At 39.3% G+C, this 72,089-nt stretch overlaps 4 protein-coding genes and 1 pseudogene across 5 annotated transcripts; 1 reads left to right on the top strand and 4 right to left on the bottom strand.

The window, feature by feature from the left end:
* Positions 1–7,525: 7,525 nt before the first annotated feature.
* Positions 7,526–8,905, bottom strand: LOC147548003 (metalloendoproteinase 3-MMP-like). Its single transcript, XM_086672605.1, has one exon. The coding sequence runs from the start codon at positions 8,849–8,851 to the stop codon at positions 7,916–7,918; it is 936 nt and encodes a 311-aa protein (XP_086528731.1). The 5' UTR covers positions 8,852–8,905; the 3' UTR covers positions 7,526–7,915.
* Positions 8,906–22,211: 13,306 nt separating this feature from the next.
* LOC147548002 (metalloendoproteinase 3-MMP-like) lies at positions 22,212–23,592 on the bottom strand. Its single transcript, XM_086672584.1, has one exon. The coding sequence runs from the start codon at positions 23,536–23,538 to the stop codon at positions 22,603–22,605; it is 936 nt and encodes a 311-aa protein (XP_086528710.1). The 5' UTR covers positions 23,539–23,592; the 3' UTR covers positions 22,212–22,602.
* Positions 23,593–36,948: 13,356 nt separating this feature from the next.
* Positions 36,949–38,278, bottom strand: LOC147548001 (metalloendoproteinase 3-MMP-like). Its single transcript, XM_086672581.1, has one exon. It carries the CDS (start codon positions 38,222–38,224, stop codon positions 37,289–37,291), a length of 936 nt encoding a protein of 311 aa, XP_086528707.1. The 5' UTR covers positions 38,225–38,278; the 3' UTR covers positions 36,949–37,288.
* Positions 38,279–61,402: 23,124 nt separating this feature from the next.
* On the bottom strand, positions 61,403–63,352 carry LOC147548000 (flavonol 3-O-glucosyltransferase UGT89B1 pseudogene; annotated as a pseudogene). The gene has a single exon (XR_015238765.1). The product of XR_015238765.1 is annotated as a flavonol 3-O-glucosyltransferase UGT89B1 pseudogene (transcript).
* Positions 63,353–66,294: 2,942 nt separating this feature from the next.
* Positions 66,295–70,383, top strand: LOC147547999 (uncharacterized). Its single transcript, XM_086672409.1, has 2 exons — positions 66,295–66,708; positions 67,588–70,383. The coding sequence occupies exon 2, from the start codon at positions 67,798–67,800 to the stop codon at positions 69,211–69,213; it is 1,416 nt and encodes a 471-aa protein (XP_086528535.1). The 5' UTR covers positions 66,295–66,708; positions 67,588–67,797; the 3' UTR covers positions 69,214–70,383.
* Positions 70,384–72,089: the final 1,706 nt, after the last annotated feature.

The raw sequence follows: 72,089 nt of genomic DNA, 5'->3' as shown, positions 1-72,089 counted from the left end.
CTTTCCAGCATTCCCGGAATCCTCAAAACCCTCAGGCTGTGTCATGTACACATCCTCTTCCAGCTTACCGTTCAGGAAGGCGGTTTTGACATCCATTTGCCAAATCTCATAATCATAATGAGCTGCAATTGCTAGAATAATCCTAATGGACTTAAGCATCGCGACAGGGGAAAAGGTTTCTTCGTAGTCTATACCCTGGACTTGTCTGTAACCTTTTGCCACCAGTCTAGCTTTGAAAACGCTCACGTTTCCATCCTTGTCTGTTTTCATCTTGAAAATCCATTTGCATCCTATGGGTTTTACCCCATCGGGCAAATCAACCAAGTTCCAAACTTGATTCTCAGACATGGATTCCATTTCGGATTTCATGGCTCCCAGCCATTTTTCGGAGTCTGGGCTCGTCATAGCTTCTTCGTAGGTGCTGGGTTCGTTATCCTCTACCAACAACAACTCTTGTCGTTGAGACAACTCAATCAGCCTTGCGGACCTATGCGGGGCTTGAACAACAGGTGAGACACTCTCAACTCCTTGAGGGTTCTCCTGCGAATCACATTCGCTTTGCGCGGGAGGATCTCCGAGATCTACCATCTCATCCCCTCTTTCCTCTTCTATCGGCTCATAATAGTTAGGAATCGCGACTTCTGACATCGGTGCAACGGTGCCAGTTTGTTGCTCAGATCGAACCTCTTCGATCTCTATATTTCTCCCACTTGTCTTCTTGGAAAGGAACTCCTTTTCAAGGAAGACACCATCACGAGCAACAAACACTTTGTTCTCTGACGGGTTGTAGAAGTAATACCCCTTTGTCTCTTTCGGATAACCGACGAAGAGACACTTGTCTGATCTTGGTGCTAGTTTATCTCCTTGTAAACGCTTTACATAAACATCGCAACCCCAGACTTTGAGAAAAGACAACTTTGGAACCTTTCCAGTCCACATCTCATGTGGCGTCTTTTCTACAGCTTTTGACGGAGCTCGGTTAAGTGTGAAAGCAGCCGTTTCTAGAGCATACCCCCAGAAAGTGTTAGGAAGATCGGCTAAGTTCATCATCGATCGAACCATGTCCATCAATGTTCGATTCCTCCTCTCGGACACACCGTTCATCTGAGGTGTTCCTGGAGGAGTGAGTTGTGAAACTATTCCACAACTCCGAAGATGATCCTCAAACTCTTGACTCAAATACTCACCACCTCGATCCGATCGAATCGCTTTTATTTTCTTGCCAAGCTGATTCTCTACTTCATTCTGGAATTGTTTGAACACTTCAAACGATTCCGACTTATGTCTCATTAGATACACGTAACCATATCTAGTGAAGTCATCAGTGAACGTTATGAAGTAGCCATAGTTACCTGTCGCAAGTGTACTCATAGGTCCGCATACATCCGTATGTATCAGTCCTAAGGGTTCACACACCCGATCTCCTTTCCCCTTGAAGGACGATCTTGTCATCTTGCCCACTAAGCATGGCTCACATGTATCGTACGATTCCAAATCACACGATCCCAGAAGTCCATCTGCATGAAGCTTCTGCATGCGTTTCATGTTAATGTGACCCAAACGACAATGCCAGAGATAACTTTGGTTAGAATCATGAGTACGAAGCCGTTTCGTGTCTATGTTCAGGATTTCGTCTTCTATGTTCACAACATAAAGACCATTACGCAGCTTAGCACTGGTATAGAACATCTCACCCTTGTATAAAGAACAACTCTTGTCTTTTATTATAGCGTGATATCCCTCTTTGTCTAACACCGACGCAGAGATGATGTTCCTCGATATAGTCGGTACGTAATAGCAATTACGTAGCACTAATATCAACCCAGTCTCTAAACTGAGCTCGAAATTTCCTACAGCCACAGCAGCAACTCTTGCCTTGTTTGCGACTCGTAGAACCATCTCGCTCTTTGTCAGATACCTGACCTCCTTGAGCTCATCTAATTCTGAAATTATATGTGCTCCACATCCGGTATCATATACCCATGAGGGAGAGTCAGCCATATCTGCCAAATTGACCTCTATAACATAGGCACCGACTTCCACTTCCCTTTCTGGTAGCTCTATTACGCTTTCTTTCTTTGAAGCATCGAGAACTCTTCTCTGATCTTCCTCCCAATCTAGAAAGTCGTATAGATCTCTATCTAAACGTGAACTAATCCTATTTGCCATCTCTACTCTACAGAAACAAAATAAGGATTTTGCTAAGTACTACATTCAATGTTTACGCAAAAACACTTTTTGCCATATTATTCAATGAAAACCGTCCCCCTATGAATAATACGATTCCAAGACCCCATTCCTGTGAAGCTAAGCGTACTTTGGCACTGCCCTTAACTTCACCCTCCTGGGTGAGTAACTCCTTACTGATCATATCTCATATGACTCTTGGTTGATGAATAACACTTATGTGTTGAATTCATCCTTTTGCCTCGAAATCCAAAACTCTTTTGCTGACTCGATGAGAATAACCATTTAGACATGTAGACCTCTTCATAGGTCTACCCGTATTGTCCCGAGGTAAAAGATGGAACCCTGCTTTGGCATGACCCACCATCGATGAACAAGGGCGCAACAGGTGTCTTAATCTGGGTAGGCATTACTCAAAATTCTTTTTGGGGACTCTTACGTTTTTGTTTGCATGCATTACTGTGAACTCTAACATAATCATACACCACACAAAACGTAAATAAGTAAATGCGCGCGAGAAAATAAATCAAGCAGATATGATCCTAGTATGGCCCCTAACCTAAAAGATCTAATCTTCTTAGGTTCTTTGCTTGTTTAGCCTCCGTTCGCCTGGATCTCCATCCTCGAACATCCATTGAATTCTCCCACTCGAACCACGATCTCATCCTTTGGCTCTTCAATGGACTCAATTGTACCCTTAAACTCTAATTACAAGACTCAACGATTCGCAGATCGTATAAAACTTGAAATTAAATTAATTACATCGGGCACCCATCCGTGCTTAAAAACAAGATAGAACAATTCTATGGCCATACTAGAACCCGCATTCACATCCATACATACATAATAATATGACATTCATAAAACACCCAAGTATGTATGAGATTCGCTTACTTAGGTCGAATCTAGGTTTGCTATGTTCTAGATAGCTATTCGGGAGATACTACCGACATCTCTATGTCTAACGTGCCTTAAGTCCCACTAATGGCTCGTTTGGTTTTATCTCAAAAGATTTTGAAATCGTTTTGGAAAAACTCCGATTCAGGCTTTGGTGGGCCCGGGTCACTTTCGGAAAAAATATGGTCAAAGTCGGAAGAAGAAAACCGAACCTCCCACTTAAGTCAAGGCCCAAAAGACCCGAGTCTAACTCCAAAGACTTAAGTCAAACTTGGTCAAGGGACCCTTTGACTAGACCTAGTCAAGTCTCGGTCAAGGTCCGAACCAAGGTCGGACCCGGATTGGCACGTTCCAGACCGTGCCAAGTCCCTCGGGTGGTCGCGTCCTGGCCCTAGGCCAGACGCTTCCTGACCTTGCAGACGCGTCCCAGACGCTCTGCCCAAGTCCGAGCTTCTCGGACTCCCAGTCCGAGACAGCTTCTGGTCTCACCAGACGCGTCCCAGACGCGTTCTGGAAGGTTCTGTCCTGGTCGCGTCCGGATTCTCAATCCGAGACGCGTCCGGACATGTCTCTGTGGTCGCGTCTGGAAGTTGCGACCTCAGGTGCTGGACGCGGATCCTTCGGGATCCCTGTCCGAGACGCTCTCGGACTCCCAGTCCGAGACGCTCTCGGACGCGTCTTTCCCGTCCGAGAATAGCTCGGACGCGTCTAATCCGAGACGCTCTCGGATTCCCAGTCCGGGAAGGACTGGGACGCGTCCAGAGCGTCCGCGACTGGCCAGACGCGTCCTGGTCAGTCCGGTCTCTGGACAGCACCATGTTTTCTTCCAAATTTTTGAAAAAATTCCAACTTTTGCTGTTTTTGATGAATCTTTCATCCAAAAACCAGCAATTTGAAAACTCTTTTCAAAAAACCATCCAATTTAAAATTTTATTTTGAAAACTCTTTTCAAAAACACCAAATTTTAAAGTCTTCCCATTGAAACTCTTTCAATTTTCTATCCGATTAAGTCTAAATCTAATTTAAACTAATCAATTTCATGTCTAAATCCCTATTTAAACATAAAATCATCTAATCAATCAAGCTCGAATCTTATTCGACTAGTCAGAGATAGTTTCATGCAACCGGCTCGTGATGCCACTGTAGGGTTTTGTGTATCCTATACACTACCTAGTGTTGTAAGCGGAATCTCAAACATCTCATGTTTAACACTAGATTGCCCAGGATCGACATGCATAAACTAATCAATGAACTAGAGAGAGATAAATACCTTAACGCGTTTTTCCCTCGAACCATTCCAATCGCATGCAAAGATCGAGAGCTCCAACTGTAGCTCCTCTACTTGAGACACCGAGTGAATAGACTTGATCTCCCTTCCTTTCAGACTGCTAAGACTTACTAGAAGGTTGAGAAGAACTCTTCTTCTTGACTAGATTGATAGAATGGGAACTTTTTCTCTATATTCCTCTCTCTCTAATAGCTGTATATTTAGAGAGAGAGAGAGCTGTATAATTTTTCCTTAGAGAAAAATCCACACCTTTTCTGTTCTCAACTGACCCAATATATAGACAAACCCTAATTAGAATCTCATTCAGATTAGGTTTTCTATTTTCTGGGTCACAGAAAAGATAATTACCAAAATACCATTTTTGGGGTATTTTGATAATCCCCTTAAGTGTGGCCGGCCAGGGCAGCCCACCATGGGCCTTATGTGGCCGGCCCACTTACTCTGGTCGGCCATCTCATGGCCTGCCCACTTACTCTGGTCGGCCATCTCATGGCCGGCCCAAAGAGCCTTCCTTCTATCTTGTCCCGAATCTCCATTCGGACCCTTTCGGCCTTTCTAGTTGAATCCCATCCAACTTTAGCCAGTTCCCGTCTAGTCAAATCTCTCCGATCAAGTTACCACTCTTATGTGTAACCCGTTGTAGGATCCGGTCTATGTTAGCCTCGAATCAACTCCTTGATCCGATGATCGTAGTTGGCTTCTAGCAAAGCATTACGACCCCTAATTGGACCGGACTGGATGATCTTTACGAGTGGTCATCGTTATCCTAACTGACAAATTGATCGCATTGCCACCTTGGTCGAAGGACACTCCTTCGGAAGGACATCTCCTTCAGACCGAACGGATGAATCCTTCAATTACGATTATGAGATTTGACAAATGGATGTCAAAACCGCCTTCCTAAACGGTTTGCAAGCTTAAGAGTTCTATTTATGGACTAAAGCAAGTAAGCAGGAGTTGGCATCTTCGATTCGACGAGGCAATCAAAGAATTTGGTTTCCTCAAGAATACAGAAGAATCTTTTGTTTACAAGAAGGTTAGTGGGAGCAACCTAGTTTTCTTGGTTCTTTATGTCGATGACATATTAATCATTGGAAACAACATTCAGTTTTTAGAATCAGTTAAGGACTGGCTTCGGAAATGTTTCTCAATGAAGGATCGAGGGGCTGTTGAATAGATATTGGGCATCAAGATCTATAGAGATAGATCAAGGAGGATGATTAGACTCAGTCAAGAAACTTATATCGATAAGATTCTACACCGGTTCAGTATGGAAAACTCTAAAAGAGGATTCCTTCCCATGTCACATGGCATCACGTTTAGCAAGAGTCGGTGTTTTGTGAAACCTGATGAGCTAAAATACATGGTAGATGTTCCTTATGCTTCGGCAATTGAATCAATCATGTATGCCATGATTTGCACTCACCCAAACGTCTCATATGCCTTAAGCATGTGTAGTCGTCACCAATCGAATCTAGGAGAAACACACTGGACCGCTACTAAGAATATTCTAAAATACCTAAAAAGGACTAAGGATCACTTCCTAGTATACGGCGGGGAAGAGACACTCAACCTTGTAGGCCATGTGGATACTAGCTTTCAGACGGATAGAGACGATTTCAGATCACAGTCTGGTTACGTCTACTGTCTAAACTAAGGAACAGTAAGCTGGAAGAGTTCCAAAAAAAGTACTATTGCAGACTCTACCACTGAAGCAGAATACCCTGTGCAGGGATGAAAAAACAGATGAATTTCAGCCGAGCTGGCCGAAAGTTGTTTTCTTTTTCATTTGACCCAACCGAAAATCCTTTACTAGAACAAAAATGACCTAAAAGATTTTTCAACTATATAGGAAGAAAAAATATTTCTTTACTTGAGACATATTATCTTCATCATATATGTCTTTGTTTAAGTCGATATCTTCGTCTAAATTGATGTCCTCGTTTAAGTCGATGTTTTCGATTAAGTCGATGTTTTTGATTTAGTCGATGTCTTCGTTTAAGTCAAAGGATTCTTCTTTCTTTATGTAGGTTTTCTCTTTCTTCATTAAAGGTGGTTCCTCATCCGTGAGATCTTGAGGCATCTTTGTTTAAGTCGATATCTTCGTTTAAGTCGATGTCCTCGTTTAAGTCTATGTTTTCGTTTAAGTCGATGTCTTCACTTAAGTCAAAGGACTCTTCTTTCTTGATGTATGGTGTCCCCTTCTTTATTAATGGTGGTTCCTCATCTGTGGGATCTTCAGACGTCTTTAAAAGCTTGTAAACGAAGACAATAAACTTATGTATTTTGCAAGCTTTTTAATACTATTAGTGATGTTGATAGTAGTGAATGATATTAGGGTTGGGTTGTTTATGTGATCGATATTAGGGTTAGGTTGTTTTTGTGGACATTGATGGACATTTGGTAGACATTTTATTTTTTTAATATTATTTTTATTGTTTAATCACATGAAACAATATATTTATACTAACATTTCAAAAATATATTTTTCGACTTTCGTAGACATCTGTGAATATTTGTGGACATTGATGGACATTTGGTGGATATTTATTATTTTATCATTATCATTATTGTTTAATCACATGGAATAATATATTTGTATGAACATTTTAAAATATATTTTTCGACTTTCATAGACATCTTGTAAATATTTGTGGACATTGATGGACATTTGGTGGTCATTTATTATTTTAATATTATTATTGTTGTTTAATCACACGATGGACTTCAAATGTCTCTTGTTTTTGTAAAGACATTTTGGGCTCCAAATTTGTCCCAAATTCTTCACAAATCCATCAAACTAAGAAGTCTACCAAAGTCTAGGACATTTTGTCTATAATCGAATGCCTCAGACTTTCATAGACTCTCAAATGTCGGGATTTAAATGCCTCAGACTTTCGAGGACTTTTAAATGTTTTGATTTGAATGCCTCGGACTTTCGTAGACTTTCAAATGTCCGGATTTGAATGCCTCAGACTTTCGCGGACACTCAAATGTCCGCGAAAGTCCCAATCCACTACCCCCTTAGATTTATTGTTAATTTTTATTGAAGTCATTATACTTAAGCATTATTTATTAAATGATCCTTATAACGCTCTCCTTAGACTAATTTGGTAAAGGAATAGCAAATACATAAATTGACATTTTTAACGCGCTGCCTATCCCAGATATCGTTCTTCTTATACCAAATACCTAGTATAGTATAGAAAATAAGTAGTTCAGTACTTCATTAATACTTTGAGACTTTATTAATACATTAAAAGAAGTTGTTTTCTTCTTCTTATTCTTCTTCTTCTTTCACAATATATACTATACTTAATTTCTTACTTTATCTGCGACGGTCGTCTGAACGCGCTAAGGCGAGACGACGGGTATGTTGCCTCGCTTCATGCCCCGAACAACATAACGTGTACCAAATACCAAAAAAAAAAAAAACGAAAAAAATATTTATATGTAAATACTAGCATAAGACTCCACTTTCTCATCAAAAAAGAAAGTATAATACTCCACTATTAAGGTACCATGGACCCACGAAAGTACATCCTAAGGGTGGACCCCATATAAGTTTTGTATTCCTTCAACATCATCACTTGTCAGATCAACTTTTTTCGTCTTTGTTACAAGGGTAGGGTACATAATTGATTCTTCTACAGACGAGTGGCCTAATCCAAGTAAATGCCCAATTTCATGAACAGCTACTGATTCTAAATCAACGGCTACTGGTGAAGGAGATTTAGTAACATCACCTTCAGCAACCCAAGTTTCAGCTCCATCTAAATGGAAACGTCCATCTGTTGGAGAAAAAGCGTGGGCCAGCACTTTTAAAACCCCATCGAACGAATTCCCGTCACCGTGATCTCCTGTGTAAAAACCTATTTTGAGGTCAGCTGCATCATTGTATTGGGTCTCTAAGAAAGTTAACGGCGTTACTTCTGACCAACGTTGAAAAGCACGAGAGATAACGAATTTAAAAGAATCCGTTAATTGATTATCTGGGTCAAAGGCGTACGAAAGTTGACGGTTAGATGGAGTCCATTTAGGTTTCCCGGGAAAGAAACCAAAGTGAGCAACTGTGTGTAGTTTACTATTATGCCCCTCTTTACCAGAATTCATAGTACTAGAACCGTTGATTATATCTGCTACACCACATCTTGGCAGTTGAATTTGTCGCATAGTTGATTCATCAAGAATTCCAGTTGGATTAAGATTGAAATTGATTTGGTAGGTTTTTAGAGCTGATTCAAAAGAATCATCAAATTCATCAGTGAAATTCGATGGCGTATGTGGGATGTAACCGAATTTGTGAAAGTATTGCTTTAATTTGGCTAGTCCTTCAGCTTGATCACCTACACGAGATCCAGTGAATTTTTTGTAAGAATCCCAAACTGGGGAAGTTGAATTGGAGAAATGGGCATAAGAAATGGGTAATGTAGAGAGAGAAATTACAAGAATTGTAGAAATCAATTGATAAGTTCTCATGACTCTGTTTTAGAGAGAGATTTAGAGAGAGTGGGAGAAACTTTGGGTTGATTGAGAAACTTTGGGTTGATTTTATAAAGAAATAAGAAGAGGACTTGATTGGTTCAAATTCTATGGGATTGCTCTATTTCTTCTTAGAAGCAGGGTTCGATAGGTATATGGAACGACGTGAAAAAAGGGCTTAGGAAAAGTCGAAGTTGTGATTGATTGTTACTTCAAATAAGTACAAGAAGTTCTAGACTTTGAAAAGTTTGAGTCTTTTAGATGTAATGGGGTATAGCCGTATCCGTAGGGCACGAAAATTTCTAGATTCATGTTACGCGGTTATCGTTAAATACTTTAGTTATTTACAGATATTCAAGTAGTAAAAATATATATTAAAATAATAAATTGTAATTTCTAAAATAATAATAATGGAGATTATATTGGGTTGTTTGGAGAGAGAAAAGAGGAAAGAGAAAAATATATAATCGTGTTTTTTAGGAGAGAGAGAGAGAAATATCGTGAGAAGTTATAGGAAATGGATAGTTATTTTGACTTTGAAATATCTATCTTTTAAAGACTAACGGTTAAGATACATAAATAAGAAATGAACGTCCGAGATTTGTAGATGCAAGTTATGACATGACAAAATAAACCTATGCCATTTGTTTTATAGATAAAGAATTTTTTGATGAAAAACCCACAAAATGGGCCGAAATAGGAATTGAAGCTCACCACCTAACAATTTAAAAAACCCACTTTTAAAAAAAATATCGTAACATCAAACCTAATTTCGGATCTTGGAGCTCATATTTCCATCTCAAACAACCCACATTTTTTAATAATATCCCTTCTACCCTTTTATATGTATATTCTCATTTTCCTCGTATTTTTTAGCTCTCATTTCTTCTAGCTCTAATATTTCTTCTCTAGTTTCTCTCTCTACCTTAACCGGAATTGGGTGACCGGACATAAAATTGGTTTCGCCGGAAACAAAGTCTGACCGTTGAACTATAAGTACGATTTCATCTTCATCTTCTTCAATGCTTGATATTCTTTAGTGCTTCATCTTCTCAAAGATATTCATCTCTGATCCCCATCTTCTTTATTCTTCATTTTCTTTAATCTTCATCTTCATATACTCATAAGTTTTTCCCTAGTGTTTTAGAGATAAACTTTTAAATTTCAGATCTAGTTATTTGAAGCTCCATTAATGAGGTTTTTCTTGATATTTCTTTATCTTATGATGTTCAATCTTCTTATAAGATTTCTGAATTTTACTTCCACATTATATAATTATGTAACAATGTGAAAAACCTTTACACAGTTTTTTGTTCTAAGAAAACAAAAAGTACAACCTTAGATCTATTTTTTGGAATCTCTCTAGAAATTAGGTTTTAGCAGATGTTGATGTTTACCTCTTAGCTTATCCCGCCCGACCTCCCAGTTAGGGGTGTTGGTGGCGGAGCATTGAGGGCTTTAGCAGTTCAGCTTCCTTAAGCCGGGTTGATCCGTTGGACTTTAGGTAAAATGACAAGAGTGAATTTTACTTCCACATTATATAATTATGTAACTTAGAGTCATACGACACGTGCGAATCATGTTTAACGGGTAAAATGACAAGAGCCTCCTTTAAAGGAAAAGGAGAACGGGGCAAAGAACCATTGAAAATCATACATACTGATGTATTTGGACCAATGAGTACGCCCGCGAGAGGTAACTTTAGCTACTTCTTCACGTTCACGGATGACTTCACTAGATATGGTTACATATACCTAATGAGGCATAAATTCAAATCGTTGGACATGTTCAAACAATTTCAGAACGAAGTAGAGAATCAACTTGACAAGAAGATTCGATCCGATCGAGGTGGTGAATATTTGAGTCAAGAATTTGATGATCATCTTAGGAGATGCGAAATAGTATCGCAACTCACTCCACCCGGAACACCACGGTTAAATGGAGTTTCTGAAAGGAAATCGTACCCTGTTAGACATGGTTCGATCTATGATGAGTTTAACCTTCCAAATACGTTCTGGGGATATGCTCTGGAAACGGATGCCTTCACACTTAACCGAGCTCCGTCAAAAGCAGTAGAAAAGACGCCTTATGAGTTATGATATGGAAAGGTTCCAAAGCTGTCTTTTCTCAAAGTCTAGGGATGTAACGTTTATGTAAAGGGTTTACAAGGAGATAAACTCGCACCCAAGTCAGACAAATGTCTCTTTGTGGGTTATCCAAAAGAGACAATGGGCTACTACTTCTACAACAAATCAGAGAACAAAGTGCTTGTTACTTGTGATGGTGTCTTCCTTGAAAAGAAATTTATTTACAAAAAGACAAGTGGGAGAAATGTAGAGATCGAAGAAATTCGATTTGAGCAACAAATAAACAAAGATATGGCGATATTAAGAAATTTAGCGGCTCTTGTCTTTCCACAACAAGTGGAAGAGGAAAACGAGGTAGAGTTAGAAGAACTCGAGATACGTCCCGCACAAGTCAAAGTAGATCGCAGGAGATATCTCGAGTAGTTGAAAACACTCCAATTGTTTCTCAAGCCCCTCGTAGGTCTCAAAGGCTCAAGGAATTATCTTAGAGAACAGATATGCTACAATTAGAAGATAATGAGCCGAGTACTTACAAAAAGCTATGACGAGCCCTGACTCTGAAAAATAGCTTAGAGTCATGAGATCGGAAATGGAATCCATGTCAGAATATCAAGAATGGGACTTGGTCGATTTGCCCGATGGAGCGAAACCGATCGGTTGCAAATGAGTTTTCACGATGAAAACTGACAAGGATGGAAACATTAACATTTTCAAAGCTAGACATGTGGCAAAAGGATACAAACAAGTTCATGGTATAGCCTATGATGAAACCTTTTCCTTATCGCAATGCTTAAATCCATTCGGATCATTCTAGCAATTGCACCTCATTACTATAGGGTTTTGTGTATCCTATACACTACCTAGTGTTGTAAGCGGAATCTCAAACATCTCATGTTTAACACTAGATTGCCCAGGATCGACATGCATAAACTAATCAATGAACTAGAGAGAGATAAATACCTTAACGCGTTTTTCCCTCGAACCATTCCAATCGCATGCAAAGATCGAGAGCTCCAACTGTAGCTCCTCTACTTGAGACACCGAGTGAATAGACTTGATCTCCCTTCCTTTCAGACTGCTAGGACTTACTAGAAGGTTGAGAAGAACTCTTCTTCTTGACTAGATTGATAGAATGGGAACTTTTTCTCTATATTCCTCTCTCTCTAATAGCTGTATATTTAGAGAGAGAGAGAGAGCTGTATAATTTTTCCTTAGAGAAAAATCCACACCTTTTCTGTTCTCAACTGACCCAATATATAGACAAACCCTAATTAGAATCTCATTCAGATTAGGTTTTCTATTTTCTGGTTCACAGAAAGATAATTACCAAAATACCCTTTTTGGGGTATTTTGATAATCCTCTTAAGTGTGGCCGGCCAGGGCAGCCCACCATGGGCCTTATGTGGCCGGCCCACTTACTCTGGTCGGCCATCTCATGGCCGGCCCAAAGAGCCTTCCTTCTATCTTGTCCCGTATCTCCATTCGGACCCTTTCGGCCTTTCTAGTTGAATCCCATCCAACTTTAGCCAGTTCCCGTCTAGTCAAATCTCTCCGATCAAGTTACCACTCTTATGTGTAACCCGTTGTAGGATCCGGTCTATGTTAGCCTCGAATCAACTCCTTGATCCGATGATCGTAGTTGTCTTCTAGCAAAGCATTACGACCCCTAATTGGACCGGACTGGATGATCTTTACGAGTGGTCATCGTTATCCTAACTGACAAATTGATCGCATTGCCACCTTGGTCGAAGGACACTCCTTCGGAAGGACATCTCCTTCAGATCGAACGGATAAATCCTTCAGTCTCCCACTTGTACTTAGAACAAGTGCAATGCTCGATTCCCATGTCGCTTAGTATCCCATCTGATACGTCACACCGTTCAGACTTTCTTGATCCAGAGAACAACCGTCAATTCAAATGATTAACTCTTAACCCATTTGAGTGCGGCCACACATTTCACAGTTGCTTCTCCTCAAGTGGCCCGGAGATACTTATTCCTAACTTAATAGGAGGACATCATCCAGTCTTGTACTCCCATTTAACTTCATGTCTATCCTGTCTCCCCCAGTATGCTGCCTTTATAACCTCCTTTTACGGCGCGGCGTTTGACAGTACCAAAGTTCGACATTCCTTACATAAGATGAGTGGAGCACTCATGTTTACGGAATCTCTCCAATCTTGCCTATGAGAGTTTGTGACGCCTTTTTCAACTTCTTGAAAAAACTCTCATCTTTGGGTTAATCCAATGTAGATTCCCCAATCTACATCCATGTAATTGACTTAAATACCATATTCCTATAGCCCATGGAACTGCGCTATCAGTCAATTCCCATGCTAGTCTTCTTGAGTCATTGTTGTCCATGCAATGACCTGGACTAGGGACTCTATAATGAATCTATTCCACGTTCACTTAGTAGGGTTCCATTTACCAGATCACGTATCTGATAAACCTACCTGGAATTCCTCATTATTTTGGACCGTCATTAAACACTAAACCATTATTTAACGACAGAAATAAACTCCTTTATTTCTTTTTATTGAATGTAGCTAATTGATTACATGAAAACCCCTTTTCATTAATCCAATTACAACCTAAAGCCATTCATCGATGCGCTTTATACCTATGCCCCTTCTACGACTCTCATACTTGGGCTGAGGCAGTGGTTTAGTTAACGGATCGGCAACGTTGTCGTCCGTATCGACTTTGCAAATGACCACATCCTTTCGCTCAGTGATTTCCCTAATCACGTGGTACTTCCTTAGGATATGTTTGGATTTCTGGTGTGCCCTTGGTTCCTTAGCCTGGGCGATAGCTCCATTGTTGTCACAATATAGAGTAACCCCATTTTCTATGCTAGGAACTACACCAAGTTCGGAGATAAACTTCTTTATCCAAACTCCTTCCTTCGCTGCTTCCGAAGCGGCAAGGTATTCTGCTTCTGTGGTAGAGTCTGCTACAGTAGTCTGCTTTGAGCTCTTCCAGCTTACTGCTCCTCCGTTTAGACAAAAGACATAACCCGACTGCGATCGGAAATCATCTCTGTCCGTTTAGAAGCTCGCATCCACATGGCCTTCCACGATTAGTTTGTCTTTCCCGCCATACACCAAGAAGTGATCCTTAGTCCTTCTCAAGTACTTCAGGATATTTTTGGCTGCGGTCCAGTGTTTCTCCCCTGGATTAGATTGGTAACGACTACACATACTCAAAGCATATGAGACGTCTGGGCGAGTGCAGACCATGGCGTACATGATAGATCCTATTGCCGAAGCATAAGGCACCTTCTTCATGTGTGCTAGCTCATCAGGATCTCGGGGACACTGAGTCTTGCTAAGCGTCGTACCATGTGTCATGGGTAGGAATCCTCTCTTAGAGTCTTCCATCTTGAACCTCCCAAGAACCTTATCTATATAAGTCTCTTGACTAAGTCCAATCATCCTCCTCGATCTATCTCTATAGATCTTGATGCCCAATATATATTCTGCATCTCGTAGGTCTTTCATTGAAAAACACTTCCTAAGCCACTCTTTCACGGAGTCAAGCATAGGAATGTCATTTCCAACGATCAGTATGTCATCCACATACAGGACCAAGAAAACTAAGTTGCTCCCACTAACCTTCTTGTATACACAAGATTCCTCTTCATTCTTCAGAAAACCAAACTCTTTGATTTTCTCGTCGAATCGAAGATTCCAGCTCCGACTTGCTTGCTTCAACCCGTAGATGGACCTTTGAAGCTTGCAAACCTTTCCAGCATTCCCGGAATCCTCAAAACCCTCAGGCTGTGTCATGTACACATCCTCTTCCAGCTTACCGTTCAGGAAGGCCGTTTTGACATCCATTTGCCAAATCTCATAATCATAATGAGCTGCAATTGCTAGAATAATCCTAATGGACTTAAGCATCGCGACAGGGGAAAAGGTTTCTTCGTAGTCTATACCCTGGACTTGTCTGTAACCTTTTGCCACCAGTCTAGCTTTGAAAACGCTCACGTTTCCATCCTTGTCTGTTTTCATCTTGAAAATCCATTTGCATCCTATGGGTTTTACCCCATCGGGCAAATCAACCAAGTTCCAAACTTGATTCTCAGACATGGATTCCATTTCGGATTTCATGGCTCCCAGCCATTTTTCGGAGTCTGGGCTCGTCATAGCTTCTTCGTAGGTGCTGGGTTCGTTATCCTCTACCAACAACAACTCTTGTCGTTGAGACAACTCAATCAGCCTTGCGGACCTATGCGGGGCTTGAACAACAGGTGAGACACTCTCAACTCCTTGAGGGTTCTCCTGCGAATCACATTCGCTTTGCGCGGGAGGATCTCCGAGATCTACCATCTCATCCCCTCTTTCCTCTTCTATCGGCTCATAATAGTTAGGAATCGCGACTTCTGACATCGGTGCAACGGTGCCAGTTTGTTGCTCAGATCGAACCTCTTCGATCTCTATATTTCTCCCACTTGTCTTCTTGGAAAGGAACTCCTTTTCAAGGAAGACACCATCACGAGCAACAAACACTTTGTTCTCTGACGGGTTGTAGAAGTAATACCCCTTTGTCTCTTTCGGATAACCGACGAAGAGACACTTGTCTGATCTTGGTGCTAGTTTATCTCCTTGTAAACGCTTTACATAAACATCGCAACCCCAGACTTTGAGAAAAGACAACTTTGGAACCTTTCCAGTCCACATCTCATGTGGCGTCTTTTCTACAGCTTTTGACGGAGCTCGGTTAAGTGTGAAAGCAGCCGTTTCTAGAGCATACCCCCAGAAAGTGTTAGGAAGATCGGCTAAGTTCATCATCGATCGAACCATGTCCATCAATGTTCGATTCCTCCTCTCGGACACACCGTTCATCTGAGGTGTTCCTGGAGGAGTGAGTTGTGAAACTATTCCACAACTCCGAAGATGATCCTCAAACTCTTGACTCAAATACTCACCACCTCGATCCGATCGAATCGCTTTTATTTTCTTGCCAAGCTGATTCTCTACTTCATTCTGGAATTGTTTGAACACTTCAAACGATTCCGACTTATGTCTCATTAGATACACGTAACCATATCTAGTGAAGTCATCAGTGAACGTTATGAAGTAGCCATAGTTACCTGTCGCAAGTGTACTCATAGGTCCGCATACATCCGTATGTATCAGTCCTAAGGGTTCACACACCCGATCTCCTTTCCCCTTGAAGGACGATCTTGTCATCTTGCCCACTAAGCATGGCTCACATGTATCGTACGATTCCAAATCACACGATCCCAGAAGTCCATCTGCATGAAGCTTCTGCATGCGTTTCATGTTAATGTGACCCAAACGACAATGCCAGAGATAACTTTGGTTAGAATCATGAGTACGAAGCCGTTTCGTGTCTATGTTCAGGATTTCGTCTTCTATGTTCACAACATAAAGACCATTACGCAGCTTAGCACTGGTATAGAACATCTCACCCTTGTATAAAGAACAACTCTTGTCTTTTATTATAGCGTGATATCCCTCTTTGTCTAACACCGACGCAGAGATGATGTTCCTCGATATAGTCGGTACGTAATAGCAATTACGTAGCACTAATATCAACCCAGTCTCTAAACTGAGCTCGAAATTTCCTACAGCCACAGCAGCAACTCTTGCCTTGTTTGCGACTCGTAGAACCATCTCGCTCTTTGTCAGATACCTGACCTCCTTGAGCTCATCTAATTCTGAAATTATATGTGCTCCACATCCGGTATCATATACCCATGAGGGAGAGTCAGCCATATCTGCCAAATTGACCTCTATAACATAGGCACCGACTTCCACTTCCCTTTCTGGTAGCTCTATTACGCTTTCTTTCTTTGAAGCATCGAGAACTCTTCTCTGATCTTCCTCCCAATCTAGAAAGTCGTATAGATCTCTATCTAAACGTGAACTAATCCTATTTGCCATCTCTACTCTACAGAAACAAAATAAGGATTTTGCTAAGTACTACATTCAATGTTTACGCAAAAACACTTTTTGCCATATTATTCAATGAAAACCGTCCCCCTATGAATAATACGATTCCAAGACCCCATTCCTGTGAAGCTAAGCGTACTTTGGCACTGCCCTTAACTTCACCCTCCTGGGTGAGTAACTCCTTACTGATCATATCTCATATGACTCTTGGTTGATGAATAACACTTATGTGTTGAATTCATCCTTTTGCCTCGAAATCCAAAACTCTTTTGCTGACTCGATGAGAATAACCATTTAGACATGTAGACCTCTTCATAGGTCTACCCGTATTGTCCCGAGGTAAAAGATGGAACCCTGCTTTGGCATGACCCACCATCGATGAACAAGGGCGCAACAGGTGTCTTAATCTGGGTAGGCATTACTCAAAATTCTTTTTGGGGACTCTTACGTTTTTGTTTGCATGCATTACTGTGAACTCTAACATAATCATACACCACACAAAACGTAAATAAGTAAATGCGCGCGAGAAAATAAATCAAGCAGATATGATCCTAGTATGGCCCCTAACCTAAAAGATCTAATCTTCTTAGGTTCTTTGCTTGTTTAGCCTCCGTTCGCCTGGATCTCCATCCTCGAACATCCATTGAATTCTCCCACTCGAACCACGATCTCATCCTTTGGCTCTTCAATGGACTCAATTGTACCCTTAAACTCTAATTACAAGACTCAACGATTCGCAGATCGTATAAAACTTGAAATTAAATTAATTACATCGGGCACCCATCCGTGCTTAAAAACAAGATAGAACAATTCTATGGCCATACTAGAACCCGCATTCACATCCATACATACATAATAATATGACATTCATAAAACACCCAAGTATGTATGAGATTCGCTTACTTAGGTCGAATCTAGGTTTGCTATGTTCTAGATAGCTATTCGGGAGATACTACCGACATCTCTATGTCTAACGTGCCTTAAGTCCCACTAATGGCTCGTTTGGTTTTATCTCAAAAGATTTTGAAATCGTTTTGGAAAAACTCCGATTCAGGCTTTGGTGGGCCCGGGTCACTTTCGGAAAAAATATGGTCAAAGTCGGAAGAAGAAAACCGAACCTCCCACTTAAGTCAAGGCCCAAAAGACCCGAGTCTAACTCCAAAGACTTAAGTCAAACTTGGTCAAGGGACCCTTTGACTAGACCTAGTCAAGTCTCGGTCAAGGTCCGAACCAAGGTCGGACCCGGATTGGCACGTTCCAGACCGTGCCAAGTCCCTCGGGTGGTCGCGTCCTGGCCCTAGGCCAGACGCTTCCTGACCTTGCAGACGCGTCCCAGACGCTCTGCCCAAGTCCGAGCTTCTCGGACTCCCAGTCCGAGACAGCTTCTGGTCTCACCAGACGCGTCCCAGACGCGTTCTGGAAGGTTCTGTCCTGGTCGCGTCCGGATTCTCAATCCGAGACGCGTCCGGACATGTCTCTGTGGTCGCGTCTGGAAGTTGCGACCTCAGGTGCTGGACGCGGATCCTTCGGGATCCCTGTCCGAGACGCTCTCGGACTCCCAGTCCGAGACGCTCTCGGACGCGTCTTTCCCGTCCGAGAATAGCTCGGACGCGTCTAATCCGAGACGCTCTCGGATTCCCAGTCCGGGAAGGACTGGGACGCGTCCAGAGCGTCCGCGACTGGCCAGACGCGTCCTGGTCAGTCCGGTCTCTGGACAGCACCATGTTTTCTTCCAAATTTTTGAAAAAATTCCAACTTTTGCTGTTTTTGATGAATCTTTCATCCAAAAACCAGCAATTTGAAAACTCTTTTCAAAAAACCATCCAATTTAAAATTTTATTTTGAAAACTCTTTTCAAAAACACCAAATTTTAAAGTCTTCCCATTGAAACTCTTTCAATTTTCTATCCGATTAAGTCTAAATCTAATTTAAACTAATCAATTTCATGTCTAAATCCCTATTTAAACATAAAATCATCTAATCAATCAAGCTCGAATCTTATTCGACTAGTCAGAGATAGTTTCATGCAACCGGCTCGTGATGCCACTGTAGGGTTTTGTGTATCCTATACACTACCTAGTGTTGTAAGCGGAATCTCAAACATCTCATGTTTAACACTAGATTGCCCAGGATCGACATGCATAAACTAATCAATGAACTAGAGAGAGATAAATACCTTAACGCGTTTTTCCCTCGAACCATTCCAATCGCATGCAAAGATCGAGAGCTCCAACTGTAGCTCCTCTACTTGAGACACCGAGTGAATAGACTTGATCTCCCTTCCTTTCAGACTGCTAAGACTTACTAGAAGGTTGAGAAGAACTCTTCTTCTTGACTAGATTGATAGAATGGGAACTTTTTCTCTATATTCCTCTCTCTCTAATAGCTGTATATTTAGAGAGAGAGAGAGCTGTATAATTTTTCCTTAGAGAAAAATCCACACCTTTTCTGTTCTCAACTGACCCAATATATAGACAAACCCTAATTAGAATCTCATTCAGATTAGGTTTTCTATTTTCTGGGTCACAGAAAAGATAATTACCAAAATACCATTTTTGGGGTATTTTGATAATCCCCTTAAGTGTGGCCGGCCAGGGCAGCCCACCATGGGCCTTATGTGGCCGGCCCACTTACTCTGGTCGGCCATCTCATGGCCTGCCCACTTACTCTGGTCGGCCATCTCATGGCCGGCCCAAAGAGCCTTCCTTCTATCTTGTCCCGAATCTCCATTCGGACCCTTTCGGCCTTTCTAGTTGAATCCCATCCAACTTTAGCCAGTTCCCGTCTAGTCAAATCTCTCCGATCAAGTTACCACTCTTATGTGTAACCCGTTGTAGGATCCGGTCTATGTTAGCCTCGAATCAACTCCTTGATCCGATGATCGTAGTTGGCTTCTAGCAAAGCATTACGACCCCTAATTGGACCGGACTGGATGATCTTTACGAGTGGTCATCGTTATCCTAACTGACAAATTGATCGCATTGCCACCTTGGTCGAAGGACACTCCTTCGGAAGGACATCTCCTTCAGACCGAACGGATGAATCCTTCAATTACGATTATGAGATTTGACAAATGGATGTCAAAACCGCCTTCCTAAACGGTTTGCAAGCTTAAGAGTTCTATTTATGGACTAAAGCAAGTAAGCAGGAGTTGGCATCTTCGATTTGACGAGGCAATCAAAGAATTTGGTTTCCTCAAGAATACAGAAGAATCTTTTGTTTACAAGAAGGTTAGTGGGAGCAACCTAGTTTTCTTGGTTCTTTATGTCGATGACATATTAATCATTGGAAACAACATTCAGTTTTTAGAATCAGTTAAGGACTGGCTTCGGAAATGTTTCTCAATGAAGGATCGAGGGGCTGTTGAATAGATATTGGGCATCAAGATCTATAGAGATAGATCAAGGAGGATGATTAGACTCAGTCAAGAAACTTATATCGATAAGATTCTACACCGGTTCAGTATGGAAAACTCTAAAAGAGGATTCCTTCCCATGTCACATGGCATCACGTTTAGCAAGAGTCGGTGTTTTGTGAAACCTGATGAGCTAAAATACATGGTAGATGTTCCTTATGCTTCGGCAATTGAATCAATCATGTATGCCATGATTTGCACTCACCCAAACGTCTCATATGCCTTAAGCATGTGTAGTCGTCACCAATCGAATCTAGGAGAAACACACTGGACCGCTACTAAGAATATTCTAAAATACCTAAAAAGGACTAAGGATCACTTCCTAGTATACGGCGGGGAAGAGACACTCAACCTTGTAGGCCATGTGGATACTAGCTTTCAGACGGATAGAGACGATTTCAGATCACAGTCTGGTTACGTCTACTGTCTAAACTAAGGAACAGTAAGCTGGAAGAGTTCCAAAAAAAGTACTATTGCAGACTCTACCACTGAAGCAGAATACCCTGTGCAGGGATGAAAAAACAGATGAATTTCAGCCGAGCTGGCCGAAAGTTGTTTTCTTTTTCATTTGACCCAACCGAAAATCCTTTACTAGAACAAAAATGACCTAAAAGATTTTTCAACTATATAGGAAGAAAAAATATTTCTTTACTTGAGACATATTATCTTCATCATATATGTCTTTGTTTAAGTCGATATCTTCGTCTAAATTGATGTCCTCGTTTAAGTCGATGTTTTCGATTAAGTCGATGTTTTTGATTTAGTCGATGTCTTCGTTTAAGTCAAAGGATTCTTCTTTCTTTATGTAGGTTTTCTCTTTCTTCATTAAAGGTGGTTCCTCATCCGTGAGATCTTGAGGCATCTTTGTTTAAGTCGATATCTTCGTTTAAGTCGATGTCCTCGTTTAAGTCTATGTTTTCGTTTAAGTCGATGTCTTCACTTAAGTCAAAGGACTCTTCTTTCTTGATGTATGGTGTCCCCTTCTTTATTAATGGTGGTTCCTCATCTGTGGGATCTTCAGACGTCTTTAAAAGCTTGTAAACGAAGACAATAAACTTATGTATTTTGCAAGCTTTTTAATACTATTAGTGATGTTGATAGTAGTGAATGATATTAGGGTTGGGTTGTTTATGTGATCGATATTAGGGTTAGGTTGTTTTTGTGGACATTGATGGACATTTGGTAGACATTTTATTTTTTTAATATTATTTTTATTGTTTAATCACATGAAACAATATATTTATACTAACATTTCAAAAATATATTTTTCGACTTTCGTAGACATCTGTGAATATTTGTGGACATTGATGGACATTTGGTGGATATTTATTATTTTATCATTATCATTATTGTTTAATCACATGGAATAATATATTTGTATGAACATTTTAAAATATATTTTTCGACTTTCATAGACATCTTGTAAATATTTGTGGACATTGATGGACATTTGGTGGTCATTTATTATTTTAATATTATTATTGTTGTTTAATCACACGATGGACTTCAAATGTCTCTTGTTTTTGTAAAGACATTTTGGGCTCCAAATTTGTCCCAAATTCTTCACAAATCCATCAAACTAAGAAGTCTACCAAAGTCTAGGACATTTTGTCTATAATCGAATGCCTCAGACTTTCATAGACTCTCAAATGTCGGGATTTAAATGCCTCAGACTTTCGAGGACTTTTAAATGTTTTGATTTGAATGCCTCGGACTTTCGTAGACTTTCAAATGTCCGGATTTGAATGCCTCAGACTTTCGCGGACACTCAAATGTCCGCGAAAGTCCCAATCCACTACCCCCTTAGATTTATTGTTAATTTTTATTGAAGTCATTATACTTAAGCATTATTTATTAAATGATCCTTATAACGCTCTCCTTAGACTAATTTGGTAAAGGAATAGCAAATACATAAATTGACATTTTTAACGCGCTGCCTATCCCAGATATCGTTCTTCTTATACCAAATACCTAGTATAGTATAGAAAATAAGTAGTTCAGTACTTCATTAATACTTTGAGACTTTATTAATACATTAAAAGAAGTTGTTTTCTTCTTCTTATTCTTCTTCTTCTTTCACAATATATACTATACTTAATTTCTTACTTTATCTGCGACGGTCGTCTGAACGCGCTAAGGCGAGACGACGGGTATGTTGCCTCGCTTCATGCCCCGAACAACATAACGTGTACCAAATACCAAAAAAAAAAAAAAACGAAAAAAATATTTATATGTAAATACTAGCATAAGACTCCACTTTCTCATCAAAAAAGAAAGTATAATACTCCACTATTAAGGTACCATGGACCCACGAAAGTACATCCTAAGGGTGGACCCCATATAAGTTTTGTATTCCTTCAACATCATCACTTGTCAGATCAACTTTTTTCGTCTTTGTTACAAGGGTAGGGTACATAATTGATTCTTCTACAGACGAGTGGCCTAATCCAAGTAAATGCCCAATTTCATGAACAGCTACTGATTCTAAATCAACGGCTACTGGTGAAGGAGATTTAGTAACATCACCTTCAGCAACCCAAGTTTCAGCTCCATCTAAATGGAAACGTCCATCTGTTGGAGAAAAAGCGTGGGCCAGCACTTTTAAAACCCCATCGAACGAATTCCCGTCACCGTGATCTCCTGTGTAAAAACCTATTTTGAGGTCAGCTGCATCATTGTATTGGGTCTCTAAGAAAGTTAACGGCGTTACTTCTGACCAACGTTGAAAAGCACGAGAGATAACGAATTTAAAAGAATCCGTTAATTGATTATCTGGGTCAAAGGCGTACGAAAGTTGACGGTTAGATGGAGTCCATTTAGGTTTCCCGGGAAAGAAACCAAAGTGAGCAACTGTGTGTAGTTTACTATTATGCCCCTCTTTACCAGAATTCATAGTACTAGAACCGTTGATTATATCTGCTACACCACATCTTGGCAGTTGAATTTGTCGCATAGTTGATTCATCAAGAATTCCAGTTGGATTAAGATTGAAATTGATTTGGTAGGTTTTTAGAGCTGATTCAAAAGAATCATCAAATTCATCAGTGAAATTCGATGGCGTATGTGGGATGTAACCGAATTTGTGAAAGTATTGCTTTAATTTGGCTAGTCCTTCAGCTTGATCACCTACACGAGATCCAGTGAATTTTTTGTAAGAATCCCAAACTGGGGAAGTTGAATTGGAGAAATGGGCATAAGAAATGGGTAATGTAGAGAGAGAAATTACAAGAATTGTAGAAATCAATTGATAAGTTCTCATGACTCTGTTTTAGAGAGAGATTTAGAGAGAGTGGGAGAAACTTTGGGTTGATTGAGAAACTTTGGGTTGATTTTATAAAGAAATAAGAAGAGGACTTGATTGGTTCAAATTCTATGGGATTGCTCTATTTCTTCTTAGAAGCAGGGTTCGATAGGTATATGGAACGACGTGAAAAAAGGGCTTAGGAAAAGTCGAAGTTGTGATTGATTGTTACTTCAAATAAGTACAAGAAGTTCTAGACTTTGAAAAGTTTGAGTCTTTTAGATGTAATGGGGTATAGCCGTATCCGTAGGGCACGAAAATTTCTAGATTCATGTTACGCGGTTATCGTTAAATACTTTAGTTATTTACAGATATTCAAGTAGTAAAAATATATATTAAAATAATAAATTGTAATTTCTAAAATAATAATAATGGAGATTATATTGGGTTGTTTGGAGAGAGAAAAGAGGAAAGAGAAAAATATATAATCGTGTTTTTTAGGAGAGAGAGAGAGAAATATCGTGAGAAGTTATAGGAAATGGATAGTTATTTTGACTTTGAAATATCTATCTTTTAAAGACTAACGGTTAAGATACATAAATAAGAAATGAACGTCCGAGATTTGTAGATGCAAGTTATGACATGACAAAATAAACCTATGCCATTTGTTTTATAGATAAAGAATTTTTTGATGAAAAACCCACAAAATGGGCCGAAATAGGAATTGAAGCTCACCACCTAACAATTTAAAAAACCCACTTTTAAAAAAAATATCGTAACATCAAACCTAATTTCGGATCTTGGAGCTCATATTTCCATCTCAAACAACCCACATTTTTTAATAATATCCCTTCTACCCTTTTATATGTATATTCTCATTTTCCTCGTATTTTTTAGCTCTCATTTCTTCTAGCTCTAATATTTCTTCTCTAGTTTCTCTCTCTACCTTAACCGGAATTGGGTGACCGGACATAAAATTGGTTTCGCCGGAAACAAAGTCTGACCGTTGAACTATAAGTACGATTTCATCTTCATCTTCTTCAATGCTTGATATTCTTTAGTGCTTCATCTTCTCAAAGATATTCATCTCTGATCCCCATCTTCTTTATTCTTCATTTTCTTTAATCTTCATCTTCATATACTCATAAGTTTTTCCCTAGTGTTTTAGAGATAAACTTTTAAATTTCAGATCTAGTTATTTGAAGCTCCATTAATGAGGTTTTTCTTGATATTTCTTTATCTTATGATGTTCAATCTTCTTATAAGATTTCTGAATTTTACTTCCACATTATATAATTATGTAACAATGTGAAAAACCTTTACACAGTTTTTTGTTCTAAGAAAACAAAAAGTACAACCTTAGATCTATTTTTTGGAATCTCTCTAGAAATTAGGTTTTAGCAGATGTTGATGTTTACCTCTTAGCTTATCCCGCCCGACCTCCCAGTTAGGGGTGTTGGTGGCGGAGCATTGAGGGCTTTAGCAGTTCAGCTTCCTTAAGCCGGGTTGATCCGTTGGACTTTAGGTAAAATGACAAGAGTGAATTTTACTTCCACATTATATAATTATGTAACTTAGAGTCATACGACACGTGCGAATCATGTTTAACGGGTAAAATGACAAGAGCCTCCTTTAAAGGAAAAGGAGAACGGGGCAAAGAACCATTGAAAATCATACATACTGATGTATTTGGACCAATGAGTACGCCCGCGAGAGGTAACTTTAGCTACTTCTTCACGTTCACGGATGACTTCACTAGATATGGTTACATATACCTAATGAGGCATAAATTCAAATCGTTGGACATGTTCAAACAATTTCAGAACGAAGTAGAGAATCAACTTGACAAGAAGATTCGATCCGATCGAGGTGGTGAATATTTGAGTCAAGAATTTGATGATCATCTTAGGAGATGCGAAATAGTATCGCAACTCACTCCACCCGGAACACCACGGTTAAATGGAGTTTCTGAAAGGAAATCGTACCCTGTTAGACATGGTTCGATCTATGATGAGTTTAACCTTCCAAATACGTTCTGGGGATATGCTCTGGAAACGGATGCCTTCACACTTAACCGAGCTCCGTCAAAAGCAGTAGAAAAGACGCCTTATGAGTTATGATATGGAAAGGTTCCAAAGCTGTCTTTTCTCAAAGTCTAGGGATGTAACGTTTATGTAAAGGGTTTACAAGGAGATAAACTCGCACCCAAGTCAGACAAATGTCTCTTTGTGGGTTATCCAAAAGAGACAATGGGCTACTACTTCTACAACAAATCAGAGAACAAAGTGCTTGTTACTTGTGATGGTGTCTTCCTTGAAAAGAAATTTATTTACAAAAAGACAAGTGGGAGAAATGTAGAGATCGAAGAAATTCGATTTGAGCAACAAATAAACAAAGATATGGCGATATTAAGAAATTTAGCGGCTCTTGTCTTTCCACAACAAGTGGAAGAGGAAAACGAGGTAGAGTTAGAAGAACTCGAGATACGTCCCGCACAAGTCAAAGTAGATCGCAGGAGATATCTCGAGTAGTTGAAAACACTCCAATTGTTTCTCAAGCCCCTCGTAGGTCTCAAAGGCTCAAGGAATTATCTTAGAGAACAGATATGCTACAATTAGAAGATAATGAGCCGAGTACTTACAAAAAGCTATGACGAGCCCTGACTCTGAAAAATAGCTTAGAGTCATGAGATCGGAAATGGAATCCATGTCAGAATATCAAGAATGGGACTTGGTCGATTTGCCCGATGGAGCGAAACCGATCGGTTGCAAATGAGTTTTCACGATGAAAACTGACAAGGATGGAAACATTAACATTTTCAAAGCTAGACATGTGGCAAAAGGATACAAACAAGTTCATGGTATAGCCTATGATGAAACCTTTTCCTTATCGCAATGCTTAAATCCATTCGGATCATTCTAGCAATTGCACCTCATTACTATAGGGTTTTGTGTATCCTATACACTACCTAGTGTTGTAAGCGGAATCTCAAACATCTCATGTTTAACACTAGATTGCCCAGGATCGACATGCATAAACTAATCAATGAACTAGAGAGAGATAAATACCTTAACGCGTTTTTCCCTCGAACCATTCCAATCGCATGCAAAGATCGAGAGCTCCAACTGTAGCTCCTCTACTTGAGACACCGAGTGAATAGACTTGATCTCCCTTCCTTTCAGACTGCTAGGACTTACTAGAAGGTTGAGAAGAACTCTTCTTCTTGACTAGATTGATAGAATGGGAACTTTTTCTCTATATTCCTCTCTCTCTAATAGCTGTATATTTAGAGAGAGAGAGAGAGCTGTATAATTTTTCCTTAGAGAAAAATCCACACCTTTTCTGTTCTCAACTGACCCAATATATAGACAAACCCTAATTAGAATCTCATTCAGATTAGGTTTTCTATTTTCTGGTTCACAGAAAGATAATTACCAAAATACCCTTTTTGGGGTATTTTGATAATCCTCTTAAGTGTGGCCGGCCAGGGCAGCCCACCATGGGCCTTATGTGGCCGGCCCACTTACTCTGGTCGGCCATCTCATGGCCGGCCCAAAGAGCCTTCCTTCTATCTTGTCCCGTATCTCCATTCGGACCCTTTCGGCCTTTCTAGTTGAATCCCATCCAACTTTAGCCAGTTCCCGTCTAGTCAAATCTCTCCGATCAAGTTACCACTCTTATGTGTAACCCGTTGTAGGATCCGGTCTATGTTAGCCTCGAATCAACTCCTTGATCCGATGATCGTAGTTGTCTTCTAGCAAAGCATTACGACCCCTAATTGGACCGGACTGGATGATCTTTACGAGTGGTCATCGTTATCCTAACTGACAAATTGATCGCATTGCCACCTTGGTCGAAGGACACTCCTTCGGAAGGACATCTCCTTCAGATCGAACGGATAAATCCTTCAGTCTCCCACTTGTACTTAGAACAAGTGCAATGCTCGATTCCCATGTCGCTTAGTATCCCATCTGATACGTCACACCGTTCAGACTTTCTTGATCCAGAGAACAACCGTCAATTCAAATGATTAACTCTTAACCCATTTGAGTGCGGCCACACATTTCACAGTTGCTTCTCCTCAAGTGGCCCGGAGATACTTATTCCTAACTTAATAGGAGGACATCATCCAGTCTTGTACTCCCATTTAACTTCATGTCTATCCTGTCTCCCCCAGTATGCTGCCTTTATAACCTCCTTTTACGGCGCGGCGTTTGACAGTACCAAAGTTCGACATTCCTTACATAAGATGAGTGGAGCACTCATGTTTACGGAATCTCTCCAATCTTGCCTATGAGAGTTTGTGACGCCTTTTTCAACTTCTTGAAAAAACTCTCATCTTTGGGTTAATCCAATGTAGATTCCCCAATCTACATCCATGTAATTGACTTAAATACCATATTCCTATAGCCCATGGAACTGCGCTATCAGTCAATTCCCATGCTAGTCTTCTTGAGTCATTGTTGTCCATGCAATGACCTGGACTAGGGACTCTATAATGAATCTATTCCACGTTCACTTAGTAGGGTTCCATTTACCAGATCACGTATCTGATAAACCTACCTGGAATTCCTCATTATTTTGGACCGTCATTAAACACTAAACCATTATTTAACGACAGAAATAAACTCCTTTATTTCTTTTTATTGAATGTAGCTAATTGATTACATGAAAACCCCTTTTCATTAATCCAATTACAACCTAAAGCCATTCATCGATGCGCTTTATACCTATGCCCCTTCTACGACTCTCATACTTGGGCTGAGGCAGTGGTTTAGTTAACGGATCGGCAACGTTGTCGTCCGTATCGACTTTGCAAATGACCACATCCTTTCGCTCAGTGATTTCCCTAATCACGTGGTACTTCCTTAGGATATGTTTGGATTTCTGGTGTGCCCTTGGTTCCTTAGCCTGGGCGATAGCTCCATTGTTGTCACAATATAGAGTAACCCCATTTTCTATGCTAGGAACTACACCAAGTTCGGAGATAAACTTCTTTATCCAAACTCCTTCCTTCGCTGCTTCCGAAGCGGCAAGGTATTCTGCTTCTGTGGTAGAGTCTGCTACAGTAGTCTGCTTTGAGCTCTTCCAGCTTACTGCTCCTCCGTTTAGACAAAAGACATAACCCGACTGCGATCGGAAATCATCTCTGTCCGTTTAGAAGCTCGCATCCACATGGCCTTCCACGATTAGTTTGTCTTTCCCGCCATACACCAAGAAGTGATCCTTAGTCCTTCTCAAGTACTTCAGGATATTTTTGGCTGCGGTCCAGTGTTTCTCCCCTGGATTAGATTGGTAACGACTACACATACTCAAAGCATATGAGACGTCTGGGCGAGTGCAGACCATGGCGTACATGATAGATCCTATTGCCGAAGCATAAGGCACCTTCTTCATGTGTGCTAGCTCATCAGGATCTCGGGGACACTGAGTCTTGCTAAGCGTCGTACCATGTGTCATGGGTAGGAATCCTCTCTTAGAGTCTTCCATCTTGAACCTCCCAAGAACCTTATCTATATAAGTCTCTTGACTAAGTCCAATCATCCTCCTCGATCTATCTCTATAGATCTTGATGCCCAATATATATTCTGCATCTCGTAGGTCTTTCATTGAAAAACACTTCCTAAGCCACTCTTTCACGGAGTCAAGCATAGGAATGTCATTTCCAACGATCAGTATGTCATCCACATACAGGACCAAGAAAACTAAGTTGCTCCCACTAACCTTCTTGTATACACAAGATTCCTCTTCATTCTTCAGAAAACCAAACTCTTTGATTTTCTCGTCGAATCGAAGATTCCAGCTCCGACTTGCTTGCTTCAACCCGTAGATGGACCTTTGAAGCTTGCAAACCTTTCCAGCATTCCCGGAATCCTCAAAACCCTCAGGCTGTGTCATGTACACATCCTCTTCCAGCTTACCGTTCAGGAAGGCGGTTTTGACATCCATTTGCCAAATCTCATAATCATAATGAGCTGCAATTGCTAGAATAATCCTAATGGACTTAAGCATCGCGACAGGGGAAAAGGTTTCTTCGTAGTCTATACCCTGGACTTGTCTGTAACCTTTTGCCACCAGTCTAGCTTTGAAAACGCTCACGTTTCCATCCTTGTCTGTTTTCATCTTGAAAATCCATTTGCATCCTATGGGTTTTACCCCATCGGGCAAATCAACCAAGTTCCAAACTTGATTCTCAGACATGGATTCCATTTCGGATTTCATGGCTCCCAGCCATTTTTCGGAGTTTGGGCTCGTCATAGCTTCTTCGTAGGTGCTGGGTTCGTTATCCTCTACCAACAACAACTCTTGTCGTTGAGACAACTCAATCAGCCTTGCGGACCTATGCGGGGCTTGAACAACAGGTGAGACACTCTCAACTCCTTGAGGGTTCTCCTGCGAATCACATTCGCTTTGCGCGGGAGGATCTCCGAGATCTACCATCTCATCCCCTCTTTCCTCTTCTATCGGCTCATAATAGTTAGGAATCGCGACTTCTGACATCGGTGCAACGGTGCCAGTTTGTTGCTCAGATCGAACCTCTTCGATCTCTATATTTCTCCCACTTGTCTTCTTGGAAAGGAACTCCTTTTCAAGGAAGACACCATCACGAGCAACAAACACTTTGTTCTCTGACGGGTTGTAGAAGTAATACCCCTTTGTCTCTTTCGGATAACCGACGAAGAGACACTTGTCTGATCTTGGTGCTAGTTTATCTCCTTGTAAACGCTTTACATAAACATCGCAACCCCAGACTTTGAGAAAAGACAACTTTGGAACCTTTCCAGTCCACATCTCATGTGGCGTCTTTTCTACAGCTTTTGACGGAGCTCGGTTAAGTGTGAAAGCAGCCGTTTCTAGAGCATACCCCCAGAAAGTGTTAGGAAGATCGGCTAAGTTCATCATCGATCGAACCATGTCCATCAATGTTCGATTCCTCCTCTCGGACACACCGTTCATCTGAGGTGTTCCTGGAGGAGTGAGTTGTGAAACTATTCCACAACTCCGAAGATGATCCTCAAACTCTTGACTCAAATACTCACCACCTCGATCCGATCGAATCGCTTTTATTTTCTTGCCAAGCTGATTCTCTACTTCATTCTGGAATTGTTTGAACACTTCAAACGATTCCGACTTATGTCTCATTAGATACACGTAACCATATCTAGTGAAGTCATCAGTGAACGTTATGAAGTAGCCATAGTTACCTGTCGCAAGTGTACTCATAGGTCCGCATACATCCGTATGTATCAGTCCTAAGGGTTCACACACCCGATCTCCTTTCCCCTTGAAGGACGATCTTGTCATCTTGCCCACTAAGCATGGCTCACATGTATCGTACGATTCCAAATCACACGATCCCAGAAGTCCATCTGCATGAAGCTTCTGCATGCGTTTCATGTTAATGTGACCCAAACGACAATGCCAGAGATAACTTTGGTTAGAATCATGAGTACGAAGCCGTTTCGTGTCTATGTTCAGGATTTCGTCTTCTATGTTCACAACATAAAGACCATTACGCAGCTTAGCACTGGTATAGAACATCTCACCCTTGTATAAAGAACAACTCTTGTCTTTTATTATAGCGTGATATCCCTCTTTGTCTAACACCGACGCAGAGATGATGTTCCTCGATATAGTCGGTACGTAATAGCAATTACGTAGCACTAATATCAACCCAGTCTCTAAACTGAGCTCGAAATTTCCTACAGCCACAGCAGCAACTCTTGCCTTGTTTGCGACTCGTAGAACCATCTCGCTCTTTGTCAGATACCTGACCTCCTTGAGCTCATCTAATTCTGAAATTATATGTGCTCCACATCCGGTATCATATACCCATGAGGGAGAGTCAGCCATATCTGCCAAATTGACCTCTATAACATAGGCACCGACTTCCACTTCCCTTTCTGGTAGCTCTATTACGCTTTCTTTCTTTGAAGCATCGAGAACTCTTCTCTGATCTTCCTCCCAATCTAGAAAGTCGTATAGATCTCTATCTAAACGTGAACTAATCCTATTTGCCATCTCTACTCTACAGAAACAAAATAAGGATTTTGCTAAGTACTACATTCAATGTTTACGCAAAAACACTTTTTGCCATATTATTCAATGAAAACCGTCCCCCTATGAATAATACGATTCCAAGACCCCATTCCTGTGAAGCTAAGCGTACTTTGGCACTGCCCTTAACTTCACCCTCCTGGGTGAGTAACTCCTTACTGATCATATCTCATATGACTCTTGGTTGATGAATAACACTTATGTGTTGAATTCATCCTTTTGCCTCGAAATCCAAAACTCTTTTGCTGACTCGATGAGAATAACCATTTAGACATGTAGACCTCTTCATAGGTCTACCCGTATTGTCCCGAGGTAAAAGATGGAACCCTGCTTTGGCATGACCCACCATCGATGAACAAGGGCGCAACAGGTGTCTTAATCTGGGTAGGCATTACTCAAAATTCTTTTTGGGGACTCTTACGTTTTTGTTTGCATGCATTACTGTGAACTCTAACATAATCATACACCACACAAAACGTAAATAAGTAAATGCGCGCGAGAAAATAAATCAAGCAGATATGATCCTAGTATGGCCCCTAACCTAAAAGATCTAATCTTCTTAGGTTCTTTGCTTGTTTAGCCTCCGTTCGCCTGGATCTCCATCCTCGAACATCCATTGAATTCTCCCACTCGAACCACGATCTCATCCTTTGGCTCTTCAATGGACTCAATTGTACCCTTAAACTCTAATTACAAGACTCAACGATTCGCAGATCGTATAAAACTTGAAATTAAATTAATTACATCGGGCACCCATCCGTGCTTAAAAACAAGATAGAACAATTCTATGGCCATACTAGAACCCGCATTCACATCCATACATACATAATAATATGACATTCATAAAACACCCAAGTATGTATGAGATTCGCTTACTTAGGTCGAATCTAGGTTTGCTATGTTCTAGATAGCTATTCGGGAGATACTACCGACATCTCTATGTCTAACGTGCCTTAAGTCCCACTAATGGCTCGTTTGGTTTTATCTCAAAAGATTTTGAAATCGTTTTGGAAAAACTCCGATTCAGGCTTTGGTGGGCCCGGGTCACTTTCGGAAAAAATATGGTCAAAGTCGGAAGAAGAAAACCGAACCTCCCACTTAAGTCAAGGCCCAAAAGACCCGAGTCTAACTCCAAAGACTTAAGTCAAACTTGGTCAAGGGACCCTTTGACTAGACCTAGTCAAGTCTCGGTCAAGGTCCGAACCAAGGTCGGACCCGGATTGGCACGTTCCAGACCGTGCCAAGTCCCTCGGGTGGTCGCGTCCTGGCCCTAGGCCAGACGCTTCCTGACCTTGCAGACGCGTCCCAGACGCTCTGCCCAAGTCCGAGCTTCTCGGACTCCCAGTCCGAGACAGCTTCTGGTCTCACCAGACGCGTCCCAGACGCGTTCTGGAAGGTTCTGTCCTGGTCGCGTCCGGATTCTCAATCCGAGACGCGTCCGGACATGTCTCTGTGGTCGCGTCTGGAAGATGCGACCTCAGGTGCTGGACGCGGATCCTTCGGGATCCCTGTCCGAGACGCTCTCGGACTCCCAGTCCGAGACGCTCTCGGACGCGTCTTTCCCGTCCGAGAATAGCTCGGACGCGTCTAATCCGAGACGCTCTCGGATTCCCAGTCCGGGAAGGACTGGGACGCGTCCAGAGCGTCCGCGACTGGCCAGACGCGTCCTGGTCAGTCCGGTCTCTGGACAGCACCATGTTTTCTTCCAAATTTTTGAAAAAATTCCAACTTTTGCTGTTTTTGATGAATCTTTCATCCAAAAACCAGCAATTTGAAAACTCTTTTCAAAAAACCATCCAATTTAAAATTTTATTTTGAAAACTCTTTTCAAAAACACCAAATTTTAAAGTCTTCCCATTGAAACTCTTTCAATTTTCTATCCGATTAAGTCTAAATCTAATTTAAACTAATCAATTTCATGTCTAAATCCCTATTTAAACATAAAATCATCTAATCAATCAAGCTCGAATCTTATTCGACTAGTCAGAGATAGTTTCATGCAACCGGCTCGTGATGCCACTGTAGGGTTTTGTGTATCCTATACACTACCTAGTGTTGTAAGCGGAATCTCAAACATCTCATGTTTAACACTAGATTGCCCAGGATCGACATGCATAAACTAATCAATGAACTAGAGAGAGATAAATACCTTAACGCGTTTTTCCCTCGAACCATTCCAATCGCATGCAAAGATCGAGAGCTCCAACTGTAGCTCCTCTACTTGAGACACCGAGTGAATAGACTTGATCTCCCTTCCTTTCAGACTGCTAAGACTTACTAGAAGGTTGAGAAGAACTCTTCTTCTTGACTAGATTGATAGAATGGGAACTTTTTCTCTATATTCCTCTCTCTCTAATAGCTGTATATTTAGAGAGAGAGAGAGCTGTATAATTTTTCCTTAGAGAAAAATCCACACCTTTTCTGTTCTCAACTGACCCAATATATAGACAAACCCTAATTAGAATCTCATTCAGATTAGGTTTTCTATTTTCTGGGTCACAGAAAAGATAATTACCAAAATACCATTTTTGGGGTATTTTGATAATCCCCTTAAGTGTGGCCGGCCAGGGCAGCCCACCATGGGCCTTATGTGGCCGGCCCACTTACTCTGGTCGGCCATCTCATGGCCTGCCCACTTACTCTGGTCGGCCATCTCATGGCCGGCCCAAAGAGCCTTCCTTCTATCTTGTCCCGAATCTCCATTCGGACCCTTTCGGCCTTTCTAGTTGAATCCCATCCAACTTTAACCAGTTCCCGTCTAGTCAAATCTCTCCGATCAAGTTACCACTCTTATGTGTAACCCGTTGTAGGATCCGGTCTATGTTAGCCTCGAATCAACTCCTTGATCCGATGATCGTAGTTGGCTTCTAGCAAAGCATTACGACCCCTAATTGGACCGGACTGGATGATCTTTACGAGTGGTCATCGTTATCCTAACTGACAAATTGATCGCATTGCCACCTTGGTCGAAGGACACTCCTTCGGAAGGACATCTCCTTCAGACCGAACGGATGAATCCTTCAATTACGATTATGAGATTTGACAAATGGATGTCAAAACCGCCTTCCTAAACGGTTTGCAAGCTTAAGAGTTCTATTTATGGACTAAAGCAAGTAAGCAGGAGTTGGCATCTTCGATTCGACGAGGCAATCAAAGAATTTGGTTTCCTCAAGAATACAGAAGAATCTTTTGTTTACAAGAAGGTTAGTGGGAGCAACCTAGTTTTCTTGGTTCTTTATGTCGATGACATATTAATCATTGGAAACAACATTCAGTTTTTAGAATCAGTTAAGGACTGGCTTCGGAAATGTTTCTCAATGAAGGATCGAGGGGCTGTTGAATAGATATTGGGCATCAAGATCTATAGAGATAGATCAAGGAGGATGATTAGACTCAGTCAAGAAACTTATATCGATAAGATTCTACACCGGTTCAGTATGGAAAACTCTAAAAGAGGATTCCTTCCCATGTCACATGGCATCACGTTTAGCAAGAGTCGGTGTTTTGTGAAACCTGATGAGCTAAAATACATGGTAGATGTTCCTTATGCTTCGGCAATTGAATCAATCATGTATGCCATGATTTGCACTCACCCAAACGTCTCATATGCCTTAAGCATGTGTAGTCGTCACCAATCGAATCTAGGAGAAACACACTGGACCGCTACTAAGAATATTCTAAAATACCTAAAAAGGACTAAGGATCACTTCCTAGTATACGGCGGGGAAGAGACACTCAACCTTGTAGGCCATGTGGATACTAGCTTTCAGACGGATAGAGACGATTTCAGATCACAGTCTGGTTACGTCTACTGTCTAAACTAAGGAACAGTAAGCTGGAAGAGTTCCAAAAAAAGTACTATTGCAGACTCTACCACTGAAGCAGAATACCCTGTGCAGGGATGAAAAAACAGATGAATTTCAGCCGAGCTGGCCGAAAGTTGTTTTCTTTTTCATTTGACCCAACCGAAAATCCTTTACTAGAACAAAAATGACCTAAAAGATTTTTCAACTATATAGGAAGAAAAAATATTTCTTTACTTGAGACATATTATCTTCATCATATATGTCTTTGTTTAAGTCGATATCTTCGTCTAAATTGATGTCCTCGTTTAAGTCGATGTTTTCGATTAAGTCGATGTTTTTGATTTAGTCGATGTCTTCGTTTAAGTCAAAGGATTCTTCTTTCTTTATGTAGGTTTTCTCTTTCTTCATTAAAGGTGGTTCCTCATCCGTGAGATCTTGAGGCATCTTTGTTTAAGTCGATATCTTCGTTTAAGTCGATGTCCTCGTTTAAGTCTATGTTTTCGTTTAAGTCGATGTCTTCACTTAAGTCAAAGGACTCTTCTTTCTTGATGTATGGTGTCCCCTTCTTTATTAATGGTGGTTCCTCATCTGTGGGATCTTCAGACGTCTTTAAAAGCTTGTAAACGAAGACAATAAACTTATGTATTTTGCAAGCTTTTTAATACTATTAGTGATGTTGATAGTAGTGAATGATATTAGGGTTGGGTTGTTTATGTGATCGATATTAGGGTTAGGTTGTTTTTGTGGACATTGATGGACATTTGGTAGACATTTTATTTTTTTAATATTATTTTTATTGTTTAATCACATGAAACAATATATTTATACTAACATTTCAAAAATATATTTTTCGACTTTCGTAGACATCTGTGAATATTTGTGGACATTGATGGACATTTGGTGGATATTTATTATTTTATCATTATCATTATTGTTTAATCACATGGAATAATATATTTGTATGAACATTTTAAAATATATTTTTCGACTTTCATAGACATCTTGTAAATATTTGTGGACATTGATGGACATTTGGTGGTCATTTATTATTTTAATATTATTATTGTTGTTTAATCACACGATGGACTTCAAATGTCTCTTGTTTTTGTAAAGACATTTTGGGCTCCAAATTTGTCCCAAATTCTTCACAAATCCATCAAACTAAGAAGTCTACCAAAGTCTAGGACATTTTGTCTATAATCGAATGCCTCAGACTTTCATAGACTCTCAAATGTCGGGATTTAAATGCCTCAGACTTTCGAGGACTTTTAAATGTTTTGATTTGAATGCCTCGGACTTTCGTAGACTTTCAAATGTCCGGATTTGAATGCCTCAGACTTTCGCGGACACTCAAATGTCCGCGAAAGTCCCAATCCACTACCCCCTTAGATTTATTGTTAATTTTTATTGAAGTCATTATACTTAAGCATTATTTATTAAATGATCCTTATAACGCTCTCCTTAGACTAATTTGGTAAAGGAATAGCAAATACATAAATTGACATTTTTAACGCGCTGCCTATCCCAGATATCGTTCTTCTTATACCAAATACCTAGTATAGTATAGAAAATAAGTAGTTCAGTACTTCATTAATACTTTAAGACTTTATTAATACATTAAAAGAAGTTGTTTTCTTCTTCTTATTCTTCTTCTTCTTTCACAATATATACTATACTTAATTTCTTACTTTATCTGCGACGGTCGTCTGAACGCGCTAAGGCGAGACGACGGGTATGTTGCCTCGCTTCATGCCCCGAACAACATAACGTGTACCAAATACCAAAAAAAAAAAAAACGAAAAAAATATTTATATGTAAATACTAGCATAAGACTCCACTTTCTCATCAAAAAAGAAAGTATAATACTCCACTATTAAGGTACCATGGACCCACGAAAGTACATCCTAAGGGTGGACCCCATATAAGTTTTGTATTCCTTCAACATCATCACTTGTCAGATCAACTTTTTTCGTCTTTGTTACAAGGGTAGGGTACATAATTGATTCTTCTACAGACGAGTGGCCTAATCCAAGTAAATGCCCAATTTCATGAACAGCTACTGATTCTAAATCAACGGCTACTGGTGAAGGAGATTTAGTAACATCACCTTCAGCAACCCAAGTTTCAGCTCCATCTAAATGGAAACGTCCATCTGTTGGAGAAAAAGCGTGGGCCAGCACTTTTAAAACCCCATCGAACGAATTCCCGTCACCGTGATCTCCTGTGTAAAAACCTATTTTGAGGTCAGCTGCATCATTGTATTGGGTCTCTAAGAAAGTTAACGGCGTTACTTCTGACCAACGTTGAAAAGCACGAGAGATAACGAATTTAAAAGAATCCGTTAATTGATTATCTGGGTCAAAGGCGTACGAAAGTTGACGGTTAGATGGAGTCCATTTAGGTTTCCCGGGAAAGAAACCAAAGTGAGCAACTGTGTGTAGTTTACTATTATGCCCCTCTTTACCAGAATTCATAGTACTAGAACCGTTGATTATATCTGCTACACCACATCTTGGCAGTTGAATTTGTCGCATAGTTGATTCATCAAGAATTCCAGTTGGATTAAGATTGAAATTGATTTGGTAGGTTTTTAGAGCTGATTCAAAAGAATCATCAAATTCATCAGTGAAATTCGATGGCGTATGTGGGATGTAACCGAATTTGTGAAAGTATTGCTTTAATTTGGCTAGTCCTTCAGCTTGATCACCTACACGAGATCCAGTGAATTTTTTGTAAGAATCCCAAACTGGGGAAGTTGAATTGGAGAAATGGGCATAAGAAATGGGTAATGTAGAGAGAGAAATTACAAGAATTGTAGAAATCAATTGATAAGTTCTCATGACTCTGTTTTAGAGAGAGATTTAGAGAGAGTGGGAGAAACTTTGGGTTGATTGAGAAACTTTGGGTTGATTTTATAAAGAAATAAGAAGAGGACTTGATTGGTTCAAATTCTATGGGATTGCTCTATTTCTTCTTAGAAGCAGGGTTCGATAGGTATATGGAACGACGTGAAAAAAGGGCTTAGGAAAAGTCGAAGTTGTGATTGATTGTTACTTCAAATAAGTACAAGAAGTTCTAGACTTTGAAAAGTTTGAGTCTTTTAGATGTAATGGGGTATAGCCGTATCCGTAGGGCACGAAAATTTCTAGATTCATGTTACGCGGTTATCGTTAAATACTTTAGTTATTTACAGATATTCAAGTAGTAAAAATATATATTAAAATAATAAATTGTAATTTCTAAAATAATAATAATGGAGATTATATTGGGTTGTTTGGAGAGAGAAAAGAGGAAAGAGAAAAATATATAATCGTGTTTTTTAGGAGAGAGAGAGAGAAATATCGTGAGAAGTTATAGGAAATGGATAGTTATTTTGACTTTGAAATATCTATCTTTTAAAGACTAACGGTTAAGATACATAAATAAGAAATGAACGTCCGAGATTTGTAGATGCAAGTTATGACATGACAAAATAAACCTATGCCATTTGTTTTATTGATGCAGGGGCACCCGGCGTGGATGCTTTTTCCATGACCAAACCGGGCCATGGGGCATCCGGCCATGGAGAGTAGTTTTAGGAAGTCCCAATTTTAGTATGATTATTAGAGAATTTAGGTTTAGGAAATTATGTTATTTTAGTATTTCCAATAATTGGAAAGGTCCAGATTTGAGTTTAGTTATTTAGGAAGTTGCAGTATTTTAATTATTTAGGAAAGTCTAATTCAAGTCTATCTAGGAAAGTCCAGAATCCTATAAAAGGATATCTAGTTTGTCCATTATATTCATGTTGAAGAGAAAACCCCATTGAGTTTAATAAATTTTATCAAGTTTTAGAGTTATTTTAATCTTTCTTTTAATTGTTCTTCGTTTATTTATCGTCTTCTTTATTTCCGCTGCGTTCTACATCAAGTGGTATTCAGAGCCATCAAAATTCTGGATTTTTTTTTTTAATATTATCGTGAAGGTTAGTTCTTATATCAATGGATTCTTCATCCTATAGTGATGAAAGTTGTTTTGAAGATCAATCGCATTACGAGGAAGATGATTTGTCTTACCAAGATATTTATTTCAATGATCAACAAGAAGACAACTTCCCCTACTATGAGGAAGAAAATTTTGATGAGTCAAATATGGGTGATTTTGAATGCGAACGGGACTATTCAAAACATTACTACGAAGCCAAACAAAAAATTGATGAACATCATAATCCAAAGAAGAATTCGACATGTTCGTATGATTGGGAACCCGGAGACGAAGCAAGTAAGTCATATTTTCGTCGTTCCCCTCCATCTTCTTACTTTTCTTTAGAACAACCAAATCAAACCCGTTTTTTCACAAATCCCGTGCCGACACAACCACCACCTTATTCTCCACCACCACCGTATTACTCTTATTGTTTGACACAAAGCCATTACCCTACACCTTCACTAAACCCTAGTCCACTTCCCCACCCATACGAAAACCCTAGCCGTGAATGTTATAACCTGAATTCTTTAGACACCCATGGGTTTCACATACCTAATATTCCAAACCCAACTATAGGCAACAACTACCTCACCTTCTCCCACTTCCACTAACCGATTCATGCTTCCCGCACAACATTATGGTGTCAAACACCACCACCTAATCAAAATCCAACTTCCAATCTCAGTTATGTAAGTCCCCCCATTGCTCTCGTACCTCAACCTACCCTCTCATACTCTTATAACCATACACAAGTTTCTAATGTGGAACAACAACAACAACAATGGGCTATGATGCAACCTCACCCATATCAAGCTCCACCTCCTGCTTGGAACCAACACCAACCACCACAACAAACTCAACCTTACATGATGCCTCAACAACAACAACAATCGTATCCAGACCCTCAACCAACTAGTGCCGATGAGGTTCGAACTCTTTTAATCAGCGATTTGCAACCTTGGATGGATGAGAGATATATTCATGGATGTTTTGCTAATACAAGGGAGGTTGTTAATGTAAAAAGTAATTCGTAATAAGCAAACGGGTCAATATGAATGTTATGGGTTTGTTGAGTTTGTAAGTCATGCTGCAGCAGAAAGGAATTTTCAGACTTATAATGGGTCATTGATGCCTACTGCTGAGCAGACTTTTAGAATGAATTGGACATCTTTTGGTTCGGGAGTGAAGCGTCAAGATAGTAATGCTGATTTCATAAATTTTGTAGGGGATTTGACTTCTGATGTTACTGATTATACTTTACACGAGACTTTCCCGAGTCATTATTCTTCTGTTAGGGATGCAAAAGTTATTACTGATAACAGTACAGATAACCTCTACTACAAATGTGAGAATGAGATTTTTGTGCTTTTGGAATCTGATCAGAGTGGAGAGAAAGAAAAGCACCAAGAGACACCAACGGTTCTCGATGAACATGTTAAAGACGAGCCGAGTGACGTGGATTGCAGGAACAATGAAGAATCTCAAAATCCACCTCCTATTTCCGAATGATTAGAGGACACACTGATTGATCTTTCTTTGACGGGGTATACTCAATCAGAACCCAACCTAATGGGTGATTTGGCAGTAACCGTGGAAGCAGATGGATCTGTTCTAAGAACGAGATATGCAACTCAACCTACTCGTGATTGTTTGTTCGAAGATCCTATCATGGATAGCAACAATTTGATCAGGATTTGGAACTTGAACAAGTTAGTAGGAGTTGTGGGTATTTTTAACTATAAAGGAGCAGGAAGTTGGCAAACGAAACAGGAACCTCTTGAAGACCTAGTTAACAAATCAAAGTTAAAAACACTTTATGGTTCTGTCAATCCTAGCAATGTTGAATTCCTCAAAGAGATTGCAGGTGATAACTGGACTGGAGATAGTGCAGTTTATGCTTTAATTTCAGGGTTACTATCTATTGTACCGACAAACAAAACGGGGGAAGTTTCTTTAGGTGCTCTACAATGGAAAATTTATATTGTATCTCCAATCAGAGAATACAATCAAGTGGGTTCCTTTACCCCGACCGATTTGTTTGATCTGTATGATTCTGGAGGTGCAATTGAAGCGTTGACCGACACCAGTAATTCTTTAGGTTGTACCGTAAAAGTTAAAGGGCGGGGTTGTGGTAGCTTTGGAGCTTATTCAAAAACACAACCTAATTCTTATTATGTAGACGGAACCAAAGAAAGATTTGATTATTATGGTCCAAACGTCGTTACGAGTATTCCAATTCTTATTCAACGAGGAGAGGCAGGAATCGTGATGGCTTGGGAGATGAATATCAAGGTTCGAATCTTCATTAAGAACAATATGGTATCTGAACTCTTCTTCATGAAACTACAAGATGATGGAAGATGTCGAAATTTATTGGATGTTCATTCCCTACTGTCGTTTTTGCGAAAATCTTCGCATCATGGGTTTCAGTTTATCGTTAGTAAGTTGGTCCCTTTTTCTAACCTTTGGATTTCATGCACCATTCGTGCAAAATGGGAATTAAGAATCGCTATGGCAGAATTCATCTTATGCGGGTACATCCCACTTTTCTTCATCAAACGGTTCGGGACGAACCTCTTGGGAGAAGAGGATGCTGATGCAGGGGCACCCGGCGTGGATGCTTTTTCCATAACCAAACCGGGCCATGGGGCATCCGGCCATGGAGAGTAGTTTTAGGAAGTCCCAATTTTAGTATGATTATTAGAGAATTTAGGTTTAGGAAATTATGTTATTTTAGTATTTCCAATAATTGGAAAGGTCCAGATTTGAGTCTAGTTATTTAGGAAGTTGCAGTATTTTAATTATTTAGGAAAGTCTAATTCAAGTCTATCTAGGAAAGTCCAGAATCCTATAAAAGGATATCTAGTTTGTCCATTATATTCATGTTGAAGAGAAAACCCCATTGAGTTTAATAAATTTTATCAAGTTTTAGAGTTATTTTAATCTTTCTTTTAATTGTTCTTCGTTTATTTATCGTCTTCTTTATTTCCGCTGCGTTCTACATCATTTATAGATAAAGAATTTTTTGATGAAAAACCCACAAAATGGGCCGAAATAGGAATTGAAGCTCACCACCTAACAATTTAAAAAACCCACTTTTAAAAAAATATCGTAACATCAAACCTAATTTCGGATCTTGGAGCTCATATTTCCATCTCAAACAACCCACATTTTTTAATAATACCCCTTCTACCCTTTTATATGTATATTCTCATTTCCCTCGTATTTTTTAGCTCTCATTTCTTCTAGCTCTAATATTTCTTCTCTAGTTTCTCTTTCTACCTTAACCGGAATTGGGTGACCGGACATAAAATTGGTTTCGCCGGAAACAAAGTCTGACCGTTGAACTATAAGTACGATTTCATCTTCATCTTCTGCAATGCTTGATATTCTTTAGTGCTTCATCTTCTCAAAGATATTCATCTCTGATCCCCATCTTCTTTATTCTTCATTTTCTTTAATCTTCATCTTCTTATACTCATAAGTTTTTCCCTAGTGTTTTAGAGATAAACTTTTAAATTTCAGATCTAGTTATTTGAAGCTCCATTAATGAGGTTTTTCTTGATATTTCTTTATCTTATGATGTTCAATCTTCTTATAAGATTTCTGAATTTTACTTCCACATTATATAATTATGTAACGAAGTGAAAAACCTTTACACAGTTTTTTGTTCTGAGAAAACAAAAAGTACAACCTTAGATCTATTTTTTAGAATCTCTCTAGAAATTAGGTTTTAGCAGATGTTGATGTTTACCTCTTAGCTTATCCCGCCCGACCTCCCAGTTAGGGGTGTTGGTGGCGGAGCATTGAGGGCTTTAGCAGTTCAGCTGCCTTAAGCCGGGTTGATCCGCTGGACTTTAGGTAAAATGACAAGAGTGAATTTTACTTCCACATTATATAATTATGTAACTTAGAGTCATACGACACGTGCGAATCATGTTTAACGGGTAAAATGACAAGAGCCTCCTTTAAAGGAAAAGGAGAACGGGGCAAAGAACCATTGCAAATCATACATACTGATGTATGTGGACCAATGAGTACGCCCGCGAGAGGTAACTTTAATGGGACTAGTTTCTCTCTCCACATTACTAAACATGTGAGATGAGAGAGAAATTCTTGTTCCTCTCACATGTGGTTCAAGTGGGACTCCTCAGATGCGGGTTGTGCAGCCTTGTTGGGAAAAATCCAGCTCTCTTTCTATTCTGTTCAATCATCAATAACAACTCTTTCCATCTCAGTTCTCAATCTCTCTTTCTAAAAATCTTCCATGAAATTTGTAACCAAATTCTCACGTCCTCTTTCCATCCCTATCAAAGAGTTTCCATCTTGCATCGAGATTTCAAGCAGAAAAGATCTCCCGGTTTCTAAATTAAACTCTTTCTCTCTCTACTATATTATTTTGAGAAATGCTACATTTACAACAAAAAATCTGGAAAAAGCATCCAGATCTTTTCTGCAATCTTGGAAATTAGATTGCATTTATAGAAAAGTTTTTCTTTCCAAAAACACCCTCTTATGTTTTCTTTTATTTCTGCTAAACTTTTCTCTTTCTTCATTATCCATGAAATTAGGCTAAAGTTTCCATTGTGATTCTTCTTCTTCATCTATTTTTGCTGCTCAAACCTGATGATTCTGCTTTTTCTTCGGCTTATGGAGAACCCATTCTTTCTTCTTCCTCTCATAGAGAAACTAGTCCCATTAAATGATTAATTTCCCGCCAAATATGTAAATCAGGGGTTTCATGTTCTTTGAAACTAATAGGTTTTTCTCTTATCTGAATTCATTGAAAGAGTTTTCAATCTGCATCAATAGTTTTAACTGTTGATTTAGGGGTTGATTGTCTTCATTGTTGAGATCTGCTATGGATTATGTAAAGCTTACAAATTCGTCAAACCCAATATTAACCCATTGGTATGAACCAAATTTGGTGTTTTGGCATTGCAAAAGTCCTTCCTGTACTAGGTCTAAAAGTACCTCTTTGGTTCCATTAATGGAACACGAAATATTCATAGTCAGGTCGGATCATGCCATAATAAAAAAGAGTCCCACAAAAATGTAGATCAGAATCTCTAAATTTGGTGAAATTCATATCACAATATGATTTCAAAAAGAATTTGGGTTTTCATATTGAATTTTTAGAGAGAGAGAGAGAGAGAGAGAAAGAACTCAGTTGGATAAAGAAAGAACATAATGAAAACCTAAAAATATATTCACTGAGATTGAACGAATAATATCTAAATGGAGAAGAAGTCACTAAATGAAGAAATTATAGTTTTACAAATTCATATTCTTAATGAGAAGACGAGAAGAAGAAATAAAAGAGAAAGAATATCATTTCTCGTAATTGTAGACGGTGAGAAGTCTACAGGTCGGAAGTCAGAAGGTCGGAAGCATGAACGTCTTCTGAAATTCCAAACGTCGAATTCTTGATTGATGGGCACCAGCAACGTCTAGAAGAAACCTGCAAAAGAAAGTGAACAAACACGAACAAACCCGTGAAGACTTGGGGGACACCGGGATGGTGCCTGCCAAGGGCCCTCTGACGGTCAAGTCAGCAAAGTATTACAATGAATAATAAATGAAAAGCCGAGGGTATAACCGTTGATGTATAATCGGAGAGTGGCTAGGCTCGTAGAATGACCGGAGTTCGAATCTACGGGGGTGAAATGATCAGAAGTATGAGAGTAGATGTTACCAGTAGCGTCAAACAAGAAGAAGGTTGTGATCTCCTCGAAGACGTCTGGAAGCGTCGAGCAGGAAGCGTCGAGCAGGAAGCGTCGATCAGGAAGCGTCGAGCCGGAAGCGTCGAACAGGAAGCGTCGAGCAGGAAGCGTCGAGCAGGAAGCGTCGAACAGGAAGCGTCGAGCAAGGATAAGCTTTAACACCCTTGAGGCGTCTAGTAGTGTCGACGACCAGAACCAGGTGAACTTGTATGCAAAATGTCTCCAGGATAGTCGAAGAACAGAGAGCGAGTGGAGAAGAAGAAGTAGTATGAGTTGCTTTGCTCTGCTTTCGATGCCTTGAGAAATGAAAGTGCTCCTCTTTATATAGGCACGAGGAGTGATCCGTTAGGGGGAGTAAAGGCTTGACCGTTACAGAGTAAATGCATGGCAAGATACCTGGGATGTGGTGACGTGTGCACGAGTTGTACATGCACAACGGTTGTGCATGTTCTCTGGTAATGACTCTCAGTGTGCATGTATATTTATGTGAGACGTTACCATGTTATGCCTTTCATCAATGGGGGGATATTCGTTGCTGGAGTTACGTTGACCAAGTCTGAGATCTTTGTCATTATGGATGTATTTGACATGCAGAAGATTTCTTCATTAAGTAATCTCTTACACGTGGTGCGTGGAGATATAGACGTGTCGAGCGCCAGACGTGTGGAGATTCGGGCGTGTGGAGTTTTGTGCATGTGGAAACTCTTTGCACGTGATTGGGTCTTGACACGAGTTTTAGGGTCTAGTTGACAAGGGCCCATTAAGAGACTTCCGGGCTGGGCCCAAACAAGGACAAGCGAGCCGAGTTGGGTTTGACGTCTCAATGGACATTTGACCGTCGAGGGCCCAGGTGTAGTTTTTGGTCAACACAGTAATGAAGAAAGAGATGCATTTTCTTTGGGAAAAAGAAAGAGATCTGAATGGAGAAAGAAGTCACTAATTCTATGTATAATGAAGAAAGAGTAAGATTTAGACAGAAATAAAAGAAAAGAATAAGAGGGCACTTTTGGAAAGAAAAACTTTTCCATAAATGCAATATAATTTACAAGATTTCCAGATAGATCTGGATGCTTTTTCCAGATTTTTTTGTTGTAAATGTAGCATTTCTCAAAATAATATAGTAGAGAGAGAAAGAGTTTAATTTAGAAACCGGGAGATCTTTTCTGCTTGAAATCTCGATGCAAACTCTTTGATAGGGATGGAAAGAGGACGTGAGAATTTGGTTACAAATTTCATGGAAGATTTTCAGAAAGAGAGATTGAGAACTGAGATGGAAAGAGTTGTCATTGATGATTGAACAGAATAGAAAGAGAGCTGGATTGGAAAGTCAGAGAAGGAAAGCTTTGGGAGATTTTCGTTTCTCTTAAGTATCAACAAGAAGGAGAGATTGTTGGAGATTTATTAGAAATATTCTCTCTCTACTTTCTATCACATGTTATTTTTCTAAATATACTGTTTATGGTAGGAAGAGAAAGTGTGGAGGAACCAGCTGGAGATTTTCGATCGAAAGGGGAGTCGGTTTTGGTCAGAGAAAGAGGAAATTTTTAGAAGAGAGAAGAGAAGTTATTCTTCTCTCTAGAAATTTAAACAGTAGAAAGGAAAGAGATATCTTCTATCTTTTAGACTTGAGAATATACAAAAAAACCGAAACGAAGAAACAGGAAAGGCATCTCTCGGAGGACCATCATCATATCTAACTGGAACAAAAAAGAAACAGAGAGCTATCAGTATTGATTTTTTGTTTTCTCATCACCTAATCAACTTCATTAATCCTCCTTTGCGTACTGATAGCTTCGAAAGTAATCTTTTGAAGATCACTCACAGCTTGGACTAATGAAGGTGATGATAAAGATGAAGGATCAACAGTTTCACCGTTCCCCATTGAGGTTGAGATACTGTGAAGCATAAAATTCTTCGTTATAATGCATGTAAGAGTCATTAGTTTCAATGTTATCCGATTGAGGTTGTGATACATTTGGAGCATAAGACTCTCTACTATAATGCATGTAAGATGATTTATCAGGATATCTATAATGTGGTTCATAACCTTCTTGAGGTTGATAATAATCCCTATGACCATCATTATACACATTGTCTCTAGGATGACTAACACTATTCTGACCATTTGCTAAATAACACCATGGTAGATTTGAATAACTCTCGTCCCTTCTATCATTATGTTGGGACCAAGATCTATCCATCTCTCATTAAATTTTTTTTTTGAATCGAAAACCGGGGAAGCACTACGAAGATCCTAGAAGGAAAACAACCACAATCAAGCTGACTTAACCAAGCAACCTAAACAAAATCTAGACGAATGACAGGTTGGTCAATTTCACTTAAAAGTCTAGATAGCTCCTATATTGTAACAAAGCCTGAACTATAATTGTTATGAGGGTTACTCCGTCAAAGTAATACGGTCAAACAATTCTTGGAGACAGCCAACGATGAACGTTGTGATAGCCGTCCTACCTTCGGGTAACGTTTCCTCTTCTCGAGGCGACCTTTTTGAAGAATTAGTGACACTTTCCTTTTAGGAATGCCCAAATAAAAATTAAGTCCCTGAATTGTTTCAAAGTACCTATGAGCTCGATACCTTAAGGCCAATGTCCAAACCAGATTTTAATTTAAGTGAGGTTTGGGATTCGCAGCGTTGTTTCCTAAATGGGCAAGAGATCAGTGATGAAATCCGACTCCTATCTTGTAATGGGGTTTGTGCCCTTACTAAAGACGATTAAACTAAGCAGTTCGTCAAATCAATTAGGCACACAAAACACATACAAGGACCCACTTACAGGGGATTCGTGGGTGGTCAGAGAAATTACCTCCCGTTCAAGACGGGCGATGACCTTTGTAGACGACCCGGGCCACTCTTCCCTTAAGTGTCCGAACCCGAGGCTTCGTTTTGGTTTTTCGGTTACAATTTAGCCCTTTAATTTAGGGTCAAAACTTTAATCCAAAAATAAAATTAAGAAAGTCTAAAGTCTCTCTTTCTCACCAAAATAAAAAAAAAATAAAAAAAATAAAACTGTAAATTTCTTCTTTTCGACTCCTCCTCCTTGTTTGCGCCTTCTCTTTCGCTCCTTAATGCCCTACACACCAAAAATAGAGAAGCAAGTCAAAGTGGCCAAAAATAAATACTTACCAAAAATAGAACTTTCCAAGATTAGAACAAATTTAAAACTAGTCCCCTGCAGTGGCGCCAAAAACTTGATGGGCCTAAAAGGTTACCCTAAATAGGTCTACACCCGCAAGTGCACGGGTGTCAAATTGTAAATTCCGGTAAGACCGGGTCGATCCACAAGGACTAAGTGAAACCTATTCTAAAACTTGGAAGTAACATGGTTTTGTTTGAAAATTGGTTTTGGTGATTAAAAACAAAATAAAAAAAATATTAAAACAATTAAAAAGATGAAGTCAAATGGGGAGAAGTCAAATGGGAAGAGAGCCTAAGATTTTAGAATCCATGGTGGGAGAGATAAATATTTAAACAATTTAAAGTACGAGAGTAAAGTGGGAAGAGAATTAACTTTCTTGCTGATTTGCAACCAAACAGGGCCTTGGGGAATTATTTTCCAGCAGATGGGAAAATAATTTTATCGACAAACCAAACAGACCCTAAAGGAACACGATTTTCTCATCTTCTCGTAAATATTTTCTTTGTGGGAAAATTCTTTTCCAAGCATTTTTCTCATCTTCCTCACCTGATTTCTCTCTCTCTCTCTCTCTCTGTAATTTCTCTTTCTTCTCACTAAAAAGGAAAATACAAATAACAGGAAAAGATAGATGATAGATACTCTCTGTGATTGATAACTTTCTCTCTCTACAAATACTTCTCTTTACTGTCTCTGTCTACAAATCTCTCTCTATACTCTGTTTCTCCCTCTCTCTCACTAAAAGATAGAAAACAGAATAAGAAGGATCAGAAGATGATGATGATAATGGCTCTCGGTTCTTCTATTGTTTCTATCCAAGCCGAGAGATAATGATAATGGTGATCTCTCTCTAATCTCTCTCTCTAATATTTCTGGTTTTTGTTGAGCTCGAGAGATGGTTTGATCCCCCAACCGAGATGTTTATAGTTGATGAAGCTCACTGGTTTTATACTCTAGTGGTTGGATTATCTTCCTTCCTTCTTTTGTTAAGAAAAGAAATCTCCTTTGATATAGCCGGATATAATCTTGCTCTTCCATTCCAACCTTCTTCTTAAAGAGAAGATTATCTTTTCCTTAATCACACCCTCGGTTCCTGTCCTTCTTTCCTTCTTTATGAAAATCTCTTTCTCTCACTATATTCTCATCTTTCACGTTATGTAATCTGGCCTTTCCAAAAGTTTGGAGATAGAAGAATGAGAACAGGAGGGGAAGTTGCCTTAATTGTGGGATCCCAATCACGTGTAGATTCCTAACATTGTCAAGAGGAAGATTCGATGTATCATGGAGCAGCGAAAGAAGGTGCAACACGCACACTTAATCTGCTGGTGGTATAGATGCAGTCAGATCAAGGAGGTCGGGGATAAGGAGGGTCAGATCGCATGAAACCATCGTGGTATCTTGCCTCCGTCCGCACTGTATCGGAAATCCTCAGAATCCCGTGAATCATAGATGGCGTTAAGGTGACTGATCCGGTGTAGTAGAAGCATCATAAGCACGGTGTCTCGCGCACTCAAATGGCTGATCTTGCACGTATGCGTTTCGGAGACCGTCCGATCCTTAGGGCTACCGTAATAACCTGCTTCCGATTACACCAGATTTCTAACTGGTTCAAGTTCCCGAAAGCGTCCCGATATGCCCAACAAGATACCGAAATTTGAATTCCCTCCTCTAGAGTTGTGCCAAGTGTCACCACAACATCTGAGTGGATATTTGGTGAACGGATTTAGAACCAAACTTTGACTCGTCCTAGTTTTTGCATCCGGACTCCGATTTGACTTCCGTTTTCGTCTACGAACTCGTCATGGTCTCCACTTCTCATCCGAGTACTAAAATTTCCAGAATACCTTAACCTCCAAATGACCAAAATGCCCTCAAGTGTGTCTTTATCCTGATTTTATCCGTTCTCCCCGTTCAATTCTATAAAAGACACCTGGACAAAAGAAACACACAATTCATCAGAGTAACTGCTCGAATTGGACTAACTAGCCTTAGTTAAGAGATTCAGATGGGACATTTTCATGTCTCATCACTGCAACATAGAGAAAATAACTTCCGGCGAGAGTTTCAATATTCTAAATCATGTTTGTTTACTTTCATTTGATTTTAAATCTCAACATTGGTTTAATCATGTGTAACTAACTTCTTATCTAGGGTTAGGATGAAACCTCAGCTTTGTATGAATATTTGGCCATTTTCTCAAAACGAATATCTTCGAGATGCTTTTATATTGAAAATTTGATTTTTCTCACTTAATTCATGATATTTCTCTCATTAACTATGCTTATGTTTTGATGTTTCATATTTAGACTTAGTGTCTTTATTGTCTCATGCATAAGGTTTGATAACTAATAGTTTGATTGTCTTATGAATGTGTGTTTTGAAATTAAAATATTAGGTGTGTTTGTTCTAAAATGTTTAGATATTCCGAGGTCGATACAATTGGTTACCTTCCCCTGAGTTATAAAAAAAAACGATTTGAGTTGTCGTTGATTAGGTCACGGTTTATACACGTTAAGGTGGATTCTGAAACCCTAGGTTTTCTCCTCATAAGTTTTTCCATTAATTATCTTTTCGTTGTGTTATTTTAAGTTTGTTATTTTAGATTAAGTTTTCTCATCACAAAACCAATTTCAAACAAAACGGTATTAGTTGTAATATTTAGAATATGTTGACCTAGTCTCTACGGATCGACTCCGGTCTTACCGGATTTTACTACTTGGAACCCGCATACTTGCTGCGGTGACCTTTTAAGAAAACTTTCTAGGCCCATCAAGATTTTGGCGCTGCTGTCGGGGGCTATGTTATAAATTTGTTCTAATCTTGGAAAGTTTTTTCTTTTGGTAAGTTTGACTTTTTGAATACTTTGACTTGCTTCTCTATTTTTGGCGTGCAGAACACTAAAGAGTGAAAGAGAATGCGCAACAAGGAGCAGGACTTCAGAAGAATAAATTTACAGTTTTCATTTTTTGTATTTATTTTGGTGAGAGTGAGACTTAGACTTTTTAGTACTTTCTTTTGTTTTAAGTTTTGGCCCTAAACTTAAAGAGCATAATAGTAATCGAAACCAAAGAAGCCTCGGGTTCGAACACTTGAGGGAAGAGTGGCCCGGTTCGTCTGCAAAGGTCGTCGCCCATCTTGAACGGGAGGTAACTTTTCTTGATCACCTACGAATCCCCTGTAAGTGGGTACTTGTGTGTGTTTTGTGTGCCTCATTAATTTGACGAACTGTTTAGCTTAATCGTCTTTAGTAAGAGCACTAACCCATCACAAGATAAGAGTCGGATTTCATCACCGGTCTCTTGCCCATCTAGGAAGCAACGTTGCGAATCCCAAACCTCACTTAAACTAAAACCTTATTTAGACATTGAACTCTAAGGTATCGAGCTCATAGAATCTTTGAACAATTTAGGAACTCGGGAAGAGGAAAAGTTGCCCAAAGGTAGGACGGTTATCACAATGTTCATCGTTGGCGGTCTCCAAGAATTGTTAAGAACGGCTATCACAATTTTCATAGTTGGTTGTCTCCTTGAGAGTTGTTTGACCCCAGTACTTTGACGGAATAACCCTCATAATAGTCATAGTTCAAGCTTTGTTACGAAGTAGGAGTTGTCTAGAAATTTAAGTGAAATTGACCAACATTTCTGTCGTCTAGATTTTATTTAGGCTGCCTGGTGACTTAACTTGATTGTGGTTGTCTTCCTTCTATCTAGGATCTTCGTAGTGCTTCCTTGGTTTTCGGAAAATAAAATAAAATAAAAAAATAAAAAAATTGAAAGAGAAATGGATAGATCGTGGTCCCAACATAATGACAGAAGGGATGAGAGTTCTTCAAATTTACCATGGTGGTACTTAGCAAATGGTCAGAATGGTGTTAGTCATCCTAGATACAATGTGCATAATAATGGTCGTAGGGATTATTATCAACCTCAAGAAGGTTATAAACCACATTACAGATATCCTGATAGATCATCTTACATGCATTATAGTAGAGAGTCTTACGCTCCAAATGTGTCCCACCCTCAATGGGATAACATTGAAACTAATGACTCTTACATGCATTATAACGAAGAGCTTTATGCTTCAAGCGTGTCTCAAGCTCAATGGGATAACGATGAAACTGTTGACTCTTCATCTTTATTGCACGAAGCTATTAGTATGCTTAAGAGGAGTAATAGAGTCTTATGCTTCGCACGTGTCTTAACCTCAATGGGATAATGGTGAAACTGTTGACTCTCCATCTTTAGCATCATCTTCATTGGTGATGAGACATGAAAATGTCCCATCTGAATTTCTTAACTCGGGTTAGTTAGTCCATTTCGAGCAGTTACTCTGATGAATTACTTATTTTTCTTTCTCATGCGTCTTTACATGGTTCAGTGTGAAAAATAGACGAAATCAAGAGAAATTGATGTTAGGGGCATTTTGGTCATTTGGTGACAAGGTAGCATGTTAATTTTAGATAATGTTGATGCTCGGATGAGAAGAGGGGTCCATGAGAGTCCGTAGGAGAAAACGGGAGTCAAATCGGAGTCCGGGTGAGGAAGTTAGTCTAGGTCAAAGTTGAGTCAAAAAGTTGTTGAAAAAAAAAATCAAACACAAAGCACTCCAAGACACGTGGCGCTGATCTGTATTGTTAGTGTGAAGATTTCGGTACACAGGTGGGCATGAGCGGGGTACTTTCAGGATCCAGTTCAGGCAATGTTTCGCTATTGTGCGACACACAGTATTACGGTGCTCCTTGAAGATCCAATGATCAGGCGTTGACACGCAATCGAGAAGCTTCATCCGACGACCGCATTTACTGAGATGCACTTGAAGGTGATAGCCCCTGTTACGCTGGATCTCACCTTATTGACAGCAAGGCTTTACCCGATGAGGGAATGAGCGTTGGGCCCAAAACTGGGCCCAAAATTGAAACCCAGACCACAATTGGCCAAAAATGTAAATGAGGTCCAATGGGTCAGAGAGCCACGCGAAATTACCGTCGCCCCCATCGATCTGCTTCAAATTTACGATAGATGCCACTGAAAATTTGGGCGCAAAAAAGTGAAATTTTCTGAAAAAGCGGGATTTCGAGGGGACGTGCGTCAGGCGAACTGACCTTTGTTTTATCAAATTTACGAAAACTGCCACTCGAATTTACGAAATATGCCACTGAAATTTGCCCGGGAACGCGAAATTTTCAGAAAAATTTGGAAGGTCCGTATTTTACTTTCGCTCTCTAATCCGAATTTTACTTTCTCTCTCTACTGTTTTACTTTCTCTCTCTAATTCTCTTTCCAGATTTATTTCTCTTTATTTATTTAACCGAATCCTAATTTCTCTCCTAATTTAACCAATTTCTAACTAATTTAGATTTTCTCTCTCTCTAATTCCTATTATCTCTCCAATCTCAACAAATTCCTCTCTTTTCAAAATTTTCTCTTCAATCTAAACAAATATTTCCAGATTAGTTCAAAATTCTTTCTTTTTTTTCTAGATTTGTTTCTCATCTCAAATTTTGAATTTTTCAAAATTGGAATTTCGAATTTTTCTCTCTAACTTTCCAGATTTATTAATTTAACCAATTCCTAATTTCTCTCAAATTTTAACCAAGTTCTAACTAATTTCGAATTTCTTTCTAACTAATTTCTCTCAATTTTTTTTCCAGATTGGTTCTTGTTTACGGAAATTGTTTAACTTACTGAGGATTTCTTGTGTACTAGACAATTTAGTGTTGGGAAATTTTCTGGTTTACCGGAAACTGTTTAATTTACTGGGGATTTCTTGTGTACTAGACACTTTTGTGTTGGGAAATTTTCTGGTTTACCGGAAACTGTTTAATTTACTGGGGATTTCTTGTGTACTAGACACTTTTGTGTTGGGAAATTTTCTGGTTTACCAGAAACTGTTTAATTTACTGGGGATTACTTGTGTACTAGACACTTTAGTGTTGGGACATTTTCTGGTTTACCGGAAACTGTTTAATTTACTGGGGATTTCTTGTGTACTAGACGCTTTAGTGTTGGGAAATTTTCTGGTTTACCGGAAATTGTTTAATTTACTGAGGATTTCTTGTGTACTAGACAATTTAGTGTTGGGAAATTTTCTGGTTTACCGGAAACTGTTTAATTTACTGGGGATTTCTTGTGTACTAGACACTTTTGTGTTGGGAAATTTTCTGGTTTACCAGAAACTGTTTAATTTACTGAAAATTTTCTTGTGTACTAGGCACTTTTGTATTGGAAAGTTTCTTGTTTACCGAGAATTATTTTATTTACTAAGAATTTTCTTGTGTACTAGACACTTTTGTACTCGAAATTGACTTGTTCACCGGGAATTGTTTTATTTACTCGGAATTTTGTTCGGTTATGTAATAGACACCGAATTTCTCTCTAGATTTTTCCTATTTTCCCTCTCTCTAAGTTTTATTCCTTTTTCATATTTTCTCTCCAGATTTTTCTCTTCCCATATTTCCTATTTTTATTCGTTTTATTTCTGTTTAAACATGTTTTCTCTCTCTAATCTTACTACTTTCCTTTTCTCAAAAAGATAGAGACGATGGCAAGAATATAATCGATTTCGAAATATTTATATATAGATAAAAAATTTATATATCTTCTTCTTCTGTTTCTCTAAAAAATTTAGAGAGAGAAAGAAAAAAAATATTCCAGATTTCAAAAATCTTTCCAAAATCTGGGAGGGGGGCTTAATTACTTTAGATGGAATCTTTCAAAAATCTGGGCTGGAGTTTTAATCCTAAATTTTCAAAATTTGAACGAAATAAGAAAGAATCAGCGTTTTTGAGAAGGTTTCAAAGAGAGAAACAAAAAAAACAGAGTATTTTCGGGATTTGGATATATTTAGAGAGAAAGATGTTTGTTTTTCGATAATCTAGAGAGAGAAAGAGTCAGTTAAAAGAAGGTTTAGAGATATTTAGGTGAGATTTTGTGGGATTTAGAGAGATGTATAAATAGAACAAGAGGATAGAAGAAAGATAAAATCTTCCAAAAATCTGGGCGGGAGACTTAATTTTCGACAAAAACTGCTCCAAATTTTTCAAATTTTGAATCCAAAAACTGGGTTTGAAAAGGTTTTAGAGAGAGAAACAAAAAAGAGAAATGAAATGCTCCCTCACCATCAGTCACTGAACGCGTCAGGAAGGAAACAGCAAGAACCAGCTTTCCATGGGAGGGGCAAAACAGGTATAAAAAATTAAAAAACCTGAAAACTCTTAGGTGTCCTGACATTTGGACTTAAAACGCATTTCGGTCCTTGATTGGGCTGTAAGCGCATTGAAGGCTGAAAATTTGGACCATTCCCTCATTTAATGTTACCCGATTGGGTGACTCCCCAAAATAATGGGAAATCCCATTGTTTCTCTATTTCTCTCGTCTCTACAGTCCTCCCTCTAGAAACTATAACAGAGATGGAAAGTTTCATTGAGTTAGAATTTCTAACCATTGATAGTGATAGTGTGATTGACCAAGAGAGAGCTAGAGATTTTAAGATTATAGAAAGAGGGCAAGGATTAAAGGGAATTTTTCTCATTGACAGAGAGAGATATTGAGAATAACCAGTAGAGAGACAAAGTGAGAGTGGAGCTGATTCTTGAAAATCCTAGAGAGATTATTCTGGAGAGAGATTGAAGAAAAGATTTCTTGGAGAGATAGCTGGAAATTTATATCTTTGCTATTCTCATAAGAGAAATAAATGAAAGAAGGGAAAGAATGAAGGGAGAGGATTAGATTGTTGTTTGACAGAGAAAGGTATATATTCTATTTTTGTATCTCTCTCATTTCTATCTTGGAGAATAGACACAGTAGAAAGAGAAATTCGAGTGAGATATTCTCATGATCAGTAGAAACAGAGATGGCTCAATCAAAGGAGATATCTTATTTACAGTACACAAATAAGAGATTTGGTAAGAAGATTGTAGAGAGAGAAATGTAAAATAGGGGCTTCTTCTTCTCTCTACATATAAATCATCTCTTAAACAGAGAAGGGGGCATCTTCTCTTGGGGGTTGAAATCATCAATTAAGCTATGTTCTTCATCCTTCTCTTAGAGCTTCAAGAAAATTATAAAGAGAGAAGAGAAGGAGAAGAACAGAGTATATATTTTATAGGGAGTAAACTGATCTTTGTTTCTTCTCTGGATTTTCTTGGAGTATATATTTTATAGAGAGAAATATCAAAACAGAGTGCTTTCTTTTCTTGTTATTTTATGACAAGGTAGAGATAGAGAGAGGATTGTAAAGAGAGAAAGAGTTGATTCATTGAATTTACAGAAATCAATATAAGAGATAATTCATCATACGTTACTTTTATTTTCCATTTGCTTCATCTCTTTCTTTTCTTTGTGAGAGAGAAAAGAGAGTGAAGATAGTGAACATAGAGAAGAGGGGGGATATTTGTACTATTGATATTTCTTTGTGAGAGAGAATTACATCATCAACTATCCATCTCATTCCTCGTTATCATGGAAGCTTAACATTGGGTGATATCTATCTTACTTATCTTTTGCTCTTAATTTTTATAATGAGATTCTTTCTGATGAGTTTGATTAGCTAAATCTCTTTATCTATGGTGTTTGATGAAATCCGTGTTGTTATTTACTTTTTAGGTGTGATTAAATTCGAGTCAAGTAATCCTTTGGTCGTCCATGTCTAACTTGCGTAATTCTTGATTATTGATTAGTTCCTTCTTTATTCATCTTTCTTATGTTGATATTCTATGCTTAGAATAAAATGCTTTGATGGGTTATACTTCTTAGTTGATGCATAATAATCGAGCAATTAGTATATAGGGAATGATGCATGTATCTTTAGTTTTTATCGTTTTAAGGAAGATATCTTCCAAACTTTAGACCGTTCATGTTTTAAAGCCCGTGTAATAAAAGTAACTCGTTGACTCATTAGTTCACCTTTAGACTTATTCCGTGGATAAATTCAGAAAACCCAGACTCTCCCCCATTTGAGTTCCTTGTATCATTATTTGTTTTATTATTTTGTTCTTTTATCACCAAAACCAAAACCATTTTAAAAACCGTACTAGTTCTAAGTTTTAGAATAGGTTTCACTTAGTCTCTGAGGAACGAACCGGTTTTACCGGAACTATTACTTGACGCCCGTATACTTGCGGGTGGTGACCTATTTAGGGTAACTTTTTAGGCCCATCAATTGGCCCAAACTATTAGTATGCTAAGGAGGAGTAATGAAGAGTTTTATGCTCCACACGTGTCTCAACCTCAATGGGATAGCGGTGAAACTATTGACTCTTCATCTTAAGCATCACCTTCATCAGTCCAAACTGTTAGTGATCTTTAAAAGAGTACTTCGAGTTTTGTCAAAATCTAGAAAAAAAGACTGAAAAAATTTGCAAAACTCTACAAGAAATAACAACTAAAAATATAGAAGAGGATTACCATGAGAATGTAGAGTACGGTTCACAATATCTTGTGTACGATGATGATGAGGATAAAATTTTAGAGGGTTCTCCCGAAAACATTGTTATTGAGACTAAAATCTCATAAACGATGGAGCCCAATATTGAGATATCCTCTCATTGTACGGAACTTGAAATCCATTCAGACTATAATGAAGAGTTTACTAGGGTTGAAGATGAGTTGAAGTCGTTTGACTCAACTAAGGATGATGAATCATGGTTGACCAATTTACTAAATGAGAGCATTTACTCGCCTGACTTAGGCGAAGATTTAGAATTCTTTAGGGACACCGATGATAACATGATAAAAGAAATTATAGAAGGACTATCTAACCCGACTTTTAGGGATTGTGAGTCTGCTAGCAGGGTTTCCCAATTGAAGGAATCCGAAGTACCTATTCTAGAGAACCCTAGTTTAAGTCCAGGTGTCATTGATAGTCCTCTTGATCACTTTTCACTTTGTCCCTCAAAACCATGCGTAGATTTTGAAACATTCACTTCTGTCTATCGTCCATATAAAAGACCCCTTTTATCCGTTATGTACTCTCTCTAGTGCAGTACCAAACTTAACGACCTTATTATCGTCTAAGTTTGGGGATTGCCCTTCTTTCTTGATGGTCTCACCTACACTATCACCAATTTACAAAAAATGAGACTATCGTTTACTGAAAACTTTGTATTTTGGGTGTACCCACAGATGCATCGATTATTGGTTTACAGTTAGTCACATATCCGTAATCCAGTAGGTATAATTCTTTTTTTTTTCGATTCGTTTGTCATGTCTGGCTGAAGACGTTAAACTTAGCGCTTTGTGGGAGGCAACCCATGCATAGGACTTCTAAATCTGGTAATATCTTTCCCTCATCCTGTTATTTTGCATAGTCTTCAGAACAATGAGGACAATGTGCGGTTTAAGTTTGGGGATAGGGGATTGAACTTTTCGTTAAGTCCTTGTGTCCTTATTTCAAAAATTCAAAAGGGTTCAAAATTTTCCAAATTTAAAATTTTTCAGATTGGAAAGGTGAGTCTAGTTGTTTTTGCTTGTTAATAGTTATAAACTCTAGTTGGTCTTACTATGCTGTTGCTAAAGGTTTTTTCACAAATTTCGTGTCTTGAAGTTGTCTATGCACTAGCCTTGTGAGTGTTAGATAGGTGAAGAAAAGACTTTTCTGAGAGAACTTGATTGATCATTAGTGGAGACTTAACCCATGTGAGATTTTGAGCCTTTCTTTTTGTCCTTTGAGTGACCTCTTCTGCGCTAAATCCGAATAAAATGAAGAGCTACTCCACCTCGCAATATTGAAAGTAGAACTCATTTGATCTCTTGAGTTCAAATTTTACAACCACCAGGGATGTCCTCAGGAATGTGAACTTGTCTCTTGTAGTCTGAGAAACTTGAAAACAATGTCAACTAGAGGAAGATAGAAACTTAAAAAACCTTTTGAAACCCTGAGAATAAGGCTTGAAGCAAAGTGGAGAGAATTATACCCAAGGAAGTGTTAAGAAAGTACGTTGTGTATTTTGAGTTTTATTACCAGAACTGTATTAAAAAAAAAGTGAAGTAGAAAATCAAAGAAAAGAAAAGAATTATGTTTGTTTAGTTCAAATGTTTATCCCTTGAAGTAGTTTTTCAAGATTTGGAAACGTCGAGTTCTCATGAGTTCTAGTCACATCATCATTAGTGTCTATCGACTTCTAGGAAGCATGTTAGATAGTTGATCAGGTGAGAAGAGTTGGTAGCAGCTATTGAGCGACTTAAAGTTGAGCGCCAGCAACAAGAAAGGGAGATCGCGCGGCTGCGAGAAGGTCTCCGCACATCTGAGGCAATAATGAGGAAGGTGGCACTGGAAACTCATCAGTCCCCTCATGAGAAGGAGACGTTGGAATCCAAGAGCCCCGAGTGTCTGAAGGTTCCCAGTCTAGAGCGGTACCAGGGACAGGATGACCCCGGGAGATTCCTCAGGAATTACGTGGCGGTAATGAGCTTCTACACGACTAATCAAGACATCTGGCGCGCAGTCTTCACGACCACCTTGAAAGGACCGGCGCAGGCATGGTATCACTCGTTGGTCCCCGGGTCTATAAAATCATTCGAAGAACTTACCTAAGCCTTTCTCGGGGCTTTCATGGATGGACAATTCGAAGGACGAGTAAACACCCCTAATAGGAGACGTGACAACGATTGCAGAGCATCAGACTTCAACAATCACCACACCGTGGTCAGACCAGGAACTTTTCAAAAAGCAAAGGCGAACCTCAAATGGATACGTAACCTGACACTTATCTATACATTAGCTCAACACCTATCGGACTTAATGTAACAGTTCGACGACACGACCAAAACACTCGTAGAGGAGCTCGAGCAAAATAAAAAAGCCGACCAAAAGGAAAACCAAAAGATGAAAACAGCAGAACTAAAGTCACGGACATGGGACAACATCAACGTTATAACCGGAGGTCCAGTCCACGAAGCGAACAGAGGAAACAAAAGACGTAGACAGAAGAACAGAGTTATGATGCCAGCGGCGCCACGCATCGAGAAAACGCCCCATGTGGTTTTTACGGATGAGGACCTAAGAGGAATAATAAAGCCTCATACCAACCCCTTGGTAATAACGACACTAGTAGCTAATTGGAGCATCGAACGCATCTTAATTGACACCGGAAGCTCCGCCGATGTCATAATCAGACATGCCTGCAAAAGCTCCAGGTAAGGGCACAACATACGAAAACCTATGAGCATTATCTGAAAAGACTCGGAGAAAACCAAGTGGAGACCGGAAGAATAATCACCTTACCCATACTCATCGGAGAAGGAGTCACCAGTAGAGCGATAATGTTGAACTTCGTGATAGTCGACAAACTACAAGCTTATAACATCATCCTAGGAAGAAACTTCCTGACGGAATCAAAGGCTATCATATCCATGAATCACTTCATGATGAAATTCCCAGTCCCGGGAACGAGTCTCGTGGGAGCCGTAAGGGGAGATCAGGCAACGGCTAGGGAATGTTACGCTATCTCCGTTCGGAACTGCAGCAAAAGAGCGGTCGTCCCACCCATCATGGGCGAAGAAAAGGCCACCCCTCAGGCACAGGGAGAAGATGCAGGAATAAGACCGAAGCCGCTCAGGTACGATAAGCCTCACCACAATACCTGTCAAAAGATTACTTAACTAACCATTAGAGCCGGTAGGCGGGAGGGAAGCGCTACCAGCTGCAGGTTTTTTTAATAAAAACGATATTTTATTTAAAAAATAGGGTTATTTCCCTAATGGCCCCCTACTTTGTGACCAGCTTCCCGCCTGGCCCCCTACTTTACGAGAAATACCCATATGGCCCCCTAAAACCGTTAACTTTAACTTTCCGTCACTCTCTTTCCTCCATCTCTTTTTCTCTCTCTGCCATGTCACGCCACCTCATCTATTAGGCCACCTCATCACCTTCTCCGGCAAGGTCGCCGGCCGGCCAAATTTCCGGCCGGCGACCTTCAAACTAAAAAAAAAAAAATATATATTTTTTTTTATCTCTCTCCTCTCTCTCTCTCTCTAAGAACTCCGGCGAAGGAACCCTTCGCCGGAGTTCGTCTGTTCGTGAGAACAGGCTGATCGTACGGGCCAGGCTGGTCCCAGACCCAACCCGGGTCGGCCTGACCTTTTGAACACCACTAAATACACCATCCAAGATGTGATAAGCACGATAACCGCCTAAGTTAAATAATAATTAAAAGGGCCTAAAGTGCAACAACGAAGATCTTAAAGCCCGAAAAACTTATTATTATTTATATCTTTAACAAATCAAATTTAATAACTATAGATCCCACAACCTCTGCGAATCGAACCTGAGACCTTCAGAATTTTAGGTTTATATCAACATTATCAACCACTTGGGGTAAGGTGGTTGGTGAGAGGTGGTTGGTGAGTTGAACAAAGAGAAAGGGATTAACAATGGTGGTGGTGGTGATAGGTGAGCTGGATGGAGAGAGAGATAGATCATTTTTTGGCCAGAACTAGAGCACATTTGGGAAGAAGTTGGTGTGTGAAGACTGATACTTTATGTGGTCGTGGTTAAAATATCTCTAACTGAAATAAGCCCCTTCAACTTTTTCACCAAACTATCTAAGTCCGCAGACGAACTTCCACCTTCTTTAACTGCAACACTAGCAGCTTTTCGCAGCTCCTTCACTCGTTCTCTTTCGGCCCGATTCCCATTCACAGATTTAGCCATGGCACGTCCCAACTCAGTTGCATCAGGGATTGAGTCAGCCCCCTCACAGACTCTGAGCGCAACCTTCATTTGGTCAACCAAAAGGGTCGCGTTCATAAATTGCTCGGCTCTCATTGGCCAAGCTAACATTACTACTCCAGCTGTAATTGCCTCAATCGTTGAGTTCCAACCACAATGAGTCAAAAACGATCCGACTGATCGGTGTTTCAATATCAAAATTTGCGGAGCCCATCCTTTAATCACTAAACCTCTCCCAGCCGTTCGATCTTCAAATCCATCAGGAACCATCCCGTATTCACCTTCCGCGTGTCCTTTTGTGGGTTGCTTGAAGGACCATATAAATCTAACTCCGCTACACTCTAATGCGGCTGCAACTATATCCATTTGTTTGTTTGTAAGAACAGCTTGACTCCCAAAACAAACATAAACCACTGAGTCCTCTGGTGCGGAATCCAACCACGTTAGCAGATCCTTGGTTGAAACCGAAGAACCTGACCCACATCTATCGGCTGACCCGCCTCCGACGTGTTCATTATTATTATCTTCAGTCGGAAGCAGAGGTCCGACCGCCCAAACTCTGTCATTGTAATTGTAACTCGTATCCTTCATGAAATAATTCAAGTAGACGGATTCCAACTTACTAAATGTGTTGAAAACGATTCCCCAACTCTCACTGTTATCAAGAAATCCATCTCTAATGAACCTCAAGTCGGGATCTTCTTTATAAGATCGAAAAATAGAAGGAAGTTGTTTGTACTTGAAAACAGGGGAATCAGGAATTTTGGTGAAAGGAACTTTAACATTTTTGCCGGTAAATTCAGAGATATTTGACGCATTAATAAACAGAGAATCAATGATGGCTAAACCGAAGGCACCAGAAGGAGAGAAAACGATCCGAGGGATACCGAGTTGAGAAGCGAGTTTTTGAGTCCAACCCAGGAAGAAATCAGAGATAATGGCAATAGGTGGAGAAGGGTGAGATTGGAACCAGTTAAGAAGAGGATTATGAAGTTCACCCATTGCTTGAAGGAGGAATGGGAATCCACCAGGAGTAAGATCTTTAGTATTTTCAGCACCTGGTGGAATATTAGGTTGATTTTCAGGGAAGGGTAGGACTAGAGTAGTAATTTTAGGGTTTTTGGAGAGCAAAGGGTTGAGAATTGGGAGGTTTTTAGGGGTAACAAGGATGGTGATGGTTAACCCTCTAAGTGAAAATTGATGAGTGAGATCTAAGAGAGGGATAATGTGACCTTGGGCAGGGAAAGGGAATACCAGAATATGGGCACTTTGAGTGGGTGATCTATTACTTGACATGGTTGTCATAGCTCTTCAGGATCTGATGGATCAAGCTTTTTTTCTTTTCTTTTGTAGTTTATGAACAAAAGAGTTTGAGTGATGAGTGTTGGGAGCAGTTTTAGTATATAGCATATAAATTTGACACCCCTTGAAATGATATTGAATGTTGAGAAAGCTATTTTGAGACGTTTTCTTCCTAACCTCTGTTGACTTTTTTTTTGTTTTGTTGCAAAGACCTTTATTGACTTGTTAAGTACCAAGGATGATGTCATTACATAGGTCATCCTCATTCATTCTCATGGATCCTCCGTACAACCAAAATTTCCACAATCTTGTCACTAAATTTGTAAAATATATTAGTGTTCAAACAAGTCTTTGTAATTCACGGAATGATAAAATAAAAAAACTAAAAGAATCGAAATGTAAAATTTTACTAAAAATCTGTACAATTCTATAACCGATAAAGTCATTTTGAGAGTAACGTTGTGACGTTTGTAAAATATGTTATGTTTTGTCAGAGTTTAGAAAATGTTGGTAAAATTTTCACAATTTATGTAAAATCAAAGAAGTGCTACAAAAAATTTGAGGGCGTTGCCGACTGGATAAACAAACCCGCTCATTCAAAATTACAAAGCGTAAATAATTTTTTTTTGCAAGTCAGAAAATTATAAAACATAAATATTATGTTAAAATCAAGAAAATTCTACGAGAATAGACAAAATGTTTGTAAAATATCGAATTACTTTTCATGTAAATTTTCTAAAGAAAACAAGATTGTAGAGAGAAAAATAGTAGGACAAGATCTAACGGATTTTTTTAAGAAAAAGATTGATATCCTAACTTTAATAATAAGAGCAACAAAACCATGCACGGTGCAACAATCTATTGTTGAAAAAAACAAGAATATAGTAAAAGAATAAATTTAATCCATTGAGAATCATGGTCTTCTAGGTTTTCTCTAAGTGAAGACTAAAAAGCGTGGATGATTTTTTTTCTGTGATTTCTCTAGGTTTTCTCTCGGTGAACTGAAGAAGAGAGATTTATAATTGATTTTCTTTGGATAGAAAGATTATGGAAACATTCATTTAAAAGGAAAAGACAACTTTTTGTAGGGATGATAACTTCTTATTGAGAAATTATTTTCATGAAACTGAAAAGACATTCATACCTTGTAATCCAAGTAATTTTATTTAGGGTGCATCTAAAGGCACCGAGCCAAAAGGCTGTTAGCATCCATCTCTATTAGCACTAGGCTCAACCACTCTTTTATCTGTTAGCACCGTCTAACTATGTAGGCACCGGTCAAGTTGAGTTAATCCTAACCCCTCCATCCATCTCTCTCTACAATAACTTCTTCTTTCTCTCTCTAAAGAGCTATGGTGATTCCTTCATTGGTATTCATCAGTCTTATGTGTATTGGTTTATCACAAACTAAAGAAATTCATGGTTGGAGGCAAACCTGATTCATGGCAGATTCCACCATCTTCCCAAACTCTGAATCAATGGGCTGAATCATCTCGTTTCCAAACCTGTGTATTGGTTTATCATAAACTCTTTAGAGTCCACCATTAAAAAAAACAATCTTTTCTCAATGTGATAATTCCAGTAGAGCAAACACCAACATTTATTCAATTCTTAATCTTTTTATCTTTGGGTGTCTTTTTTTCTTTTCCCAATTGTTAGCTAAAGAAAGAATCAACAATGGGTGCAACATGTTCGAGGAAAATCCACAAGAGAGAGGGAACAAATTCCCAACTTGTCAGTCAACTTAAAAGATAATCGATTTTCAATCAGATCAACAAACTAATAAAACCCATACCTGAATTTACATCAACATGAATAAACTCAGATCTCAGTAGGTAAACTTGTAATCTTAAAATAGATTTGAATCATTAGCTGCAACTGCCTCATATAGCCTTTGTAAAATTTAGGAAATTTAGGGTTCTCCTGTTCTTTATGTTTGGAAGAAGATTGAAGAAGCAAATGAAGGTGAACGTCCCCCACATTAAAAACCGGTGCTTATAGAGAACTCGGGTCAATGGCCATTGACTCGAGTCAATAAAATTTTCGGATGCTAACAGTCTTTTGGCCCGGTGCCTTTAGAAGCACCCTTTTATTTAACCTAAGACAGGTGAGGTATGATGGGTCATGAAAATGTCCCATCTGAGTCGTTTAATTTAGCCAAGTTAGTCGGTTTCGAGTCTTTATTATAATAAAATGGTTGGTTTTCTTGATTAGGTGTCTTTTGGAGAGTTAGGTGTGAAAAACGGTTAAAAACGAGAAAAAGATGCATGAAGGGTATTTTGGTCATTTGGAGGCAAGGACATTCTGGAAATTTGGCCAAGTTCAGTGCGTGGTTGAAAAGTAGAGGTCGAGACGAGTCCGTAGGAGAAAACGGAAGTCAAATCGGAGTCCGGATGAGTGAAATATTCAAAGTCAAAGATGGGTCAAATTCTGTTGACCAGGTGGGATACAATCGGTGCAAATTCGGGCACGCGGGATTCTGCGGGACACGTGTCTCGGTATGAAGGTTGGTGCATCCAATTACCGTATTCGCGCTGAGCATCCAAATGCAACCTAAGTGGACGATCTAGTGTTTTTGGTGCATTTTATTAAGGTACAACCGGACACGTGGCGCGCTAAGAAGGCTGGGGCATCTAAATCCCGTGTTAGCGCTCAGCAGCGAAGTGACCCTTATAAGCTTGATTCAGTGTAGCGCGTCGCAGCTTGCTCCAGTAGTCCCGCTCCCACGTTATAATCTTGGCCGCAACCTCCCGCGTCATCAAGATCGGACGGCTCTTGTGCATCCCGTGTTTTATTGACTATCCCGTGCACCCGAAGCTTCGTATTAACATGCTCCCGACCACGTGTCTCCGTCCAAACCGTCCAGATCCGCGCGCGTAACGATCCAACGGCTTCTGAACCGTCCCACTTTATTATGTTATATCCGGCTACACTGTAGCTTCCGCATTTAAACCCTAGCCGCCCAGACTTGTCCTTTCTTCATATTTAACCCATTAATTCCCAAAATGACCCTATCTTTTAAATCTTTTTACCATTTAACCCACCAAAAACCCTAATCCACCTATAAATAAGTCTCTTTCTCCTCCATTAAAACCTAGACTTCAACAACCCTCTCAAATGGCTTCCTTATCTAATTTCTAAGCCACTTCTCTTTCTATCTTCTAACCCTAATCCCCTATTCTTTTCTTCTACTTCCTCTTACCTAGTCTTTCTTCTCTACTACTAAATCCATTTCTTTTCCATTCTTTTTCCATCTTCTTCTCTACCATTACTTTTCTTCCATTAATAGTCTTCTTCTTCTTCCTTCCATATTCTTCTATCATCTTTACCCTCTTCATCTCTTCTTTCCAACTTTCTAGATCTAATTTCTTCTTTCCCTTTCTTTTTCTTATTTGGGTGGCAATAAAATAGCTATTACTTGGATTTCTTGGAGTAAAATTCTTGAGCATAAATGGAGCAAACCTTGGACAAATTGGAGATACATGGGGATATGGAATTTGAGCATTCTTGGTGATTTTTTTCCATTAATTTCTTAGTATTTTCATTTATTTTACAATGTCAATGAATGTTATTCTAGATTTCATGTATAGTTAATTTAGCAATCTAAGGTTGTGAATGAAACCCATTTTGGATCTTTATAATACTTGTTCTTGATTAATTAAATCCTTTGATGTGCTTCAATGCCTATTGATTGTCATTTCATGTTGATTCTATAAACTTATTATCATTCATGTATTATAATTAGATATTTCATGCTTTTATTGATTTATTAGATGAGATATGCCTTTTAGATCTTGAATGATAGTGTAGGAAATTAGTTTTATATGGTAGTCAATCATACATTCTTAATTATAAAATTGTTTTATCTAGAATATCATCCGGAATCCAAATAGTTCATTATATTGGATCCCGAGTAAATACAAAAGAGATTTAAGTAATTAAGTGCTTGTTTTATAAAGTGAAATTATGTGGTGGATTTTATAACCTTAGATATCTTCTCCCCTCTCTTAGTTAGTTTATTTAGTTTTATTCGTTTTCTTATTTCTTACATATCAATCATAAAATTTATGAAGTGGGGTGTGTGTGTGTGTTAGTCTAAGTTAGTTTTTGACATTTGGATTATTGGGCTAGACTCGCCGTTAATATCTGAAGTTACCTACCTATCCCTTGGGACGATACTCGATTTACTAAAATACTATAATTTGACCCCGTATACTTGCGTGAATAGACCTATTTTTAGGCCTATCAAGTTTTTGGCGCCGCTGCCGGGGATAGGTTTAGTAGTTAGGATATTGTTTGCTTGTTTTGTTCATTAATTTAGTGTTATTTGTTAACTTAGACGTTTTCTTTCTTTATTTTCGTAGTTTCTTATCTATTCTTTTATTTTAGGTATCACTTTAAGAGAAAAGCCAAAAAACATAACATAGGAGCGAAGGGGAACAAAAGAATCAGAAAGAAATCGGAAGGAAGAACGAAACGAGAGTAGCATCCGCTAGTATCGTATTCTATCTCTTTCTTTCTTACTTGTGTGTGATTGGTTGGATAAGTTTTGATTTGCATTGATAGCTTGTTTGTTAGTTCCTTGAGCATTGTGAGATCATGGCACGTTATTCTAACGGTTGGCCATTCGATGTTGATGATGATGAGCTTATTTCGAGGATTCCCCGCACTAACCGACCTGATATGACCTTAGGTGAATACCAAAGGATGTGTAGGGATGTTTCGATTAGTGAGGGGAATAGACCATTTGAGCATGACAGATCTCGTATGACCCTAGGAGAATACCGACGGATGTGTAGAGATGGTCGAATTAGTGATGGATATGGTCCGACACTAAATATGTATGAGAGACCTTATAGTCCACATTATTCTGAGACCAATGATTTTAGAGGCAGGTATGATCCTAGTATGTACGGTGGGAGTTATTATCAAGAGTCTTCATTTAATTACACTTGTGAGCCTTATCACGAAGAGACTCTTGAAGATAGATCTCAATTAGAGTCTGTGAGTCGTCTGACTGAAATGATGTTACAACTTGAAGAGACACAAAATCAATTTGAACAGACGCAGATTCAAATGCAACAAGAGTTACATCAGAGGTTTGAGTCTCTAAATCATCAATTAGAGTCTCTAAATCATCCATTAGAGATGATGCTGTCACAGTTATTAGCCGACGAGGAAGGGGTTTTACCACCCCAAACTCAAGAGGGTACTAGGACCGATGGCGAGGGTAATACGTCATACCCTAATACTAAGTTAAATGTCGACGAATCAACTGAGAGGGCCCAAGAGCTTGAACAAACTGATAACCTTGTTGTCTCGTTTCCTCACCATGTGTCATCTCATCATGATAAGACTACATTAGACGTTGATGTTCAGGGTGATGGCTCTACGAGCAAGTTTGAGGATGACACGATTCCGAACTATCCAATTTTTGACACTTGTAAGGAGTCAGTCTTAGATGCAATGCAAGGAAGGCCTGATATTATAACTGACTGCGAGGCCCCAGATGTCTTTAAGGATATTGATGACGTAGTAGTTAGAGACATGTTGGATAATTTGTCAGACTATTTGCCTAAGGAAGCCATGGACCTTGATTTGGTCCCTGAGCCTATTGGCTTACCCTTAGAGTCCAGTTCAACCTTTCACGTGATCTCAGACTCGGTTATTGATCCCTTTCGGGACATTTCAGACGTCTTTCCAAAGACGTCTAAGGACATAGTGGATATTCTGTCCACTAAGCTTCCAGATGATTTTTTGCCTTCGACTGATATTTTGACTCTTCACATGTATGTCGATCCTTTTGATGATTTCTTTGTTGTCGTTCCTTCTATTTATACCTACTTAGTGGACTGTGCACCCACTAAGTTTGGGGATGGCTTGTTTTCTTTTATCGTCTCATGTGCACTTCGTATTCTTTATCTTTTTTTGAGACGATTAGCACCTGCATATAGCTTTCTTTGGGTTGACCCCCAAATATTCCGTCTTTTTCTTTATGATCGTTTGGCCGATTAATGGGTCTTGATGTTTGTGGGTATCATCTCTGGAAACCCTCCACGAGACATAACTCGTGTTCTTGTGTGAAATCAAGATAACTAAAGGCTAATTGCATAGCTCAATGCAATCGTGTATACCCGCGTTAGTGGTAGGTTTTATATGGTCATATGTTTTATGTGCTTCATTCTCATGATATTTGTTGATATTTTAGGAGCATTTCTTATATGTTTTACTTCCGAGGCGTGGTTTGTTCCAAGTTTGGGGATGGCGCGAGCTTGGCATCAACTTGGAACCTCTTTATACATGGGCCTTGGTAGTATCATCTTGTATCTCCTTCGGTTATGGTAATATCTCTCCACTCTTCTCTTTAGATTGATGTGTCTCTTTATCTTTTGGTAAGTATATGCTTAGAACATTGAGGACAATGTTAGTTTTAAGTTTGGGGATGCGGGATATGACCATAACCAATGCATGACCATGGGTTTCAAAGACAAAAGGGTTCAAATTAGGCAAAATTTGAAAATTTTGAACATTTTAAGTAGATTTGCATGTGATTCTAGTGATAGTTTTAAGAATTTTGATGCATATGTATCGAGTTGATGAGTTTTGTGATTGCTAATGGCCTTTGCATGAAAGTCGAGTCTTTTAGTGTTTGTGTTGTGCCATGTGAGTTACATCTTAGTGAAGAAGAAACATTTCTAAGAGACCTAAAGTAGTCATTAGTGGAGACTTAACCCATGTGAGAGCTCAAAGCCTAAATTGCCATTCGAGTGTACTCTTCCGCGCTAACTCCGAGTAGAATGAAGAGCTACTCAACCTCGTAACTTATAAAAGAGCTCATTTGATCTCGTGTGCTCAATTTCCTTAGCCACTAGGAGTGACATTAGGATAGCGAATTAACCTTGCCCTTGTAGTCCATGAAACCCAATGAGAGTGCCAACTAGAGGAAAGCGGATACTCCATCACCATCCATCATCTTATATCCCGAGAATGAAGACATGAAATAAAATAATGAAGAATATCAAAAGCAAGTATGAAATGAAAAGTTGATTGCAAGAATAGAGTTGTGTGTGTTGTATTTTGTTTTGGTTGATTGTATTTGTCATTAGAAAAAAAAAAAAGAATGAAAAAAAAATGAAAAATGAAAAAAAGAAGTGATATGAAAAAAAAAGAAAAAGAAAGAAAAAAAAAAGTGAAATAAAGTGATTTTTTGTGTATGTTTGAGCATGTGTTAGCTTTTTTGTGGGTGTAATGTGATTGTACATATGTGTTGATGTTTGTGTTCATGAATAAGTATTCGAGGCAAGAAACTAATGTGGAAATGCTTAAGAGGTTCTACCATCATGAAGAGGTCGACATTCTCGGAAATCCACCATCATTATTCCATCTCTAGTATCCGCTAACCTTTAGAAGGCATTTTTAGAGGGTAGAATGGGTGAGAAGGGCGAGTGAGCTTCCCCACTCTATATAGTGGTAATTCCTTTTCGAAGATCATTCGTTCCAAAATGTTGTCCTCACCCCTTTTTATGTGTTGAGTCCTAGTTAAGTGATCACACTCACACATACGAGCGAACCATTCTTGAGTGATTTCATATTTGGAGTGTATGTCCGTGAGGCCGAAGTCGAGGCGAAATGTACCAACTTGGGAATCAAGGTTTTGTGACTTCGGAACATAGATGTGCTTATTATGGTAAGACACTTGCATTTTAGGGTAAGATCATTAGTGAAGGGGCCTTTAGCTTTTACAAGAGCTTATTTACTTGATTCATTATGTGTTGACATGCTTAAACCCTTTACTATATCAACCATGCTTATCTACGATTTGGATTTTGGACCCTTGTGTATTTGAAACCATGATGTTTGTGGGTGTCATCTATGGAAACCCTCACGAGACCACACTCGTCCACTAGGGCAACCTAGGGGTTTAACGGCTTGTTGCATACGCTAAATGCAATCGGGATGCCTCCGAAAGTGAGTTAGGTCTTTTCTTTTGTTTTGTTTTGCTCGAGGACTAGCAAAATCTAAGTTTAGGGATGTTTGATGGGTCATGAAAATGTCTCATCTGAGTCGTTTAATTTAGCCAAGTTAGTCGGTTTCGAGTCTTTATTATAATAAAATGGTTGGTTTCTTGATTAGGTGTCTTTTGGAGAGTTAGGTGTGAAAAACGGTTAAAAACGAGGAAAAGATGCATGAAGGGTATTTTGGTCATTTGGAGGCAAGGACATTCTGAAAATTTGGCCAAGGTCAGTGCGTGGTTGAAAAGTAGAGGTCGAGACGAGTCCGTAGGAGAAAACGGAAGTCAAATCGGAGTCCGGATGAGTGAAATATTCAAAGTCAAAGATGGGTCAAATTCTGTTGACCAGGTGGGATACAATCGGTGCAAATTCGGGCACGCGGGATTCTGCGGGACACGTGTCTCGGTATGAAGGATGGTGCATCCAATTACCGTATTCGCGCTGAGCATCCAAATGCAACCTAAGTGGACGATCTAGTGTTTCCGGTGCATTTTATTAAGGTACAACAGGACACGTGGCGCGCTAGGAAGGCTGGTGCATCTAAATCCCGGGTTAGCGCTCAGCAGCGAAGTGACCCTTATAAGCTTGATTCAGTGTAGCGCGTCGCAGCTTGCTCCAGTAGTCCCGCTCCCACGTTATAATCTTGGCCGCAACCTCCCGCGTCATCAAGATCGGACGGCTCCTGTGCATCCCGTGTTTTATTGACTATCCCGTGCACCCGAAGCTTCGTATTAACATGCTCCCGACCACGTGTCTCCGTCCAAACCATCCAGATCCGCGTGTGTAACGATCCAACGGCTTCTGAACCGTCTCACTTTATTATGTTATATCCGGCTACACTGTAGCTTCCGCATTTAAACCCTAGCCGCCTAGACTTGT

Source organism: Eschscholzia californica, unplaced genomic scaffold (genome assembly GCF_041429995.1).
Source record: "Eschscholzia californica isolate CP2 unplaced genomic scaffold, dmEscCali1.0.p SCAF_3, whole genome shotgun sequence".
In the NCBI taxonomy this organism is placed as follows: domain Eukaryota; kingdom Viridiplantae; phylum Streptophyta; class Magnoliopsida; order Ranunculales; family Papaveraceae; genus Eschscholzia; species Eschscholzia californica.
The sequence above is the reverse complement of the archived record's forward strand: the minus strand, read 5'-3'. Positions and strand labels throughout refer to the sequence as shown.

Excerpts from the sequence above, each read along its gene's own strand:
- LOC147548003 (XM_086672605.1), bottom strand. The coding sequence starts at position 8,851 with ATGAGAACTTATCAATTGATTTCTACAATTCTTGTAATTTCTCTCTCT.
- LOC147548002 (XM_086672584.1), bottom strand. The coding sequence starts at position 23,538 with ATGAGAACTTATCAATTGATTTCTACAATTCTTGTAATTTCTCTCTCT.
- LOC147548001 (XM_086672581.1), bottom strand. The coding sequence starts at position 38,224 with ATGAGAACTTATCAATTGATTTCTACAATTCTTGTAATTTCTCTCTCT.
- LOC147547999 (XM_086672409.1), top strand. The coding sequence starts at position 67,798 with ATGGCACGTTATTCTAACGGTTGGCCATTCGATGTTGATGATGATGAG.